Here is a 72,089-nt window from a genome sequence, read left to right as displayed (position 1 = left end):
AACGCCAAAGCTAAATACATCTGACTTCGTTGAGAAAATACCATTAATTACATACTCCGGCGACATGTAACCACTGCACGCATCAATATGTCAATAAAAGCAACATCGATTAATTAGTTGAACTGAAGTAGAAGGTAAGTTATTTAGAATGACATACTATGTGCCAACAACTCTCTGTGTATTTCCTTGGGTCTCGTTTCCTCCAAAACTTCGAGCTAGCCCAAAGTCTGATATCTTAGGGTTCATATCATGATCTAGTAGAATGTTTCCAGCTTTAAGATCTCTATGAATGATTCTTAATCGTGAATCATGATGCAGGTAGAGAAGTCCCCGAGCAATTCCTTTGATGATGTTGTAGCGCTTCGGCCAATCAAGGAGCACACTTCGGTTTTCATCTGCCCAAAACGGTTGGTTTGTTATCTTTAAAGGTAGTTCCTAGCAGAGTTCTTAGACTCTTACTAGTCAAGAGTAAATTCTGATTACCTAAAAACGAGGCGACTTAGACCCAACTTTTAAATGACCTTACTTTGACGAATCATTCACCGACTCTTCTGGGTCATGTTAACTTATGATATTACGAGTTACAAGTCTTAAAATCTGACAGTATCTCAAGGTAATATAAAAAGTTAAAGAAGAAAATACAAAAAGAAATAACTCGAATTCGTATTAAATTGACTAGTTGCTTTTATTGCCTTTTGGTGCCTTGGTGACTTCTCTCCTTACTGTACTTTACATGGGAACAATAATCTTAGAAGATGATCATTACTATAAGTATTATCTTAAAGACACCATAGACAGTATGAAAAGTTGTGATTAAAAAATTGGTTGCAGGGTTAATGGCTGATTAAAGAATCAAGTTTTTAATAACGTTTCTCCAACTCGCTTAATTACCCCTGCCTAATCAAGATTAACTTTCTAAATGCATAACAAATTCAGTAATTCATCATAGTTTACTATATGTTGTCTACTTAAATTTTATTTTACTATTGCTCTAATTTCATGTTATGTCCCTTATGTGTCAAGACACGAGTTGAAATTTATGATTTCGAGTCACAGTTCGAGTTGTGAGTCCACAACAATGGTTCAGCCATGTCTATAACTCTTGAACTAATGCATATATGATACTTACCAAATATGAATGAGTCTAAGCTTTTATTGGGCATGTACTCATAGATTAATAACTTTTCATCTCCTTTTATGCAACAGCCGAGGAGCTTCACCAGATTACGATGCTGAACTCTCGAAATGCATGTGACTTCATTTTTGAACTCATCAACTCCTTGGTTGGAAGTTGTGCAGAGACGCTTAACTGCAATCTCTAGCCCCTCTTCTAGCACACCCTGAAGTGTACCATCTTTTAATGTTAGTAATTTCAAAATCTTATCTGTACCTTTTGTTTAGATCACTTATTTATTTATAATGTGTTGATTGGGTACTGTGGTTGTTGTGTAGATTCGTAAACTTTGCCTTTCTCAAAAAGTAATAAATAAAAAAGTGCTATTGGGTACCTTATAAACGACTCCAAATCCACCCTCTCCAAGTTTATTATCGGTTGAAAAATTGGCAGTAGCAGTAGATATTGTAGTAAAGCTAAACATTTGTAATTCTTCATTTCCTCCCTTTATTGATTGCTCATTGTTCTTCTTTTTTCTTACATACCACAACCATGTCGAGATGAAGCATATTAGAAGAACCCCGGTAACGATTACACTTAATATTACTTTAATGTTTGGTCCATCTTTCTTTTTGGAAGTTGATAAAGCAACTGTATGATATTAGCATATAGAAATGATGTTAGCTTTTCAATCATATACCACTAATTTAACAAGTGAGTAAAATTTTACCTAATTCAGATGAAGCCATTCTTACAAAAATATCTCCATTATTAGCAGACTCACGCATGTCTATAAGATCTTTAAACCAATGCACGCAGCCCTTTCCTCCCAAACTGTCATCGGGTAATGCATAAGCCATACAAGTACAATTCTTTAAGCATTTCGCTTCACATTCTTCCAAATTCATGCTCATGTTGAACCATGTACCTTCTGTGTCTGGCAAACTAAAATTAGAGTACTTGATAAAACCATCTGTTCCGTTTACGCAATCTAACGGTGTTCGTCTAACACAACCCTCTGACCAGTCCGCTGCTTCCCAACTCTTTTGGTTTCTAGGCACAAATCTTTCGTTATCCAAGCAATTGCACGTTTGCCTCCTCGTATCGAGGCTGCAAGTTCCATAAGCCTTACAAATGTTATACGGATCACAAATGTCTATTGGAAATGCGGTGTTGAGAGTCCACTTTTTATAAGCTTCTTCCCATACCCAATCTTGTACCTCCCCTGAAGAGTTTAAGGTGAACCTGGATATGATAGAACTGTTTTCAATGTAATAATTCCAAGACGCCTCGTTTTCATTCATAACTACAGTGTATATCAGAGTCAAGTTTAAGCTATATTTAAACCCAGTAACTCGAAAGTTTTTCCAAGGTCCACCCCGAAAGTTGATCACCGAACCTTGTTTTAGTTTGTTTTCTGGATAACCGTTGGTGTCTGCCTCCCATGTGAATTCACCAGGAGATGGATCTTGATTATTTCTCCATGAAGATAGACGCCATTCGATTCCCCTCGAGTAGTCTTTCCCCAGCTTCATGTGATAAAGAATAGTATCAGTTGGATAATCAAAACTCTGCCACATCATCTTCCCCTGTTGATCCATCAACACTAGATTTCCTGTGTCATGAAGCTTTGCTGTCGCATTTGGTGATGTCATCGTCGTGTTGGATGACCAAATAATGGTGTTATTGTTAAAAATCCCGAGAATTCCCGTATCCACAATTTTTAATACAACCGGCGATACTACGGGGAGCGGGTGGTTTCTGTTAGCAACCCAAACCGGTGTTCTAACTGAAATTTGCTTGTACCAAATACCAACATATCTGTTTTCAGAGTTATCTGGCCTGAAAAATCCAAGTTCAAAAACTCGAGTTTCTGAGACCAATGTGTCCCCTTCTGTCAAGAATTGTGAAGTCGAAATGATTTCGAGTTCAGTAGTGTTGATTTTGTGTACATATATAATCAAAACCGAAAAGAGAAAAATGAGTGCTCTTTCCATTTTTAGCTAATTATTTAGTTGTTCTACTGATATGGATGTTATGATGACTCAAATTTTTCCAAGTTTCTTTTGTTTTCAAGAGCCATCACCAAGTTGGTCTATTTATAATACACGAAGCCCAAAGCCGTCATAGTCAAATAACTCAGATTTATATTAAATGGTTACCTGTTTTTTCTTCCACTATCAACCACATCTAGACCTGGCAATTGTGACCCACACACTTAAATTCGGGTCAAATGGGTCAAACTTTCAGGTCAATTGGGTCTTGAGAAAAACTAAGCCTAAAAATGTAAATTAAAACTTAAAAAAAGATCTAAATGTGTTTCTCTCCAACCTATTGAGTCCTATAAAAAAACTGAAGGAACAGGTCTAATGAGTATCAATACTCAAAAATCAATAAATAGAAATGGGTCAAATGGGTTTTGTGAACGGGTCAAATGGGTCGAGCACAAAAAGTTTCATCCGTCAAAAATTTATGAAAGCATTTATGGTTATATCATTTATTATGTTTATTAATAGTTCTTATGTATATATATTATATATAATAAATAATAATAACTAAAATAATGTAATAAATGTAAAAAAAGCGATCTAACCCATTTGACCCAACTGACCTGTGACCCATTTCGACCCATTACCCAAACCGACCCAACCTGACCCATTTTGACCCGTTTAAAAAATTGACCCGTTTGACCTATGATCCATTTCAACCCAAAACCATATTGGCCCGTTACCCAAACCGACCCGTTTGCCAGGCATAACCACATCCAGTCACATTCTTCGAGTAACTGTAACCTTGAATATTTTCTTTGATCACTTCTCTATCTCTATCTCTATCTTTATTTTCTATTATATATTAAAAAAAAAATTAATAGAACAATAATTTAATTTATGATAATTTTCAATCATTGAATTAAAAAATTACACTCAATACCTCTGTAATCTAGCTATTCATTTATATTATTTGTACATATAGTGCTATATACTCAAAAATTTATAATTAATCTACCAATAATGCCCTTAAAAATAATTAATTTAAATACGATTCCTATAATCTATTCCATATAACTTATCAACTTTATTTGATATTATAATTTAATTTAATTTATTTAAGTTAATAGAAATTAACATTATCTATATACAGAACTCCGTATATACATACAATTATTTGTACATACTAGTTAAAGACCCGCGGTTTCGCGGGATTATTGAAGGGTCTAATCATTTAAGCTATAAAATTAAATATATAAATTTAAAAACTATTATTATGTCTAGATGAACATTAAACCAAATGTTTTTTAGGGGTTTGAAATTTTTAAAATTTCAAAATGTTCTAACTAACTATTATTAAGTCTATGATGAACATTAAACCAAATGTTTTATAGGGGATTCAAATTTTAAAGTTTCAAAATGTACTAACGAATAAATAAAAAAACAAAATTTTGATTCAAATTAAATAAATCATCTTCGATATCGTAATGTAGTTTTAGGCGATTGAATTAAGAATTGTGGATGGTTATCTCAGATCTTCGTTGTATTTTCCCACATATTCGACAATGTAGTTATTCTTGTTAGATGATCATGAATTGTGAATAATGACATAACCCCTTGTCTTGTTGTTAGTACTTTGTGCATCCCTGAGAAAGTCTTCTGTCGTGATTCGTCAGCCTATAATGAGTTGAAACGTTATATTTGTAATAATATGCATAATATTGTAATATTTTTTTAATTATTTAGAAGATGTATGAAGTTTAGGATTTAGTATACCTCAACCATAAAGTTGTGCCTAATAGTAAGCTTTCCAACTAAAAATGATATATAATTGTGATAATTTGACATTGCCGCTTCGTCTATTTTATTCACAAAATCTTTCCCTGTTAAAGTATTTGATATTGTGGCTTCTAAATTTCTAAATTTTGTAGTAAGTGCAATCTCTTATTTCGTAATTTCAGATGTTAAAGATTTCATTTTTTCAAGTTGAGGTCCAAAAACATCAATATGAGTGTTGATTAATTGTCACAATCAAAATTAAGTTAATGTATGTTAATCTGTCATAACCCGTCCTTAACCATAAGAACGCGTTAGATAACGTATGATTTCATTGCGAGGTATTGACCTCTATATGAGACATTTTTGAAAGAAAACTGCATATATTATACATTACAAACCATAACCATTATTTTTGTTACAAGCTTAAGACAATAAAAAGAAGATTAACGTTTAGCGATAATCTTCGACTTACAAACTTTACAAATGATGACAACAACACGGTTTCTAGCATATTTTACAATACAACATCTCGGATATGCAGTTTTATTTTTGACACAAACATGCGTACGCAAGATTCTGGTTAGATCCAACATGATGCAGCGGAAGCTTTAGTAATCTCCTGAGAATAGACATGTTTTAAAAGGTCAACATAAAGTTGGTGAGATATAGGTTTAATGCCGGCAGCAATATATATATATAGACCACAAGATTTCGTATATAAACAGTTTAATAAAAGTATTCTAAGTGGTTGAGCACTTGATAACCATACTTAACATTTTCACGTCGCATATTCCCTTTAATATGAAATCTTACTACACCGTACCAAGTGTAGTCACAAAACGAAGTACTGTGCAACCGTTGAATACTGGTCGTCCAGTCCGGTTGGGGTTGTCAGGCCCGATAGATCTATCAACAGGATTCGCGTTTACAATACCGCTGTAAATATTAGTTACCAAGCTACAGGGAAGTATGCCAGTGGTACAACTCAACGTAGAATATATTTTTCAGTTACTTGTGTCCATAATGTAAAACATAAAATACATGTATTCTCATCCCGAAATATTTAGAGTTTAAAAGTGGGACTATATACTCACTCTTGTCTTGATGATATAAATAATTTGACTCGGTCTTCCGGTTGATATCACGAACCTATCCATATATAATATATCAATATGTTTTCATTTTTAAACAAACGTTATAAATATATACTTGTTATACTTTTAATACTTTGAATAATTCCTTAGTCCGTAGTTAGCAGTCCGATGTTAGTAATTCAATTTTTAATGGTTCATTTTTAGATGTTTAATATACCCGCAATGAATAAATACAACCCCCAACGAAATAAATAAAACTCCCGTAAAACCCCATCATAAATGTATTGGTCGAGATTAATCTTGACCCATGGTACCGGTGTTGTCAAATGACGTGTTGCGTACATAAAGTACCGGTGTTGTCAAATGACGTGTTGCGTACAATCATGGGATCTTATGATTAATCTTCTCGTGTTGCTTACGGGTGATCCTGAACCATATGAAATTGAATTATGAGTACATATATATAAAATATCATGTTATCTTAGAAGTATGTGATTTTATGTAAATTTTTCCAATGAATCCCGAAGTTGAAATTGTCTAGGATAACCAATTTTGTTTCGGTCATAGTTTCTTCGTTACAAGTCCGTTTTCGTTGATTCAAATTGCCATCTTCTTGGATCGAGTTCTTCTTTAAGACTATGAACTGTAAATACCTTGGTTTGTATTCAAAATCATACGGCATAAGTGATAGTTTAGTGAAACATATGAAGTTAAACATTTTGTTACAACAAAATCATTTAATGACCATTTTTCCAAAAATACTTATACTTTGAAAAACCAAGTTTTACCTTGTTAAATTAACATATAAATAAGTTATGTTACATGTCTTGAAGTATTTTAAAAGTTAAGTTAGAAGGATCTATTTAGTTTGCAAACAAGTTTGAAAACATTCAAACTATGTTCTTGTTGTTAAACTTGTATACCACAAAATATGATAGCTATATATATATGAATCGAATAAGGTTATGAACATAGATTCTACCTCAAGTTCCTTGGATGAAGTTGCTGTAAAAGGGAAGTAAGAAGCTAGAATCAAAAGGGTGATAGAAGTGGATGAAAGATTGGAAGTAAGTTGGTGTTCTTGGAGGGTTTTCTTGAAGTGTTTTTGTATGGTTTTCTTATGGTGTTTTAGTATGGTTTTTGAAGCTAGATCTTCTTGGAACTTTGCTGAATTGTTGAAGGTGTTTAAGGGTTATAAGTGTGTGTGTTTTAGCTAGGAGATTGAAGTAGTAAATGAATCAAAAATGATGATACATATATACTAAAAAAAACGTGAATGATGATGATGATGGACAAGTTCACATGTTGTATTTTTGTGTAATAATTCATGCATGCATCCAAATTCCAATTACCTTGCTCTAAGGGCAGTAACAAGGGTGGGTTAGGTGGTGATTTGATGTGTATTTACTATTAGTAAATACGTATAGAAGCTTGGTATGATACGAGTACAAATACTCTAGGTATACGTATAGAAATTTTGTGAAAAATGGAATGAGGATTCAAATATAGCTATCTTTTGTGAATACACTTATATGATTTTATGTATTTAAGTTCTTAAAAGTGATTAAATACATTACTTATACGATATATGTATAAACATTATAAGTCTTAAGTATTTATGTCAAATAACGTTACGTATAGTTATCGTTTTGAAAACTTAAGTTAGTAGTTTCAAAATACACATATAACTTGTTGTTGTTAATACAAAATGAGATATTAAAACATTTATTAATCATGTTAAATATGTATATATACATTTATATACACAAACGTATAATTATCATATATTGTATAGTTCGTGATATCATCGGTCAAACTAGACGGTCGAACGTTGTGTAAAACTCTTTTCGGAAATATAAATCTCAACAATTTGGATTGCTTATCATGTTGGCAAGGTTTAATTTATGTAAATATTAATCTTATAAGTATAGAATGATCGAAAAAGTGCGGGTCGTTACATTACCTCCCCGTTAAATAAATTTCGTCCCGAAATTTTAAAATTGTACCTATTTTGCGTCATCGAGAAACAAGTGTGGATACTTTTGCTTCATCTGATCCTCTCGTTCCCAAGTAAACTCGGGACCTCTTCTAGCATTCCAACGAACCTTAACAATCGGTATATTGCTCTGTTTGAGCTGTTTAACTTCACGGTCCATGATTTCGATTGGTTCTTCGACGAATTGTAGTTTCTCGTCGACATGGATTTCTTCAAGAGGAATGGTGAGGTCTTCCTTTGCAAGACACTTCTTAAGGTTTGAGACGTGAAAGGTATTATGTACTCCGGCGAGTTGTTGTGGTAACTCGAGTCGATAAGCTACCGGTCCAATGCGTTCGATGATCTTAAACGGGCCTACGTATCTTGGGTTCAGTTTACCCCTTTTGCCGAAACGTATTACACCTTTCCAAGGTGACACCTTTAGCATAACCATGTCCCCGACCTGAAACTTTAATGGTTTCCTTCGGACATCGGCGTAGCTCTTTTGGCGACTGCGGGCTGTTTTTAATCTCTCCTTGATTTGCACTATCTTCTCAGTCGTTTCATGTATGATCTCGGGACCAGTTAATTGTCGATCTCCTACTTCATTCCAACAGATAGGAGATCTACACTTCCTTCCATACAATGCTTCGAATGGCGCAGCTCCAATGCTCGCATGATAACTATTATTATACGAGAATTCTGCTAACGGTAGATATTTATCCCATCCGTTTCCAAAATCGATCACACATGCCCTGAGCATGTCTTCAAGAGTCTGAATTGTTCTCTCACTCTGCCCGTCGGTCTGCGGATGATATGCGGTACTCATATCCAAACGAGTTCCTAATGCCTCCTGTAGTGATTGCCAAAACTTTGAGGTAAATCTACTATCACGATCGGATATAATGGAAATAGGTATCCCATGCCTTGAAACAACTTCCTTTATATACAATCGTAATAGTTTCTCCATTCTATCCATTTCCTTTATAGGTAAGAAATGTGCAGACTTGGTAAGACGATCAACAATTACCCAAATGGTGTCGTATCCCCAGGCAGTCTTTGGTAACTTCGTGATGAAATCCATGGTAATACCGTCCCATTTCCATTCTGGAATTTCTGGTTGTTGAAGTAACCCTGACGGCTTCTGGTGTTCTGCTTTGACTTTGGAACAAGTTAAACATTCCCCAACATATGTTGCAACGTCTGTCTTCAAATTAGGCCACCAATAATGCGTCTTAAGATCTTGGTACATCTTTCCAACTCCAGGATGTATCGAATATCTTGTCTTATGTGCCTCGTTCAATATCAACTTCCTTAATCCACCCAACTTCGGTACCCAAATACGATTTGCAAAATATCGAATTCCATCTTCCCGCATAACGAGTTGCTTCTCATACTTCTTCATTATTTCATTTCCTATATTTTCTTTAGTAAGTGCTTCTCGTTGAACTTCTTTGATTTGTGAGTTGAGATTCATGCGAATTTTTATGTTCATCGCTCGTACTCGAATTGGTTCTCGTTCCTTTCTGCTTAGAGCATCGGCCACCACGTTCGCCTTCCCGGGATGATAACGAATTTCACAATCATAGTCGTTTATCAGCTCGACCCACCTACGTTGCCTCATGTTCAGCTGTTTCTGATCAAAAATATGTTGAAGGCTTTTATGATCAGTAAACACAGTGAATTTAACCCCATACAAGTAGTGTCTCCACATCTTCAATGCAAACACGACTGCTCCCAATTCTAGATCATGCGTCGTATAATTCCGCTCGTGAATCTTCAATTGTCGGGATGCAAATGCAATTACTTTCTTTCGTTGCATAAGAACACAACCAAAACCTTGTCGCGAAGCGTCACAATATATTTCAAAATCATCGTTCCTTTCAGGTAACGATAAAATAGGCGCCGTAGTTAACTTCTTCTTCAGTAATTGAAATGCGTTCTCCTGCTCCGAGGTCCATTCGTATTTCTTCCCTTTTTGCGTTAATGTTGTCAGCGGCTTAGCTATTCGGGAAAAATCTTGAATAAACCTTCTATAATAACCGGCTAAACCCAAAAATTGACGTATCTGCGTTGGTGTCTTAGGAGTCTCCCATTTTTCAATAGCTTCAGTTTTTGCTGGATCAACCTGAATTCCTTCGCTATTAACAACGTGACCAAGAAATTGCACTTCTTTCAACCAGAAAGCACACTTAGAAAATTTAGCATAAAGTTGTTCTTTTCTCAACAACTCCAGTATCAACCTTAAATGCTCTTCATGCTCTTGCTCACTCTTGGAATAGATAAGAATATCATCAATGAAAACGATAACAAACTTATCTAAATACGGACTACAAACTCGATTCATGAGGTCCATGAATACAGCTGGCGCATTCGTCAATCCAAACGGCATAACCAAAAATTCGTAATGACCATAACGTGTCCGAAAAGCAGTTTTCGGAATATCCTCTTCTTTGACGCGTAGTTGATGATAGCCCGATCTTAAGTCGATTTTTGAATAAACACATGATCCTTGCAATTGATCAAATAAGTCATCAATTCTCGGTAGTGGATACCGATTCTTGATAGTTAACTTATTTAATTCACGATAGTCTATACACATCCTAAAAGATCCATCTTTCTTCTTAACAAACAAAATTGGAGCTCCCCACGGTGAAGTACTCGGTCGTATGAATCCACGGTCCAGTAATTCTTTTAACTGACTTTGAAGTTCTTTTAACTCGGACGGTGCAAGTCTATATGGAGCACGAGCCACTGGTGCAGCTCCTGGTACTAAATCTATTTGAAATTCTACCGATCTAAATGGAGGTAATCCCGGCAACTCTTCCGGAAAAACTTCAGGAAAATCTCTTGCCACAGGCACGTCGTTGATGCCCTTTTCTTTCTTTTCGACTTTATTAACATGTGCTAAAATAGCGTAACATCCCTTTTCTAAACACTTCTTGGCTTTCAAACAACTAATGAGTTTTAGCTTTGAATTACCCTTCTCTCCATAAATCATCACTGGCATTTTATCCTTACCAGGAATACGAATTGCCTTCTTAGCACAAACAACTTCCGCTCCTATTTTGGACATCCAGTCCATGCCGACTATTACATCAAAACCTCCTAATTCTACGGGTATTAAGTCGATTTTAAACGTTTCTCCGGCTAGATTTATTTCACAATCACGACAAATTTTATCGGCTTTAATTAGCTTACCATTAGCTAACTCAATCAAGTACTTAGCATCTAGAGGTAATGATGAACAATTCAATTTAGTGTAAAAATTTATACACACGTAACTTCTATCGGCGCCAGTATCAAATAAAATAGATGCTGATAAGTTATTAATGGTAAACGTACCCGTAACAAGTTCCGGGTCTTCTCGTGCCTCTCTAGCATTAATAACAAACGCTCTTCCACGTGCAGGTCCGCCATTTTGATTCGGGCACTGGCTCTTATAATGACCTTGTTTTCCACACTCAAAACAAGTAATGTTAGCCAAAGCAGTTCTATTTGCGTTGGTGGCAGGAGTCTTGTTACCATTTGCATTCGTAACGAGAGCCTTACAATCTTCAGCAAGATGTCCCTGTCTATTGCATTTAGTGCACAACACACTACAGTAACCAAAATGATGTTTGTGACAACGGTTGCACAAAGGACTTTGTCCTTTGTAACCAAAGCCTGAACCGCTACCCGCACCTTTCGTGGTTTCTTGTTTCTTATAAGGTTGTTGTTGGTTACCTCGATCATAACCTCCATTCCACTTTTTCTTGTTCCCCGATACCTTCACCTCAGTATTGAATGCTTTCTTGTCCAAAATGACCTGATCCATTAGCTCGTTTGCCATAGTTATAGCTTCATGAATTGTCTTAGGTTTCGATGCTGTAACGTTTGCCTTGACCTTTTTGGGCAAACCACCTTTGTACATTTCAATCTTCCGTGCTTCGGTTGGAACCAATTCAGGACATAGTAAAACCAATTCCATGAATCGCTGATTGTAGTTGGTGATTTCAGTACCAACCACCTTCAAACTTCGTAACTCATCTTCTAACTTAATAACCTCATTCCTTGGACAATACTCGGTGATTATCATTGCTTTGAATTCTTCCCATGGAGTATCATAAGCTACATCTCCTCCTACCGCCTTCACATAATTCTTCCACCATGTGAGTGCACTATCTTGTAAAGTGCACGATGCAAACTTGGTCATGTCTTTTTCATCACAACCACTAATTTTAAACACCGTCTCCATCTTTTCTATCCATCGGGTTAAACCGATCGGTCCTTCCGTTCCACTGAATGATGATGGCTTGCAAGCTTGGAAAGTCTTGTAAGTACATCCTACACGAGGATTTGGATTAACTGCAGCAGCTCTTGCAGCCTCAACCCATAACATTCTGTCGTTCACTCGCTGGTTGATGAGTTCCTCGAGTTCTTGTTCCGTCATTCGATTCAATCGCGCCATTTCCTAATGAAAGAAAATAATTATTCACATGGATTATTATAGATGTAGTGTGTATTTATAGTACATTATAGCTTGTTAATAATATGAACCAGGTATTATTATAAAAGCCTTTTCTTCTTATTAGCGTTTTATAATTATATCTAGGGTAGTACCTACCCGTTAATGTTCATACTTAATAGCTTAGTACAGAACCAATTACTACAATCTAAATAATACTTAACCATGGAAAATTATTGCATTTCATACTTCGCTATTTTACATATGCTTATCTTACATCAAACTTTAAGCAAACCACACTAATAATATTATACAAAACATTATATGATTCCATGGCTTAATACGGCAGTGCATCGTTTGGTCTATTTTCTAGGGCGTTTAGTTCCAATGAATGGCCTAACGCTTATCCTAGCTGTCTGCCTACGTTTTGGCTGAGGAACCGAAGAACTAGATGCGGGGATAGCACTAATAGGAATAGCGGGAATAGGAGTGGTAGTGTTGAGTGGAATTGGTGCCACGTCATTCTCACTAAGTTCGGGATTTGAATTTTCTAATTCATTCGCTTTTCGTTTCTTTCCTTGATCGAATTTTTCTTTCGTAATTTCTAGTATTTCTTCCTCGGGTTCACTTTCTTCTTCGGGTTCACTTTCCTCTTCGGGTTCACTTTCCTCCTCGGGTTCACTTTCCTCCTCGGGTTCACTTTCCGATATTTCTATAGTTGGTTCATCCGGAAATTGTGAGTCTTCCCCAAAAATACCACTTTCGTCATCGGATATGTTAATGACTGAAACACAATCTGAAGGTTCTGATTCGGAGTCGCTGAATGTGATAATAAGTTTCGAGCCCGACATCTATCACATAACAACTAACCCATTAGTACTTACATAATATTTACATATGAATTTTTAACCAACAGTGATAAGCAATGGTTTTTAAAATCAGACCCGGTCAAAGTCCAGACTTTACTAATGTATCCTAACGACTTCTTGGTTAGACACACTAATGCAAACCTGGTTCGCTAAGACCAACGCTCTGATACCACATGTCATAACCCGTCCTTAACCATAAGAACGCGTTAGATAACGTATGATTTCATTGCGAGGTATTGACCTCTATATGAGACATTTTTGAAAGAAAACTGCATATATTATACATTACAAACCATAACCATTATTTTTGTTACAAGCTTAAGACAATAAAAAGAAGATTAACGTTTAGCGATAATCTTCGACTTACAAACTTTACAAATGATGACAACAACACGGTTTCTAGCATATTTTACAATACAACATCTCGGATATGCAGTTTTATTTTTGACACAAACATGCGTACGCAAGATTCTGGTTAGATCCAACATGATGCAGCGGAAGCTTTAGTAATCTCCTGAGAATAGACATGTTTTAAAAGGTCAACATAAAGTTGGTGAGATATAGGTTTAATGCCGGCAGCAATATATATATATATAGACCACAAGATTTCGTATATAAACAGTTTAATAAAAGTATTCTAAGTGGTTGAGCACTTGATAACCATACTTAACATTTTCACGTCGCATATTCCCTTTAATATGAAATCTTACTACACCGTACCAAGTGTAGTCACAAAACGAAGTACTGTGCAACCGTTGAATACTGGTCGTCCAGTCCGGTTGGGGTTGTCAGGCCCGATAGATCTATCAACAGGATTCGCGTTTACAATACCGCTGTAAATATTAGTTACCAAGCTACAGGGAAGTATGCCAGTGGTACAACTCAACGTAGAATATATTTTTCAGTTACTTGTGTCCATAATGTAAAACATAAAATACATGTATTCTCATCCCGAAATATTTAGAGTTTAAAAGTGGGACTATATACTCACTCTTGTCTTGATGATATAAATAATTTGACTCGGTCTTCCGGTTGATATCACGAACCTATCCATATATAATATATCAATATGTTTTCATTTTTAAACAAACGTTATAAATATATACTTGTTATACTTTTAATACTTTGAATAATTCCTTAGTCCGTAGTTAGCAGTCCGATGTTAGTAATTCAATTTTTAATGGTTCATTTTTAGATGTTTAATATACCCGCAATGAATAAATACAACCCCCAACGAAATAAATAAAACTCCCGTAAAACCCCATCATAAATGTATTGGTCGAGATTAATCTTGACCCATGGTACCGGTGTTGTCAAATGACGTGTTGCGTACATAAAGTACCGGTGTTGTCAAATGACGTGTTGCGTACAATCATGGGATCTTATGATTAATCTTCTCGTGTTGCTTACGGGTGATCCTGAACCATATGAAATTGAATTATGAGTACATATATATAAAATATCATGTTATCTTAGAAGTATGTGATTTTATGTAAATTTTTCCAATGAATCCCGAAGTTGAAATTGTCTAGGATAACCAATTTTGTTTCGGTCATAGTTTCTTCGTTACAAGTTCGTTTTCGTTGATTCAAATTGCCATCTTCTTGGATCGAGTTCTTCTTTAAGACTATGAACTGTAAATACCTTGGTTTGTATTCAAAATCATACGGCATAAGTGATAGTTTAGTGAAACATATGAAGTTAAACATTTTGTTACAACAAAATCATTTAATGACCATTTTTCCAAAAATACTTATACTTTGAAAAACCAAGTTTTACCTTGTTAAATTAACATATAAATAAGTTATGTTACATGTCTTGAAGTATTTTAAAAGTTAAGTTAGAAGGATCTATTTAGTTTGCAAACAAGTTTGAAAACATTCAAACTATGTTCTTGTTGTTAAACTTGTATACCACAAAATATGATAGCTATATATATATGAATCGAATAAGGTTATGAACATAGATTCTACCTCAAGTTCCTTGGATGAAGTTGCTGTAAAAGGGAAGTAAGAAGCTAGAATCAAAAGGGTGATAGAAGTGGATGAAAGATTGGAAGTAAGTTGGTGTTCTTGGAGGGTTTTCTTGAAGTGTTTTTGTATGGTTTTCTTATGGTGTTTTAGTATGGTTTTTGAAGCTAGATCTTCTTGGAACTTTGCTGAATTGTTGAAGGTGTTTAAGGGTTATAAGTGTGTGTGTTTTAGCTAGGAGATTGAAGTAGTAAATGAATCAAAAATGATGATACATATATACTAAAAAAAACGTGAATGATGATGATGATGGACAAGTTCACATGTTGTATTTTTGTGTAATAATTCATGCATGCATCCAAATTCCAATTACCTTGCTCTAAGGGCAGTAACAAGGGTGGGTTAGGTGGTGATTTGATGTGTATTTACTATTAGTAAATACGTATAGAAGCTTGGTATGATACGAGTACAAATACTCTAGGTATACGTATAGAAATTTTGTGAAAAATGGAATGAGGATTCAAATATAGCTATCTTTTGTGAATACACTTATATGATTTTATGTATTTAAGTTCTTAAAAGTGATTAAATACATTACTTATACGATATATGTATAAACATTATAAGTCTTAAGTATTTATGTCAAATAACGTTACGTATAGTTATCGTTTTGAAAACTTAAGTTAGTAGTTTCAAAATACACATATAACTTGTTGTTGTTAATACAAAATGAGATATTAAAACATTTATTAATCATGTTAAATATGTATATATACATTTATATACACAAACGTATAATTATCATATATTGTATAGTTCGTGATATCATCGGTCAAACTAGACGGTCGAACGTTGTGTAAAACTCTTTTCGGAAATATAAATCTCAACAATTTGGATTGCTTATCATGTTGGCAAGGTTTAATTTATGTAAATATTAATCTTATAAGTATAGAATGATCGAAAAAGTGCGGGTCGTTACATAATCTCGAAAGTAAAATATGAAAAAGTAGTTAATATAAAACCAATAATAATAAATAAGGTAAAGAAATAGTTTCGTGTATTTGTTTGTAGCATATCAGTTGGACGTAATCCGCCAATCCACATTATACACCGCTGAGTATGACACATCCAAGTACCATAAGTAATATTAAAGACATCAAATTTAGTAGCAAATTTTTTCATATCAAATAAGCTATAGGAATGTGATAATATGTTTTCGATAATCGATAGAATGTTGTCTTCAATGAATTCTCCAGTCAATCTTCTACGTAGTTGTAATATACGTTGGCGATTTTCAGCAAACCATTCACTATACTTTTTGCTAAAGTTAATCGGATCTCCAGGAAATATTTAAACAAAAACTTATAAGGAATACATAGTATTGTTTTATAAAAGATCGAAGTATATAAGTTATATTAAGTTAAGATATACCAAGATTGAGGTCTTTGTTCCTGGCAATCTGTAAATGTGATATAATACTTTAGCAATGTAATTGTAAATGGATTGAGAATTGAAAGTCATAAATTCATATATTTTCTATTTTTTGGTAAACATGTATTAAAAAGTACCTTTTGTAGTAGTTCGTTTTTTAGTTGTATTTCATTGTTCAGTTGTATAACATTTTCTTCCATCTTAGTGAAGTACGTCTACAATAAAAAATATAATTGCACGTTAATTATAACAGTTTAAAATTAACAATTACTATTGTCATTCTAACACTTGGAACCTGTTTTTTTTTTTGTTTTTGTTTTTGTTTTTTTTTGCGGTGTTTCATAAATGCTTCTCTATTCTTTGCTTTTTCTTTTCTTTCTGCAAATTTAAAAAATAAATAAATAACATATTACTTATATTTGACTCATTTAAATGTAGTTAGAATAAATTATTTCAATTTTGTAATCTCATAGTTTATAAGTTAATAAAACATAATATTAATGCTTTTGTCCTTTCATAACTTCTACCAGAGTAAATATTGTGCATATATATGTGGCCCCCTACATATTATGTACTAATACTCCTACCGATTTTAATTTTCTACCGTTAATTCAATAATATATTTTTCCTACAATAATTCATATATACACAAGATATGTAGTATTTTCAATCTAATTGGTCGGCACTATGAAGGTTACTATGTCTTCGATTACTATCAAGTAGACACTAATGGTATGTTAATCTGAATTCAAACCTAATTACTATTATATTTTCACAATTGAATATATCACACTTATATTATTAATAACAGAGCTGAAATTGTTCAATATTTGATTTTGGTTACTATTATTTTGAAATATATTGTTTCTACAGGTAGATACAGAAAAGATTTAATGTCTTCATTTGAATCCAAGATGCCTCCACCTTCGTTCATCCATGTCATTTCCAGTCCAGTTTATCAAGAATTGGTATTGTGATTCCTCAATATATTATTTTTTACTTTCTTTTTATACCAAACTTATTTTTAATAACAACTATAAGATTATTAATGTTTTTATTACAGCCTCTGCCAGCCAAATGGTTCAAAGTGTATTATGATGAATCAATGCCTACACATAATGTTTGGATCCACACCCTAGAAGGATATAATTCTGAAGTAGGTTTTTGAGTAGACGATCAAACCTTATTTCTGAGTGTAGGCTGGACAAAGATAATTAATGAACTTAACATTGGAGAATTTGATATTGTTTGTTTGGTATGATTGACAAAGGAAACTATGAGTAGGTGATTTATTCAAGATACATGATTCCGAAGAATTTATTTAACATTAGCAAAAATTGAACTATTATTATTGAAATTCAGCGTAAATTGTTCGAAATGGCTCCTTACAGGAGATTCCATTCATTCATGTCGTTTGTAGATGATCCAAATCATCTTGAATTGGTATGCAGTTTCTTCAATAGTACACTACTTTAAACCTTAAACCCTAAACCCTAAATCATAAATTCTAAAATCTAAACCCTAACCTGTAAACCTTAAACCCTAAACACTAAACCCTAAACTCTATACACTAAACTCTAAACCCTAAACCCTATATTTAAACCCTAAATCTTAAACCACCAACCCTTTACCCTACACACTAAACCTTAAACCCACTACCCCAAACTCTAAACACTAAACCCTAAACCTTAAACCTTAAATTCTAAAATCTATACGCTAAACCCTAAACCCTAAACCTATACCCTAAACCATAAACCGTAAACCCTAAATCCTATACATTAAACCCTAAACCCTATATCTATACTCTAGTTCATAAATTGTAAAAACTAAACCCTATACCCTAAACCCTAAACCATAAATTCTAAAATCTAAACCTTAAACCTTAAAGTCTAAACCATAAACCCTAAACAGTAAACCCTATACACTAAACTCTAAAACCTAAACCTTATATCTAAACCCTAAACCCCAAACCCTAAATCAACCCTAAACCCCAAACCACCAACCCTTAACCATACAAACTAAACCCTAAATCCCAAACCTCAAATCCTAAACCCTATACCCTAAACCCTATACCCTAAACCTTATACCCTAAATCATAAATTCTAAAATCTAAACCCTAAACTCTAAAACCTAAACCCTATACACTAAACTCTATACAGTAAACCCTAAACCCTATATCTAAACCCTAAACACTAAACCATAAACCATAAAACCCTAAACACTAAACTCTATACCATAAATTCTAAAAACTAAACCCTAAACTCTAAAGCCTAAACTCTAAACCCTAAACCCTTAACCTTAAACCTTAAACCCTAAACACTAAAGCGTAAACCCTAAACCCTAAAGTATAAATTCTAAAATCTTAACCCTAAATCCTAAATCATAAACTGTAAACCATAAACTGTAAACTCTAAATAACAATTCCTAAACTTTAAACCATTAACTCTCAACGTTAATCTTTATTATCCATTAAGCTTATAGTAGTTGTAAAAATGAATTTAGTTTGTACTATAAGTATATATAATTAGAGATGTACAAAAAATATTCAATGGATATTTAACCATAGAACATCTACATCTAAGTCAAATACGTCTCAAGACTTTCTTATAAACAACATTCTTGTGGTATCTGAATCATTTCCATTGTCGTCCAATATGATTGGTTTTAATCCGTTTTTATAGTCAAATACGCATGTCTACAATGATTGTTTATTCATTTTATTGAAAGAAGTAAATACATATTAATAATTTTTGTAATATGATGTACATGCTACATGACAAATGTAATGTGTCATTATTATTATTATTTTTATTTGTTGTTGTCATCACAATGTAGGATGGAAAGTATGCTGTAGGAAAATGTTCTGGCTTGAACAATTCAGATTGAGGAAAATGTATTCGGTCACATGAAACACAACACCAGGTTCAATGTGTTAACGTAGGTAAAAAGTCAAATTAAAAGATGTTGAATTGGAAAAACTCATTGATTAGGTCATTACATGTAAACTAATGAAAAGTATGGTCGACTACTCCAGGTATATATATATATATATATATATATATATATATATATATATATATATATATATATATATATTTTTTTTTTTTTTTTTTTTTTTTGTACTGTTGGACTTTGGTTTGTATTCGATCGTTTTTGTGTAATTTTCAGAAAAATTGCATATTTGTTAGGAAATATGTAATCGATAACTTTTGGGTTGTAATGATAACTTTTATATAAACATGTTTTTAGATTTTTATATAACTACATTTTTTTATACTGTTAATACAGAAATATAAAATTGTATCTGTTATAATTGACACACATTGAACAGGTTGTAATATACGATTACATTGACAAAGGTTTGATGAATTCTTAAACATTTTACGTTAAAGAGGTAGTTGGGTAAGTAACATTGTTCCAAGTACAAAATAAGTGACATACATACATGTTATTAGTTAAAGACCCGCAATATCGCAATTTTTATGGAATGATGATATTTTAAGACAATTTACAACCATGATAACACAAATAAATAATAAAACATTCTAAATGCTCAAATGTGTAAAAATACAAATAAAAAAAATCTTATTCAAATTAAAATAATGGACTTAATTTCTAAAGTCAATCAACGGGTCATATCAAGTTGCATCAAGTTGCATGCGACGATAATGTTTTTCTCAATTCTTCGGTATAGTTTCTCACATATTCGTTAAAATCGTAATCTCTTAAAAATATACCTCTGATAATATTAACACTACCTCCAAGGTCTAAACCCCTTCTATTTGCGTCAAAATAAAACCAAGAAAGCAAATTATGCATTGTCATAACTCGATAAAGTCTACTAATAACATTTTAATAGAAGCATAAGACTCATAACAGTCAAATAACAAACATGAAAAGAAACATGAAAAGTAAATGAAGCCACTTCTGCAGCATAAGACATATGGCAAGCATTGTGAACCCTCATCTCCATCAATGCACCTCCCAGTGAACCCATCCATGAACATTATATGAAATCATACAATTCCACTGTTTGTAACAATACATATTACACATATAATGTCTTAAAATAAACTAAAATGCTAATTTAATGTAGTACTTGTCATAGAAATAAAAGTGTGTTTTCCTTTTCCTTAATATATATATATATATATATATATATATATATATATATATATATATATATATATATATATATCCCAGTCTACCTTTTTTCCTAAAATATCAACATTAACTTACCTGCAAACTATTATAAGTTACTTTAAACTATACAATTATATACACAATGATAACTACACATGAACTTAATAATTACCCAAACACTGAATCTAGGAGGAAAACAAAACATGAATCAAATAATTACCTTCTGATGCATTCATTTGCTTACACTGATATTATGTTATACCTAATCTTTTAATTAGATAGTACTATAACTAATAAACTTGCAAACAAAGATCGTCCAAACACCCCCTCTATAATAGTACATCATTCATGCTTTTCAGAAGGAAAAAAAAGTAAATAAACAAAGCATAATTCATGAGTAATCATCAGCAGCAGTTTCACTTATTGACTTGATTAATATTCTTCAATAGAACTGAAAAATTCAGGTACTAATATTAAAATATTACTAATATTCCCTTATGTGCATAATGAGTACCTATTATCACCCAAATTATTGTACATATAAGATACATGGAGCTTAACTCACTGTTTGTAATACATGGAGTAGAGCACTACTCCAATATTCAAGATTATGTGCAATAATGACAGTGACATTACTGTAATAAGTTTGTTATTTCATGAAGTAGAGCTACTCATTTCTATAAGAGAACTTGCTACCCATTTATCAGACGAAATCCTTATTTGTATATTCTCTTAAACTTGATTCCAAGGGACAAGACTATGTGTAACAATATAAGAATCTATTTTGCAAATAACATCAGAATCTATCAATTAATGAATTCTGTGAAGATTCAAATAATACCAATTTAATAATAACTAAACCCTGGACCTATCTGTACCTCTAATAAATATGTACAAAGATATAATAACGACACAATAGACACTCTAGAGTTGCTTAAAATGAAATCAACAACAGTTACTCGTACCTCGGACACGAACATACAAAGCAGTAAAGCACGATGAGGAAGCTCATCGGATGGGCATTTAAAACATAGAGACATATCAGAACCCATAATGTTTTTGTATGTACCAAGAGGACATTCCTATACACATCACAATAATAACCAAAGCGAATTATTACTTGGTTTAACAAAGGGTGATAGATGTAATGAAATGACGATGACGGTATGAAATGTGTGAGGCGATTGTACATATTAAGTGGTTGTATATAATCAGGGGTGAAATGTGTGAGCATTTTCCATTCTAAAAATATGATAAATGTAACAAGAGGCAGGACAAAAAAGCTGGAAAAGAACCAGTATACCTCACAAATGTCCCATAAAGCCCTTTAGGACAAGACTTTCAAATGACAGTTCAATTTTCTCCAACCCCACCATCGTTTCCAGCAAGCCCTCACCTATAACAATGCAAAACATTTATGTTAAAGCTTCATACAAGTGTAATCACCATCGATGACTTAAATCATAAACTACGGGATCTGAAATATGTTTATACATTAAGACTAATAAGAAAGAAATGAGACACAAACCCAATTGTAATGTTACCTTTGACACTGGAAACTTGTTGATACACATCCCCTGTTGCAATATGTGACCAATGAAAATGAATTCTTCCACCACCACTCCTATTTGGATTACCGTAACCTCCGCAACTCGAAAGAACTCCGGATTCATCAAGAAATAGAGAACTTACAAACAAAAGTATCTTCCCCATAACTTCCTACATTTGGAGTAAGTGACCCATCAACACTAAGTGTCAATATTGGATGCACCATTGAACCAATTACTGCATACATCATTGTGAAATACACAAAAAATGTAAGTGGAATAAAAAGTAGAACAGTCAACCCTTGAAGACCCTGAAGTTTTCAAAATCAGTTGAAGACCATTAGTAGGTGACAGACAGTACGTTCTCGATATAACATACACAATATCCCTAATTTCTAAATTGTTAGTGCAACCGACGAATACATGGTATATAGGCATGTCATACATAACTATAAAACAGTCTAATTCACAAGAAAATCGCTCAACTAAGATAAAAATACATTTATTAGTAACAATGGCATACTGATAGAGAACAAGATGAAGCCAAGCCCAATAGAATAAGTAGCCCAAAAATTAGTAGCCCAATAATTAGTTAGGGTTTCATTATCAATCTCTTTATATATGAGTGTTGTTAGTCAAGTTAGGGATTCAGATTTTATGTACGATTGTTGATTGCGGCTGAAAAGCTTAGCTTGGGCAGCTAGATTCTCTAGTGAGATCTGCTGATTTTAGGCAGGAGATCTTGTGATCTTTCTGATTATTTTATCTTGTATTTCTTTTTCACTTAATAAACACTTCATCCATTTATTATACTCTGATCTTCATATTATTATTTCATTATTAACTTGTTCTTCACAATTCGCTTAATCTGCTGCTGCTATTTTGTGATATCTATCACATACCAAATGCATTAAACTTTAAAGATATCTTAGGATGCTCGTACCATTCATATATACGTCGAGGCACCACTGACATTCAACTTGAGCAATTCAAACGAAGTAGTACATTCAAGTTGAGCCTGAATATATATTACCAGCATAAATATAATATGTGTTATTTGTTCAATGTGATCAAATACTTAGCCACATCATTTGCTTTGAAACACAAAATATATAATCATAATTGATCCTGCATAGGTATCCATTTCTAATATATCCAAATTGATACGAATGCATACCAAATCGTTTGACCAAAATCGATAATCTCTAATCATTTCTTAAGCGATGGATACCAAATCGATACGAACGCATACAAAAATCGATAATTTCTAATCATTTTTATAGCCGAGTGATACCAAATCGGTATTAAACTTTGGGACTGGATTAAAACTGAGATTACCAAGATAGTTTTTCTTCAACATGTTTGATTTCTCACATCTTCATCCTGAATTTAGGGACAACATATGCTTCATCCCCAACTGATGCCCTAAACAATTATTAACGATTTCATTATTATAAATGATAGATTAAATAATTAATACATCAAATAATTAACATTAAAACAATTCCGTGTAACAGTTGGCGATCACTCTTGAAAAGTTTAAAGATTCAAGATATGAAATGTCTTTTACACGCATATGGATAATTGTTTTGAACATAATAATTGGTATATAAACTATACAATATATAAAAACAAACCTTTAGTGGTTTGTATTGTTCAATCTTGTTGTACTGAATCCAAACTCATTATGTGTCGGTATGTTTTCTTTCTCAGCAACAGTAATCTAAAAGAAGCTCACATTTGACGAATTCAACTGAACCTCGAGTTTCTTGGTTTTGCTCCGCAATTTTGCAAACTCCGAAAACCTGATAAAAATGGTACAAATTATGTTTGTGTGCTCATCACCAAGTAGATTAGAAACATGCAAAAACAATGATTACCTGTTCCTTTGACTTGAGACAGTTTATTTCCAGATTTTCCAATCGAAAATTCTTTAACAAATTCTGTTACATAATAAACAAACATTGATAAACGATTGATCCAATGTGTGCAAAAATTTGTTACTTCAGCTCAATATCTTACACAACTACAACACACTGTACACAGTGGAGTCTCAGACATCTGCAATTAAATACACACAAAAAAAAAATCTTTTTAAAAAACTTCAACATCCTATTGAAACTTCGACGTCCTTTTTATGCAACCTATTGAAACTTCAACGTCCTTTTTACTGTTAATATACAAGTATGCCATAAGTCCATAAGAGAAGAGATGTAAGCTATTACCTGACATATACACCAAACCCCGGCCAGTCTCTACTGTTTGCATCAAGGCAACTATGAAGATGCTAAAGTCAATATCAAACAAATAGACATAAAAATACTCAAAAATTAAGTTATAGCTGTGAAGCCAAACAGGTTTCATACTTCTGTAAATGTTTTTCCTAAATCTGCTACCAGTCGGTGGTTAACTCATCCAGTTGAATATCTTTTCATCTAGACTTATATAGTGTTCTCCAGACTTATATAGTGTTCTCCACGCAATCGAAAAGTTCCCCAATCTGAATAGTTATATATGGTATTTAAAGTTCAAACAACATTCTACAACTTTCAAAAAACACGTTCTAAAACTAAACAACATAAAAACCTACCAAAAAGCGCAATTCGGTTGGAAAAATCAACCTACCCATTTAAAGCAACATAAAGCAAAAAAGGAATACATCTAAATAGATTCGTAAACAAACAATAAATACATTGTTAATACTTACCGAGGTTTGGGGGCAGTAAATGGATAATGAAGGTCCTGCAAAGGCACATATTTATTTTTCATAAGTTTTTAATAAAATGATTTTGTCATAGTTATATGAAAATTTTTAACTAAGCATGATAGTACAAACCTCAAGCCTCTGCTCGATCTCATTCCAAGAAATCCGTTACCCACAAGATAGATTGCTTGGACTACGCATCACACAACGGTAGAATACGTCCTTAAAACCAACGAAGCATTGCTTCAATGGTACCGCGGTTACACTTGTGTACTCGCAGGGCTAGAGGTCTCGGGTTCGAGCCTCGTCACCCGCTCTAGGAATTGAAATATATTCCTTGAAGGTAGCCCAAAGGGAAGGTTTTACCGACCCGCTCCGGGACTAAGATCCGGCCCGCCTGCCCCTCGGGATGGTTAAAGGGTCGGATCCTCGGAGTGTGGTTCGGGTTTCCTGCCCGAAAGCGCGTGTGTGTGTGCAAATGATGACTAGGCTTCGGTCCGGACTGATGCAAGCTTGCCTTTCAAAAAAAAAAGAATACGTCCTTAAAAATTCTCACTGACATTAAATCGAACACCTTGAGTGCATTCAATAAGCTTAAAAAAACACAAAATAATTGATTACCTGATTAAACCGAATTAAAGTAAACATAAAGGATCGAATGAATGATGTGTCGATGAATGACCTAGATAGCAATAAATTCAAACTACAACCTAATTCTAACAAAAAAATCCGAATGCTCCAGTCAAATCTGAATATAACAATCAACGGACATCATTGAAAAACATGAATTTATTAGATATTAACAAAAATACCCGTATTTCAATCGAAATGATTAATAATTAAAATAAAAATAAAAATTACTAATGTAAGAAACGAATAAATGATAAATAAGGATAAATAAAGACTGTTCTTACTTTTGAGATGTGAATTTGTTACTAATTTTACATTATAACAAAAACGAAAGATCAAACCGCAGCTAGGGTTTTAAGCGATATTGTTCTTGTGAGGGTGATGAATATGATTTTCACGGCGATATTTTGAATATGCCTCCTGCATTGATGATGATCTTGATAACTGTGGATGATTGTCAGAGGAAGTTAGGGTTTTGTTTTTCTGAGTGTCGTGAATGAACGTAATATTCATAAACCCCAACTTTGTTAATTTTCTTCCGTGTACTTTAAAATCAAAGGGCATTTTAGGCCTTTCAATAATTAAAGTTGATTTATTACTTAATAGAAATGTGGGATTATTTTAGTCCGTTAGATCAAGGGGTATGTGGGGGTCTTTTTTAATCTAAGGGTTAGAAAGTAATTTTTAGAAATAATTATTAGCTAATAAAAACTTTCTTTTAAGTTATAGTAGGATAGGATAGGATAGGATAATGCTATATGCTCAAAATTTATAATTGATCTACCAATAATGCCCTTTAATTAATTAATTTAAATATGATCCCTATAATTTATGTCGTATAACTTATCAACTTAATTTGATATTATAATTTAATATAATTTATTTAAGTTAATAGAATTAACTTAACATTATCTATATATAAAACTCAGTATATAGAGAAATAATTAATTGTTAATTTATAGTAAATTTAAAACTCCATATATAAAACTCCGTTTTAATAATAGATAATAATAATAATTTACTTAAGTTAATATACATTAACGTCATCTATCAATATAGTCTAATAAACCTCTAAAATGATGGTGTCATCATTAAGCTTAATTTTCATAATGATGATATCATAATTATATATTAATTTAATTTAAAAAATAATATGAAATCTTTTATTAATGGAAATATTAATCTCTCATAAATTGTAATTTTATTTTTCTAAAAAAATTTAAAACGCATTTATTATTATTATTATTATTATTATTATTATTATTAAAAATATAAATATAAATACTCAACTTTGAGCGAACTTTATGTTTGTAAAATCAACGACAAGTTTCTTAGTCGTAATCCGTAGTTCCACGAGGCAATAAACTAAATGACTTTAACATTTACATTCACTTAATACGTAAAACATATCATTAAACTGTTTCGTTTAAACAAACCCGTGTTTCCACATGTCATTTCACTAGTCTATATATAAAACTTCCTATATATGTTATTTACGAAAAATATGTTTTACCATGATTTAGTTAAATTAATTAATAATTTTATTATCAAAAAAACGTTTATACCTGAGTAGGGTCGGGTAGAGATTTTATTAGTTAATGATTGTAGGGTAACGGATATATAATACCCGATACGATTAAAATCATGTTCGTGAATCTTCAGTACCCATTTGAACAATCAACGGGTATACATGTTAGGTCGGTACTTAATAGTTAATTACACATCTTTATCATAATAGTAAAATTGAATCATCTGCATATATATATATATATATATATATATATATATATATATATATATATATATATATATATATATATGAATCACGGGTTGTTAGTATCTGCGGATTTTAGGTGTAGGCGAAAAAAATAACCTGTTAACAGGTACATGGGCCTTGATGGATAAAGAAATATTTTTATGCGTTTTTAGACGGCCCTAAAGAAAGAAGTATAGGAGCTGAAGTCGATTCGCCAACAGAGAAGGGGGGGGTCGGACTTGAATACGATTTGTGGACATGAAAAATAATAAAGGCAGATGCCAAGAAGTGGTCACGGAACTTCCATAGGGATTTGTAGTCTTTACTTCCTTTAGAGGCACTGCGGGGATAGTAAGGGCCTCCGTTGTTGAAGAAAATGTCACGATGAACCTTTATTCGCACTTTATGTCGCTAACCCGTGGCGGATAGAGCTAGCAGGTGACTGTAAAGGTACCTCCACATTTCGAACCTCGGGAGAGAAGGACGTTGACTAGAAGAATTGTGTGAAATAAGTGAGTTTATCCAATTGAGACATTTTGATTGAGAATAAATGATTGCCCTCATACAGAAAGATAGGCCTTCCTGTACGAGTAGTGAAGAACTAAACGAGAACGGTTTGTTGATATAAGAGATTCGTACCCTGCCAGTTCCATATCTATACACACTAATTAACAACTTTAAAATGCTATAAATCACAATTATCAAAACTGTAATAAAAGACTACTTTAACAGACTTATGACATTATTCATGTACATTTCTCTAAAAATTATATCCAAATTAATATTAACTCGTGTTTAATTTCTGTGAAAATGCGGGTTATACACTATTATTATAAAGGTCTAAATTAGTTTATTAGTATTATAAATTATAAATTATAATTATTATTATTATTAATTAATTAATTTTAATAATTGATTGAGTGATTGTTTAAATTTCAAATATTGTTTTTGATTGGTATATAAATAAAAACTACTTTCCATCAGTTATTTTATTTATTTATTTATTATTATTATTATTATTATTATTATTATTATTATTATTATTATTATTATTATTTAGGTGAAATCGCGGTTATAAATTGATGAATAATTCAAAATATGTGTCCACCTTATTATTTATATATATTTGTCTTAAAAATAGTTTTGCAGTTAAAAAAACTCACTAATCATCATCAAACTCTCAAATTTATCTTCATTTATTATCCTTATGTTGGAAAATTACGGTCTCACTAATTCCCACCACCCAGCCCCACAACAATAGTAAAGAAATATAAACAACACACAACACAAGATTTAACGTGGAAACTCCAAAACAGGAGAAAAACCACCGGCCCCCAAAGAGAGAAATACACTATATCACAAATTGTTACAATGATATAGACGACTCTCTTAAGCCAACTACACTCTCCAAAATATTTAACTAATACAACTCTCAAACAAGGGTAAGAAAGAAAGAAATAATCAAATACTTAAAGTGTATTGATTGGTGCAAATTGGAATGAAGACTTAGCCCTCCTTTTATAACCAAGTCACCTACCTCCAACTTTCTCCTCCCACCTATGTGGGATAACATCCTTCACAAAGTAACCATATCAATTTTTCTATCAAAAATAAAACCAACAAATCTCCACCTTTTTGATAGAAAAAGATAACCATACTTCAACATTATAAGGATAACCGATATAGATGCTTCCTCGACGACAACTTCAAGATCCTCATCTTCATGCCGATGACATTATCTCCCAAGAGACAAAACTTGCATTTTTACCGAACATTGTCTAAACCGACAAACATTGTCATCAGAGACAATCATAACTCTTAACAAGAATTATCATACTCCACCATTAAGAGTATAACACTTAGAATATCACATTCCAAGCATTTCACCTTGGCACATGTTGTTAAACAACCAGCTGAAACTTTATGGTGCAACTTCCTGTTTGGCTTTCCCTGAAAGTTTCATCAGCTACAACATCAGTTTCCACCACACAACCTGCATCAATGCCAAACCAATGCCCATGTGCAATTGTGGAACCGCTAACGAACATCCCTTTCCATGGTAGCGCGGACACACCGTGAGGATGGTGTGACTTCAGAGGAATTTGTCACTCTCCGTAACAACGGAGACAATGTTAGCGTCTTTGGAGCCATTTGCCGGATTAGCTCCACCTGGACAATTAACCCTTACATGCCCAGTCTTCCCGCACCTCCAGCATACCAGATTCTTCCCAGAGTTTCTCTTTTGCCTATCCGAACACAACACTATCGTATCTCCAGATGACGAGACCCCGTTACCTTCCAGTCTTTTCTCCTCGGATAGGAGCTTGCTAGTAACGTCTTCAAACTTCAGAGTTTTCTTCCCATACATCAAAATAGGTTTCACGTGTTCATAAGATGATGATAAAGATAATATCAACCTCAAAGCTTTATCTTCATCATCCGTTTTAACTCCAATAGCCTCCAGTTCTGAAATAATACCGTTAAGAATACTTAGATGATCTGAAATCTTTGAACCCCCATCCATACGCAGAGTATGAAATTGTTCTTTAAGACACAACCGATTTGAGATGCCCTTGCCCTGGTACAACTGCTCTAGCTTAACCCAAAGCTCCTTTGCCGTTGATAACCCGTGCACATTTGCAAGCACGTTCTTTGCAAGACACAAACGAATCGCACTTGCTGCCCTCATATCCATATCATCCCATTCTTCTTCATCGAACTTACTGCTAGAATCACTGCCGGGAACAAAGGTGGGTTTACCTTTCAACGCCTTGTGTAACCCGGACTGAATCAACACATCCTTGACTTGAACCTGCCATAAGCCAAAATTGATCATCCCATCAAATTTCTCTACATCAAACCTCATTAGACTGAACTTCGACATCGTATCCGTATCCTATAAACAACACTTTCTCTGATTTTGCTCACGTTTCGAATAGCCAAAAGATGTAGCAGGTAGCCAGGACCCTTTAAATCGGAAATCCACAACTCGCCATTAACAAATCCAACTATTACTACGAATCATAAAAAATATTGTCTAACCAGATACCCTATACGATCAATAGAACTCGTTTCTGATGTGGACGATCCACTCCCGTGGCAACCACAGAGCATACTCCGACTCCTATAACCGAGACCACCGTCAAACCTGACGCTCTGATACCAGTTGTTAGGAAATTACGGTCTCACTAATTCCCACCACCCAGCCCCACAACAATAGTAAAGAAATATGAACAATACACAACACAAGATTTAACGTGGAAACTCCAAAACAGGAGAAAAACCACCGGCTCCCAAAGAGAGAAATACACTATATCACAAATTGTTACAATGATATAGACGACTCTCTTAAGCCAACTACACTCTCCAAAATATTTAACTAATACAACTCTCAAACAAGGGTAAGAAAGAAAGAAACAATCAAATACTTAAAGTGTATTGATTGGTGCAAATTGGAATGAAGACTTAGCCCTCCTTTTATAACCAAGTTACCTACCTCCAACTTTCTCTTCCCACCTATGTGGGATAACATCCTTCACAAAGTAACCATATCAATTTTCTATCAAAAATAAAACCAACACCTTAATCATCTATTTATTAAATAAGTAAATTTAGTCATAGTTAATTGAATATACAGGAGTAAAACTCTTTATTATCAAATATATTTTTAATTTTAATATTTAATCCAACAATAATTCGACATTTTTGAGACAGAAGAATATTAAATGGGTGATGATATATACACAACCAATTTTTACAAATACACAACCAAATATGCTTTACAGAATTGTACAGTACAACACTGTAAAACATGTTTGGTTGTGTATTTGTAAAAATTGGTTGTGTATATATCAGCCTGTATATTAAAAGGGTAAGTGGGCCGACCCTGATTTAAGTCTTTACGGTCTTTTCGAAATTGGCCCATCTGTGAACCCTTGAAGTTCGAATAGAAAAGTACGAATAAAGAATTCAAGATATACTGAGAGCTAATTTAGTGATTTGTGAATCTATTGCCAATATGAAGCTACTATTGGGAGTGTATTGCCAAACCATTGACAATCTAAACTTGTTATTTATTTAGTGAATTTCAAGCTTTTTCTATCACATGTGTTTTGCAATATTTTATTGTACAATTTGCATCAGAAGTTATACTATGTATTTATTAATTAATATAGTGAAGTGTCATGATTGAGAGTGAAATTTGATGAGTTAGTGATAGAAAAGAAATAGTGATGTGGCGCTGATGTGGGAGTGTGTTAATTTAATGAAGGCGGGTTTGGAATGATCTAACTAAATTGTAAAGGGACGATGATCAGGTACAAACCCTAGTTTATATTATTTGTAAACTAATTTTACTGTGTTCTTATTATTGTTATAGTCATAGTCATTTTCGAAAGAATAATTTTTTTATATTGGAATACATTCAAGATTCAATTGCATTAGGTATAAGGTATATATGCATTATTCATTGAGCCATTATCTTAATGGTATGCTAATTGGGGCTGATTGACAGAAAGTGCATAACAATACGATTATGAGTATTTACAAACGGGGGTTTAGGCCGACTTTATGCTAAAGTAGAACTTATATGCGAAATTTTGAGTTTTATAAGAACTTTTGAGTTTGAATTTTGACTTTCTTTAGTATATGTCAAAAGTCAAAACCTTTATAGCACTACTATACCCAAGTCTAATACTCGAACTAGCAAAAATGTCCCAGCTTGGTGGTGCTATGGAGTATATATTAATTTTAGTGTGCATTGTAATAATAGTAACTGTTTTTATACTTGATAACTTAATATCTATTTGTACAAAGATATGTTTTCAGTATATACACAAATACATTATGTGTGAAAGTGATGAATCCATATATAACTATGGTATTTGGCTCTTTAATTATGTGTTAAATTCTGCAAACCAAAGGCCGCCTATCGAGCATCTAAGTGTGTGATTGATAGACCATTGATTGAACCTTCTGGATTGCTATCTGTAGAAGAGAAGTCAGCGTCTAATAAATCTGTTCCAATAAAAAATGCTGGTTGTTTAGGTGTTGGTAATGCACCTTCGCCGTCCAACATCCGAACCACAGATGACATGTTTGGTCTGTTTTCTGCATTTTTTTGAACGCATAACAACCCAATCGCGACTGATCTCTTAACTTCGTCTGGATGGCATGATTCTGATAAACTTGGATTCATCAATTCTATTGACCTTCCTTAGTTGTATACACTCCATGCCTGAATATATTGTAGATATTAATGTGTATTAGTTAAAGTCAAATTGTGAAGAATGCTAACATGAAATCCACTTTTTGTCAATGTGTCATATAATAGTTTATCGCTACTGGAAAGGTAACAGAACATCCAAATTTTGTCAAGGAATGAGTCTAAATCAGTTTGTCAATGTATGGTATGTTGAAAAACAAATTGAAATTACACTCATTTTTCTATGGGAAAAGTTTGAATGTTACATGTTTACCTTGCTAAAAATTGAATCTTATAAACCTGTTTTGCCACCAATTGAATATTACACACTTTTTCTAGGAGAGAGGCATTAGTATATAACCTAGTGGTTGCGGCCTTGACATCTTTGCAAGAAGTCTCAGGTTCAAATCTTGGGGTGGCCAGGGAAGGGTTGGAAACAGTCAGTGAGTAATCCTGACTGCGTACAGTAGAATATGGGTTTGGATTACTCGCCCTCGCGGGTAACCCGGACAGGGAAAACCTTAGAACTTTGAACAAATTTTCACAAGATAGCCCAGTGGTTGGGGCCAGAGTTCCTTGCAAGATGTCTCAGGTTCGAATTCGAATCCCGTCTAGGACGAATATTTTGTGGTGACCAGGGTTGGAAGCCTTCCAGCCCTGCTGGGCTGCGTACACAAGAGTATGAGTCGGATTATTCGCCCTCCTAGGTAGCACGAACAGGAAAATAGCTTCTACCTTTCTAGAGGCATTAGTATATAACCTACATAACAAATCTTGGATTTAATGCTATCTTTCTTGTCAATCTGCCGTAGTATGACATTGTGCCATTTATATAATTAGTTTGTCATTACTAAACTTACATGTCCGGTAAGATTATTTCCATGCTTGGGATGGTTGAATCCTCTATTTTTCTTTCCACTCACTATCTCCAACACCAAAACGCCAAAGCTAAACACATCTGACTTTATTGAGAAGATACCATTAATTACATACTCTGGCGGCATGTAACCACTGCACGCATCAAAATCAAAATGTCAATAAAAGCAATACCAATGAGTTGAACTACAGTAGAAGGAAAATTTGTTTAGAATGACTTAGTATGTGCCAACAACTCTTTGTGTATTTCCTTGGGTCTCGTTACCTCCAAAACTTCGAGCTAGGCCAAAGTCTGATATTTTAGGGTTCATATCATGATCAAGTAGAATGTTGCCAGCTTTAAGATCTCTATGAATGATTCTTAACCGTGAATCATGATGCAGGTAAAGAAGTCCTCGTGCAATCCCTTTGATGATGTTGAAGCGCTTCGGCCAATCAAGGAGCACATCTTGGTTATCACTAAATATGAATGAGTCTAAGCTTTTATTGGGCATGTACTCATAGACTAATAGTCTCTCATCTCCTTTTATGCAACATCCAAGTAGCTTCACAAGATTACGATGTTGAAGTCTCGAAATACAAATGACTTCATTCTTGAATTCCTCAACTCCTTGGTTGGAAGTCGTGCAGAGACGTTTTACTGCAATCTCTATCCCAACCTCTAGCACACCCTGAAGAATTCCATTTTTTAATGCAAGTAATTTCACAATCTTATATGTACCTTTTGTTTAGATCACTTACTTATAATTTGTGGATTGGGTACTGTTGTTTTTGAAGTGTAGGTTCATAGTCTTTCCTTTCTAAAAAAGTAAATAAATACGAGTAAAAAAGTGTGTATATTCATTTTCTTGGTATTAGTTACCTTATAAACCACTCCAAATCCACCCTCTCCAAGTTTATTATTGGTTGAAAAATTGGCAGTAGCAGTAGCTATTGTAGTAAAGCTAAACAATGGTACTTCTTCATTTCCATCCTCCATTAATTGCTCATTATTCTTTTTTCTCTGTACGGAGATCAACCAGATCGAGATGAAGCCTATGAGAAGAACCCCTGGTACTGTTACACTTAAGATTACCTTAATGTTCGCTCCATCTTTCTTTTTGGAAGTCGATAAAGCAACTGTAATTGTATGATATTAGTATAGAAATGATGTTAGCTTGCAATGTCATAACAGTATTGTAACAAGTGATTTGTAATTTTACCTAATTCAGATGAAGCCATTCTTACAAATATATCTCGACCATTAGTAGGAGACTCACGCATGTCTATAAGATCTTCAAACCAATGCACGCAGCCTTTTCCTCCTAAAGTGTCGTCGGGGATTGCATAAGCCATACAAGTACAATTCTTTAAACATTTTGCTTCACATTCCTCTGAAGTCATGCTCATGTTGAACCATGTACCTTCTGTGTCTGGCAAACTAAATTTAGAGTATTTGATAAACCCATCTGATCCGTTTTTGCAATCTAAGGGTGTTCGCCTAACACAACCACCTGACCAATCTGCTGTTTCCCAACCCTTTTCGTTTCTGGGCACAAATCTTTCCTTATCCAAGCAAGAACACGACTGCTGTGTCTAACCAACATTGCAGGTTCCATAAGCACTACATATGTTATACGTATCACAAATATCTGCCGGAAATTTGAAACCAAGTTTCCACTTATTACCATCTTCTGCCCATGCCCAATATTGTAATTCTCCAGAAGAATTCAAGGTCAGCCTCGTTACAAGAGAACTGTTCTCAGCGTAATATTTAACTGACACCTCCTCCTCAGTTATAATTACACTGTATATCAGACTCAAGCTTTTGTCAAAAATAGAATCCCCTGTAACCCGTAAGTTTCTCCATGGTCCGTTCCGGAAGTTGACCACTGCACCTTGTTTTAGTTTGCATTCTGGATAGCCGTCGGTGACCGGCTCCCAGGTAAATTCGCCTGGAGTTGGATCTTGACTACTTTTCCATGAGGTTAGATGCCAATTAATGCCTCTCAAGTAATCTATACCTATCTTCATGTTATGTAGAATTGTATCAGTTGGATAATCAAAACTCTGCCACATCATCTTCCCATGTTCGTCTATCAAGACTAGATTTCCGGTGTCATGAAGCTTTGCTGTAGCATTCGGTGATGTCGTCGTTGTGTTGGATGTCCAAATCATGCTCATATTGTTGAAGATTACCAGGCTTCCCGGATCAACAACTTTTAACACGAGTGGCGATTCACTACTGGGTGGTGGTGGGTGGTTTCTGTTGGCAACCCAGACTGGTGATCTAACAGTGTCTTGCTTGTACCAAATACCAAGATACCTGTTCTTAGAGTTATCTGGCTTGAAAAACCCAAGTTCGAAAATTCTGGTTTGTGACACCAACGTGTCTCCTTCTGTCAAGAACTGTGAATTCGAAATGATATTGAGTTCTGCAGTGTTGATTTTGTTTATAATAACAAAAATTGAAATATGGATGCTCCCTCCATTTTTCAGCAAACAGCAATTAAGGATTTACATGTTCTCTTTTGGATGTTATGATGAGTGTTCAAGTTTCATTTGTCTTCCAGGGATTAATCACCAAGTTGGTGTATTGTGAAACGTGTCAAATATTCGCATACATCTTAGTCAAATAAGAGTATAAGACTCACCCTCTCCGGGTTTCCTGAATTTTAAAAATCCTACAATTCTTGAAACTTTTTCTTCTTTCTGGCCCACCATCACATTCATCGTGTGAGGATATTTGGTGAGTAAACTTAGAAAGTGATATTGCTGTGGTATTCACGATTAATTATATGGACCAAATGAGTTTGGTAGGGTTTACTGAAAGGGCAAGGGAGATTTTTCGTTTGTTTTGATGTTTATGTTGCGTGTTAATGGATAATTTAGTCTCCTATTATATCATCAGTACCAGTATTAAAATTAGGGTATGTTTGGCAAAACTAGCTGGAAGCTGCAAGCGTTTAGCCGCAGGCGTTTAGCTCCAAGCGTTTAGCTGAAAGTGTTTAGCTGAACCTTCTTAAATGTATTTAATTGTTTGACAAAGTAGCTGGAGCTGTTATAAAATAATTAAAATGACAAAATTGGACACTAGAAAAAAAATACTTAAATATTATTATTTTAGTTTAATAAAACATAGTCATTACCAAATAACCGAAAACATATATAATACTACTAATAACCGAAAACATATATAATACTACTAAATTATTAAAAACACTTGATATTAAATAATATCATCTTATTTTAGTGAAACAAGTTATTAACAAACAACAACAAAAAAAAAAAAAAAAAAAAAAAAAAACATAGTATAATGAACCCCGCGACTCGCGGAGTTTGCAGCCTCGAATACCGCGACTCGCGGAGCCATATATATATATATATATATATATATATATATATATATATATATATATATATATATATATATATATATATATATATATATATATATATACAATATATATACAACAATAAAAAACAACAAAAAACCTCAATTTCATATGTGTGGGGTATGAGATGGAAATGAATTAGATATAACAATTTAAAAAAAAAAAAAACTTCAAATTAAAGTTAAAAATTAAACAATATGTTAATCTACATACTTAATGTTCAATTTTAAAGATAATACGAGTGGTATATTTTATAATTTTTCTATGACAATGGTCTTAAATACACTCTAAAGTATTGTAAATTTAATAATCATTATTCAAAAATAATACGTAAATCGTATCTACAATGATTTAATACATAGAAAAATCCATAATTAAATTACTATAATTTTATTCAACTGTACTTGTATTCATTAAAAAAATATACTCCGTAACTAATAAAAATACAATGAATGAGGCAATATTCATGAATCCTTGGAATTGGAGTTTGACTCTAGTTAGAATTAGAATGATTATTATTAAAAATTAAATTAAATTTGCTAAGTAATAAGAAAAAAATAAAAAACACCTTTTGAATAGTCATTTCACGTAGCAATCCGTATAAGATAGTGGATATAGGGGCTGAGATAAAGTATTAAAGTTGGGGACTAAAGCCATACATACATACTATAATATTAAAGGATATGATAATTAGATATTTCAATAAACCGTCATCTTCTTTGTATAAACACCAACGCATGCAACTTTATTCTCTCTCAAACATAAACCCTAAATTCTTTAATCGTCCTCCATAGCTTAAGGAAAATTACATCAATATTACGTTATTAATCCAAAAATATCATATAACCCGATTAAATAATTTATAATCAGTTTCTTCAATTATAATTTTTTTTTTTCGAAATAAAAATATGATGCCCCCTGTTTTTTATTGCCCAGTGCGATTGCACGCTCGGCCTGGCCCCAGTTCCGACCCTATTTTGATGTTTTAAGTTTATTAAGTCAGCTGTCCTCGTTAGTAACCTACAACTAGTTGTCCACAGTTAGATGTACAGAAATAAATCGATAAATATTATCTTGAATCAATCCACGACCCAGTGTATACGTATCTCAGTATTGATCACAACTCAAACTATATATATTTTGGAATCAACCTCAACCCTGTATAGCTAACTCCAACATTCACATATAGAGTGTCTATGGTTGTTCCGAAATATATATAGATGTGTCGACATGATAGGTCGAAACATTGTATACGTGTCTATGGTATCTCAAGATTACATAATATACAATACAAGTTGATTAAGTTATGGTTGGAATAGATTTGTTACCAATTTTCACGTAGCTAAAATGAGAAAAATTATCCAATCTTGTTTTACCCATAACTTCTTCATTTTAAATCCGTTTTGAGTGAATCAAATTGCTATGATTTCATATTGAACTCTATTTAGCGTTTAATTTGAGAGCTTTTAAGAGCTTCTTCAATCTCACTAAAAGCTTTAACCTCTTCTAGCCAAACAAAGCTTTTTATTAAATAAGAGTTTTTTCATAAAAGTTAAAAAGCTAAAAGCAGTGGCGAGTGTACACTATAGGGTATGGGGTCCTATGACTCCACTAGTGGGAATTTTTTTTACAATTTATACTTCAAATTGTACATGATACCACTAAATTTAAATATATGACCCCATATATTTTTAAAATTTGTACTTTTTCTAGGTAAATAACCACTAAAGTACCCTTCAAATATAATTAGCCTTAAAATTTTTTTTAGGACCTCACTGACATTTCATCCTAGAATCGCCACTGGCTAAAAGCTCCAAAAAGCTTCAAAAAGCTCCGTGCCAAACATAATACGGAGTAGGTAAACGACAATTTTAGAGTAAAAACATAAAACGGCAATCCCACCTTTGTCAATATTAGTATTAGTAATAGTAATATACGGTAATTATAATTATAATTATAGATAAATAAATAAATAAATCTATGTTGGCACTTGGCACCATTCGATGGATCTTGACTATTCACTTGGCACTTGGCGCTTGGCACCTGGCACCATAAATAAACAAACAATTCTCGAAATGGAAATTCTGAATCGACCCCATCATTATGACTACTTCCACTTTCTTTCTTTTCTTAATAATAAAATAAATAAATAATAATAATTTTTTGTTTTCTTTATTATTCTGTTTTTTTTTCCAATTAAAATTTTGGTGCTTATCTATACCGATTTTTTTTCTCGGAAAAAGTCTTGTATTAATTGAAACGATCTTTATCAAAACGATGAAGATATTGAGATACAATGACGGAGTAAAAACTCGGCCCATACAAGAAATTACAAATTGAGATAAGGAACTAAAAACATAATAATGACGGGTTATGATCCCATACATAATATTGAGACCCGTTGCAAATCTTAAGATTTGTTGCCAAAAGAAAAGTCTTAAGCTTGATGTTACGAACCAAAACCGATCTACACGTGACTTTCCGGTTGAATATGAAATCATTTCTTGCCAACCAAATTGCCCAAACCGTTGCGGGACCGATCAACATTCAAAACTTGGACGCTTTAATACCCATACCATAAAACCAATCAAAAGAAAAGTCTTCAATTGAGGCCGGAATAACCCACACAAGGTTCCACCAAGAAAAAAGAGCCGACCAAATCTTGAACACCCACTTACAATGTAACAAAAGATGGTTGACCGTTTCGACTTCTTCCAAACACCAAATACACAAATTGAATTGTGAAGATGGTAAGATATGTCTTTTAGTAAGGACATCATACACGGGATGACTATTACGGATTGCAAGCCGATGAAATACCATAACTTTAGACGGGACGTTATTGCCCCAAATGACTTTAGGCCACGTCGGAGGATCAACAAAGATAGTTTGTACAAGAATTCGAACCGCATCCGCAACCGAGTAGTCACCTTCCGAGGAGGCTGACCAAATTAACCTATCCTCAACAGCTTCGTCCAATTGGACATTTGATAACAGGAGGCCCATTTCATCCATTTTAATCGAGTTAAACAAAGACATGGGCCGAACTAGGCCAACATCCCAACCAACAGTCTGGAATAATCACGAGAAAAGCGTTGACTAACCGTGGCCATGGGGAGGCGACTTGATTCGAAAAGAGAAGGAAAAATATCTTTTAAAATGCAACCATTAATCCAAGCATCGTGCCAAAATAGAATGTTAGCACCATTCCCTACCTTCCATTTCCACACATTCGGCCAACTATACCATGAATGGACGAATCGTGTTGCAAATGAACCAAGTCCCTCCAAATAGGAGAAAGTTGAGATACATTTATAGAAGACACGTTGTACATTAACTTTCTTCCAAAAGAGAAACCAAAAGAGGACGTCACAATAGACTTTCAAAGACAACGCTTATTGGAATTGAAACTTTCCCACCATTTAACTAGCATTGCTAAATTTTTAATACGGAGTGGAGTGACACCTAACCCACCCAAATCTTTGGGAAGACACACCGTATCCCATTTAACTAAACACGTTTTCTTTTTGAGACAATCACCACCCCAAAGGAAATTTCTCCGGTACCGTTCAAGTTGTTTGATAATCGCCACCGGTGTTTTATAAATGGCCATATAATGAAGTGGTAGGTTAGATATAACCGCATTTACCATAACCAAACGACCACCAAGATAAATACATCTCCCTTTCCACTCGGCAAGTTTCTTTTTGAACTTTTTAACAATTGGGTCCCACATAGCAATTCGATTAGTATTGAGACCAATCGGGATACCAAGATACTCCATAGGAAACGAACACACTTTACACTTGAAAATAGCCAAAAAAACTAATCATGTCTTATTTAGAAACGTGAATGCCATATAAAGTGGTTTTAATAGCATTCATTTGAAGCCCGGATAATTGAAAAAACAAACCCATAATGAACTTGATACGGTTTAGCTCTCGAGTGTTAGGTTGTGCAAAAATAATCGTATCATCCGCAAATTGCGAATGATTGATGGACAAATTATTACCACACTTGCACCCCTCCAAAAAGCCATTGGCTAAGTCCCGTGATAGTAGTTTACTCAAGACCTCGGCAATAATAATGAACAAAAAAGGCGACAACGGGTCACCTTGCCGAAGTCCACGATGCATTACACCTTCACGAGACGGAGACCCGTTTAAAAGAACCGAGAAAGAAATGTTTGAGATACAAGTAGCAATTCATGAAATAAACTTTGACCCAAACCCCATTTTGTGTAAGACCATGAGCAAGAAGTCATGAGAGACACAATCGTACGCTTTTGAGAAGTCGATTTTGATCAATATGAGAGGCTTCTTTGTAGACTTAGCCAGATGAACGACTTCGTTTACAACCATAACACCATCCGTTAGTAGCCTTGAAGGAAAAAACCCATTTTGATTCTCACTTATAATTGACGGGATTGCGAGTTTTAACCTATTAGCAATTGTCTTGGCCAATATCTTATACGAAGCGTTGATTAAACTAATGGGGCGCATTTGATCCATGTTTCTTGCGGAATTAGACTTTGGATTCAACACTATATATGAAGAATTAAAACCTTTTGGAAAAGAAAGTGAATCATGAAATTGAGAAAACATCTCCATAATATTATCTTCTAAAAAATATCACCCTTTCTTAAAAAATTGCAACAAAAAATCATCCGGACCGGGCGTTTTGTTTCCATCGAACCCCTTAATAATAGACAATACCTCAGTAGCCAAAAACTGATTCTCAATCAGTGAACTAGCATCCACAGGAACTTGGCCAGGCCAAGTGAGGCCCATTCTATATCGATACAGTCAGTTCTCGAAGGCAATTTAGCAAACAGGTTTTTAAAAAAAGAGACACCATGTTCTTTTACTAACAGAGGGTCATCAACCCATAAAGCATTGATTTGCATACCTGCAATATAAGAAGATTGTTGCCGAATGCGTGAGACAAGATGAAAAATCTCGAGTTTTTATCTCCTAACTTCAACCAATGAATGTAGCCTTCTTTTCGATTCAATTTTAATGGAGAACTGTTTTTTCCACGACTTCAAGACTGCCAATTAACAGATTTCACTTTGAGATAGATCACGACTCTTATAGCAGTCCTTTATTCTTTTGATATCAGCCTCTATAACCTTTAGGTTACTTTCATTCTTATCTTGATGCGACAGACTCCATGTTTTAATATCAGTTTTTAACAATCTCAATTTCTTGTTAATCAAAAAAGCAGCCCACCCCTGAATAAAATACTCATTCCATCTGTTTTCACAGAACTGAATAAAACCTTTTTCAGAAATCCAACTGTTATTAAAACGAAAGGGCCTTAAACCCCAATATAAAATTTTTTTGGCCCAAATTAAGGGTTTATGATTAGAACGATCCGGTTGATCCGTTTGAAGAATTGCATCGGGCCACAAAAGAGCCCACTTATTGTTGATAAAGACTATCAATACGAGAAAATTTGCAGCCTTCCCACGTAAACTCATCATTAGCTAAACATTGATCAAAGATGTTGGCTCGATTAATAAAACAATTAAAAGATGCAATGCTATTGAGATCATTAACTTCTCGTAACCTTTCTTCCGGACGACATACCGAATTGAAATCTCCCATGAAACATAAGGGCCCCGGCCATTTATTAGCAATAGAGACTAATTGTGCCCAAACAAACCTCTTCTTTCATTCATTATGAGGTGCATAAACATTAACAGTAAGCATAATTTGATTGTTAGGGATATAACTCATTATGGTTGCAATCCAATGCTTACGAGCCCATGCTTGAACTAAAGAGAAAAAATCTAATCTCCACATAGATAAGAGTCCTCCCGATCGACCACAAGCTTCCACTTGAATTGAATCAAAAGCATAATGCTTCCAAATTTCATTTAAGGTAGTTTGTGCCACTACTTTCACCATAGTTTCTTGTGTAGCTAGGAATTGAATTTGAAAACAGTTGACTGATTTACCCGCCATACGACCTCTCGACTTGTTCCCGAGGCCTCGGTTATTCCGCGAGGCGATCCTCATGGTTTCAAATTATTGGTAGGAGTATCATCATCGGCCATGTTTTGCATCATTACTCCAAAATTGGTCATCTCCTCTTTGAAAGAGATTTTTTTCCCCAAACTTGTTTTGATTAATTTTCCCCGTTTTCACTGATGTACCATTGCCAACAACATGATCAATTTCACTTTCGGTATCAAAAACATTAGAAAGATTATTGATTTGATCGACCCATTCATTCACAATATTTTTACCTTTATCATTTGGTTTGCACCCCTTTGAATTCACATCAGTAGGCTTTGAAGGGGAAACCGACTTACCAGCTAATTTAGAGTCGATAGGAGAAGCAGGCTTACACCTAATTTTGAGCTTTTCACACGAGTCTTCACACCATGGTCTTGATTGTGGAGATTTGAAGGAATGATCTTAGACACAAAAGATTGTTCAAAAACAGGAGGAATAAAATTCTTCACTTGAGAATTTGAAAGGATCGACCTTTTTAGTGAAAAAAAAGAGGGTAGGATAGTCATTTAAATTTAGGTTAAAAGGGTCATTTTTCAAGGGATGAATGGGTGCAGAGAGTGACTCATCATCGTTAACCATATTTACACTATCTTGTCCCATACTTTTAGCTTTGAAAAGAGACATTTTTTTTTCTCTTTTTTTGACTTCCTGAACTGAACTTGCCATGCCTATCCTTTTGTTCCTTAACCGCTTTAGACACCTTTTCTATAGAGTTATGGATCACATTTGAGTTGTTTACCCAACTAGGAGCATTTGACTTTTGAGGGGTTCGAAAATTCAAATCCATTTCAGTAACGTCTACTTCTCCATCTTCCAAATGAGTTTCTTTCACGTTCCGTTGAGATTCAGGTACCGGAATTTCAGGTTGCTCACCGGACCTATTTTCTTTTGGGATGTCGACCCCTTCTTGTAACATCAAGTTGTATTCCTCAATGATAACCTCACTAACCGTTTCCATAAAATCCTCTTCGATAACCTCTTCGACCCACACCTTACCAATGGGACAATTATTCAAATAAGCCTGAACATATTGATGAATTGGACCCGGTTCATATGTTTCAACAAGAGCTTGCAAAACATCCGGTCGTTGAAGATTATGAGACAAAACATCAACGTGTAAAACCCTTCCAAAGGCACAAGCAGCTTCAATTGTGCAGTTGGCAGAACAAACATTATAAGGAATCCCTTTGACTGCAAGTTTTGTGATTCTAGAAAACTTATTCTTGTAGTTTATCATTGGAATAACTTGAGTGAATTCCAACTCGTTGTTCGTCTGCCCCTTCGTCATTCTCTTAAAGCTTTCTTCATCCTTACAAGATACAATATAACCATACGAACCCCAAGTAGACACTGACAGAATACTAATTGATCTATCTTTTAACCAATTAAACAATTTTAAAGCTTTGATAGGAACGTTATCTACAATAAGTGCCATCAAATGTAAACGGTCCGTTACCTCCTGATTAATATCCAAATCTATAACCTTGATGTTCATGCCTGAAGGATTCTGTTTTGATGACCGTTGAACTGCTGGATCTGATGGCTGTTGAACTACTTTTGGGCGTTTATTAACATCAAACGATGTAGCAAACTTGGTATTGAGTTCTTTTTTAGCGTAACCAACAAACATAGGACGGCCGTTAATTATTCTGCCATTCATCTCTTGCATGACCCTTTTTGCTTGATATAAGTGTTGAAAATTTACAAAAGCAAAGTTTCTAAATTGTTTCCAGGAAATTCCTTCAATCGAGCCAAAATTGCATAAATTGTTATAAATTGTTTCCCGGTTTGTGAATTTCGATAGACCCCCAAAAACAGAGTAGATTTTTGAGGATAATCATGGATTGTAGATTGTTTGTGATTAGGAATTTGTTGAGTAAATTTGTGTTGTTTTTTGATTAGAATTGAATTTGGGAAAGTAGGTTTGAATTTTGGGTTTCATAATTGTATGGAGAGAGAATTTTTTGGGAGAGCCATATTTTTTTTATGGATACCGATTACGCCTGGCAAACGGGTCAGGTTGGGTCGGTTTGGGTAACGGGTCAATATGGTTTTGGGTTGAAATGGGTCATAGGTCAAACGGGACAATTTTTTAAACGGGTCAAAATGGTTCAGGTTGGGTCGGTTTGGGTAATGGGTCGAAACGGGTCACAGGTCAGTTGGGTCAAATGGGTCAAATAGGTTACATCGCTTTTTTTACATTTATTACATTATTTTAGTTATTATTATTTATTATATATACATAAGAACTATTAATAAACATAATAAATGATATAACCATAAATGCTTTCATAAACTTTTGACGGATGAAACTTTTTGTGCTCGACCCATTTGACCCGTTCACAAAACCCATTTGACCCATTTCTATTTATTGATTTTTGAGTATTGATACCCATTAGACCCGTTCCTACAGTTTTTTTTATAGGACTCAATAGGTTGGAGAGAAACACATTTAGATCTTTTTTTAAGTTTTAATTTACATTTTTAGACTTGATTTTTCTCAAGACCCAATTGACCTGAAAGTTTGACCCATTTGACCCAAATTTGAGTGTATGGGTCACAATTGCCAGGTCTAATACCGATTATATAGATGTTACAGTAACTTTTGTCATTTTTTAATTTTAATTCTTTTTTAGTTTATTAGTAGTATTCTATATATTTTTATAACTACATAATTATAACTAAATAATATAAAACAAACAATTGACAATAATAAATAATTTGATTTTAATTATCTAATCAAGATCTACAAATGAAGACGTATAATTGGTACGTTTAAGTTGAATGTACATATTTTATTGATTTTTATATGGACGTTTTCATTCACCATCATATTTATATGGATTTAATTGAGAATGTGTTTTAAAATAATTGTCTACTTTGTCACTTAAATTTGTCTTAGAATAAGTGTCAACTTTCAAAATGTACTAACTATTACTTCATCCGTTCAAAAATAATTGTCCATATTATTATTTTTGTTTGTCTCAAAAATATTTTTCCTTACTTAAATAACAACAAAAAAATCATCGAAGTTCCAATAATGCCCTTTTTGTTATTGAAATTGTGATATTCGATATGACAACTAATATATCAATTAACCAATTAATCTTTATAACAACTTAGGGCCTGCTGATTGAAAATGTGATATTTGACCTGGCAAGTAATATATCAATTAACCATTAATCTTTAATGGTTCTGGAATTTTTGGTTGTGTGATATATGTGGGGTGGCCGAAGTTTGGAAATGCTTCAACTCAAAGATCCACAGTATTCAAAGACGCGTCCATTTTAACCTTGTTCCTAATTTTTTGGTTATCAGGGGTCTTCATTTGTGTGTGGTTATGGCTGACAAACGACCTGTGGAGGACTCGAAATTAAGGAACTTTATGGTTAAACACAAGATCTTCGTTTCTTCAGTTTGTAAAGTGGGTTTGTACGGTTGCATTGTTCAATGTCAAGATGATGCGTGTTTGGAAAGGCTGTTAGGTACGGCGAGTGGTTTGGATTTCGTTTCAACTGTCTCTCTAGCCGCAAAAGCTAGTTGTTTCTTCAGGTTCGTCTGGCTTGAAATTTGTGCTGTCCTGATCACTTTTATGTCGGAGAAAAATCCGACAACTATAGCTAATCATTTCGGTGAAGTTTTGTTAGTTTCAAATTGTTCTGTTTCAATTGGGAATGCTGGATCTTTGTTTGTGTTTGTTGAATCACGATCGGTTAAACATATACACGAGCTCATTGAGGTCGCTTTGGTGGAGCCGTACGTTTGCCTTAAAACGAAAGTGTGAGTTAATGTGGTAAATGATCCCATTTTGGTTGATAGAATGCTTAATGATGGTTCTTCTTCGGATTGGATTGCTTCTTTGAATCAGAATCATTTGGTGCATACGGATGAACGGGTAGTCGGGTCTTTGATTGATGTTGCTGTTGTTGCTCGCCGAACCGGTTCATGTTGTTATTGTGCTTGAGGTTTTCGATTCGGTCATTAACAGTAGGTAGATTTTAAGTCCTGAAAAGGAGGTGATTCTTCAAGATAATGGTGTGCCTGTTGTTGATGTTGATCACCTTGTTGATGTTGATCACCTTCCATATCGAGCTCAATATATGGAGATAAATGTTGTGTTTGAGGGTCTAGGATATGGAAACAAAAAGAGAGAGTTAAACGAGATCGGAGTTGTGGATACGGGCCATGTTACAAATTAACGTAGCGGTAGGGAGACTCTTCTGCCTTTTGAGAAGGAGTCGTCGGGTTCGTTTGTTGTTGGTAAGAATGTGTCTCGTGATTTGTGTGCTTTTTAGAATGTTTCTTGTAGTGGTGTTTGCAGGGATCGTTTTAAGCATATCAAAACAGCTCGGACTCCTAGGAAGAAGTTTTTATTGCTAAAAGATGGTGCTAAGAAGGTAATCAAGGGCAAGGGTGCCTCTTTTCGACTACGTGATAACGATAACGAAAAGGATAAAGCTAAAAATAAGGTTGCGATGGGTAGTTCATTTAGTTTACGGGATTGCAGTGACGATGATGAAGAGGGGTGTGCGATCCCAATTTCATTTAAAGATGCTCAAGTGGACGGGTCTTGCAAGTGGTCGTACGCGGGCTTGGGTTCGGGAAGCTCGTTAGTAAAAGGGGGGTTTTTTTGGATGAGTTTAAAGAGCGTGCTTTTAGTCCTCCTCCGCCGGGTACTAACATTGGTGACGGGACAGGAAGCGGTTCGACTTTTTCGTTCAAGACTAGTTCGGGCAATGACATCGACAACATCACCGGCGATGAGGTCATCGGTTAGTAGGGTTTGGAGTTGTTTTGTTAGTTAGTAGTTGACTTCGATGTTAGTGTGTTTTCTATTTTCGTGTTTTTTCATTGTTGTAGTTTGTTTGTCGTGTTGTGTGTTGGTTCTCGGCGGGGTTCGAGTCTATGTAGCTTTAGCTTTGTTAGTTATTTGTTTTCGAGCCTTGTCCGCCTTCGTTTCTTGTACTTTCTCTCTTTTTCTCTTTTCTAGAAAAAGTTTGGTATAAAGTTTTCGTATTTTCGCAAAAAAGAAAAAAAAAAAAAAACTTAGGGCCTGTTTACAAGTGTATTAATGGACTTAATGTTGTGGGAGTCTTATTTAGTCACTACCCTTACAGGGGCAGAACTATGTGGGTATTTTTTGTGCTCCTAGCGGATATTTTTTTTGTTCAAAAGTCTTCATAATTTTCCGTCAAAACTTCCGTATTTTGCCCGAAAGCCTTCGTATTTTGCCAAAAAACATCTGTATTTTGTCCAAAAAACTCCATATTTTATCCAAAAATCTCCATATTATGCCAAAAAAAATTGATGCGCTTTTAAAAAAATGTCACCCACGGTGAAAAAAATTTCTGCTTCCGCCACTATACCCTTACCTTACCTGTATACTTTTGACCCCTTACCTGTATACTTTTGACTTATTTCTATATGGAATGCTGAGTAGAGAGATTAACAGTCAGCCAGAAAAGTAGTGTCCTCGCCCATTCAACCAAAACATTTCCTATTATACCCTCTAACTTCCACCCAAATTAAAACGTCATCTCTTTACATTCTCAAACTTTCAACAACAAATCAAAACTATATCAAATTTCCACCTCTTTTTTCTTTCTAGTGTTGAATGTCGATATTGAACATCGTCAGACACCACCAAATCTTTTGCCGCCACTGAACTCTGACTTTAATAATAATAATAAAGATAACCAACTAATAATAGCAAAATGGAAACTCGCCAATTTAAAAAGCTGGCCAGTTAAATAATGAACATATTTTCGGTTTGAAGCAATGATTTCTTCTCCGATACTGGTGCTAAATAAGTAGGAAAATTAATACATTGAATGTAAAGTGTTGATGAAGTTTAAATCAAAATTACTTACATTTTCGGAAAATCTAGTGAGTGGTGCTGTGGAGGAATTGTGTTTATCTTTGATGTTACTTTTTAATGTATTTGTTTTGTGGTTTTGATTGAAAACTGTGCGCGAAACTAGGTGATACGGGCGGATATGGGTTAATTGAGATCACAAGCCCAACAACAGATGCAGAAGCAAATGAGCAGGCCCACGCTAGCAGGCCCAAGAGAACAAGAGGCCCACCAACTCGGTTCAAGGACTATCAGTTGAGAAGACGATGAACGTAACGACTTTGTACATGTGTCAGTTTGTAATAGGTCGATAGTTTAGTTTGTTGTAATAGTCAGTTGAGCTAGTTAAAACCAAATTGGATGTAACAGAATAGTTAATCAATGAATTTCAATCAACAATTTCCTTCTTTTTCCTCTCAATTTCTAGGAGATTAGCTCGTCTCGAATTAGAGCGTATTAATTGGTGCTTTCATTGTTCTTCGACCTGCAACAATGGCGGATTCATCAAATTCTCAAAATGAATTGCTCGAACGAATGACTGATCGATTCATTCAAGCATTACAACCTTTCTTGGTTGCATTAACACCTCCAAATCCAACACCACCAAATAATAACTTTCAACAACAAAGAAATGCAATACCTGGTAATGATGTTCAAGTTCAATTTCCAGCTAAGAAGTTTTCCATGGAGTTTCCAAGGTTTAGTGGTGGAGATCCATCAGAGTGGTTGTATAAAGCTGAAAAGTTCTTTTTACTGCAAAACATTACAGAACAGCAGAAATTAGCATATGCATCTATGCACTTAGATGGTATGGCTAGCAGTTGGTTTCAGTGGGTAGAGATGACTAACCAAGTGCAATCTTGGGCTAATTTTACAATAGCATTGAAGGTTCAATTTGGCCCTTCTGCATATGAAGATCCTGTAGAAAAATTAACAAGTTTGTCACAAAAAGGTTCTGTGCAAGACTATCAATTAGAATTTCAGTCTCTATGCTGTAAAACAAGAGAACTTTCTGATAAAGTCTTGAAAAGCTGTTTCATTGCTTGTTTGAAACCTGAAATAAAAAGGGAGGTTAAGTCAAAAACTCCATTTTCTTTAACTCAAGCTATTGGGTTAGCTAAAATGTATGAAGCCAAGATTCTTGATAAACCCTACAACAGTTATTGGAGTTCCAAGACACAAGGTTTATTACCAACACCTGCTACTCAGAAACAATTAACAATTAGAGGGTCCATCAAGCAGACCTGCAATTGCAAAATTTTCAAGATCAGGCAAACAATTATCTGATATTGAAAGAGCAAAGAAAGATGCAAAGGGTGAATGTTATAACTATGAAGAAAAATGGCACAGAAATCATAAGTGTGCTAACAGACCTATTGTGCATTATCTGGATTTAGATGATGACATTAGTGAAGACGAAGTGGATGTTGAACCACTTGATGGTATTGAGGATAATGGGCCAGAAGTTCACTCTAATTCACCTACAATAAGTTTACATGCCTTATGGGGCCAAGCTAATCCTAGGGCATTAAGAATGGAAGGTTCCATTAACAATAAAAGAATTCAGTTAATGTTGGATAGTGGAAGTAGTCATAATTTTCTTCAAGAAAGAATGGTGAAATACTTGAACTTAGTATTACAACCGACTGATCAATATCAAGTCATGGTAGGTAATGGGCAAAGTTTAAACTGCTTAGTGCTTAGGCAAATGTGAGAAAATGTTGGTTACCATACAAGATTACAAGTTTGAAACAGAGTTCTATGTGATTGATTTACATGGAGCTGATGCTATTTTGGGTAGTAGTTGGATGTAAGAGTTAGGAGATATCACCACTAACCATAAAACCAAGATTATGAGTTTCATGAATGGTGGTAAAAAAGTAACACTTCAAGGCATTCAAATAGTAAAGCAGAATTTCTATCTGTATCTGGGAAACAATTCAAAAAAAATAGTGCACAAAGAGAAGTATTTCAATTGTTACATGTTGTGGATCCAAGATACTAAACCACATCTATCATGTCACAGTCATCAATTAGCAGCAACTAATACTACTAGTTCATTATCATTACCTGCTGATTTAGACCCAAGAGTTTGTAGTGTGTTGCAGTATTTTGAAGACTTGTTTGTGGAACCCACTGCATTACCTCCAAAAAGATTTCTAGATCATAAGATCAACCTCTTGCCACACAGCCAACCTATAAATGTAAAACCATATAGATATCCTCATTTTCAGAAGGATGAAATAGAAAAACATGTGGATCAAATGTTAAACTCTGGGGTTATCCAAGCAAGTACAAGCAGTTTTAGTTCACCTATTTTGCTAGTCAAAAAGAAAGATGGAACTTGGAGGTTTTGTGTTGACTACAGGGCATTAAATGCAATTACTTGTAGAGATAGGTTTTCAATACCTACCATTGATGAGCTGATTGATGTATTACATGGGGCATCTTATTTCACTAAATTGGATCTAAGGGCAGGGTATCATCAGATAAGAATGCAAGAGGAAGATATTCACAAAACTGCCTTCAGAACCCATTCTGGCCATTATGAATTTAAGGTAATGCCATTTGGGCTTACCAATGCTCCTTCTACCTTTCAGGCTACCATGAATACTATTTTCACAAGGTTATTGGGAAAATGTGTTACAGTATTTTTTGATGATATTCTAGTGTATAGTAAAACACTTAATGATCATGTGGAGCATTTGCAAATAGTGTTGGAAATATTGAGAAAACATCAGTTTTTTGTTAAAGCTAGCAAATGCAGTTTTGCAGTCTCAAAAATAGACTATCTGGGTCATATCATCGATGTGAATGGAGTGGCACCTGACCCTGTAAAAATTCAAGCAATGGTAGATTGGCCTGAACCAAAAATATTAAACAATTGAGGGGATTTTTGGGTTTAACAGGATATTATAGAAAGTTTATTCAAGGATATGCTGCTATAGCATCACCTATGACTAATCTTCTCAAGAAGGATGCCTTTCTTTGGAGTACTGAAACAGAAAATTCATTTTCTGAGTTAAAGGGCAAAATGGTCACTGCCCCAGTTTTGGCTCTACCTGATTTTGCTTCACCATTTCAAGTTGAAACAGATGCTAGTGGTATAGCTATGGGTGCAGTTTTGATGCAGAATAGGCACCCCATTGCCTATTTTAGTAAGAAGTTCAGTTTGAAGTTGCAAAGATCTTCTACTTACATTAGAGAGCTAGCTGCAATGACTGCTGCACTTTCTAAATGGAGACAATACCTTTTGGGTGGGAGATTCACCATTTTTACAGACCATAAAAGTTTAAAGAACTTAATGGAGCAAACTATTCAAACTCCAGAACAACAAAACTATCTCACAAAATTATTGGGGTATCAATATAAGATAGTGTATAAACCTGGAATTCAAAATGTCACAGCTGATGCATTATCAAGAATGACACCTGAATTGGGGTCTTTCTTAGCTATTTCCATGGTGCAATTTGATCTAGTGGAGGATCTTAGGAAATGGTAAGGATGCTAGATCACAAAAGCTTATCACTGATATTCAAACAACACCTGCCAGATTTGACTTGTGGAAAGTCAAAGATGGATTATTGTACTACAAATTGAAATTGTTCATTCCAGAATGTGAACCACTGAGGAAAGCTTTTTTAGAGGAATACCATTCCACACCTATAGGTGGACATGCTGGAATTCACAGAAGTTACATGAGGTTAGCTGCTAATTTCTATTGGGTTGGTATGACAAAGGATATAGCAGATTTAGTCAAGTCTTGTCTCATTTATCAACAAGTCAAGACTTTGAATGTGGCCCCATATGGGTTGTTACAACCTTTAGATATTCCTTCTCATGTATGGACTGATCTGAGCATGGATTTCATCACAGGATTACCAAATTCTCATGGTTTTACAGTGATTTGTGTAGTGGTGGATAGGCTGACCAAAGAGTTCATTTTGGTGGGTTAACTTCTAAATTCACAGCTGTTACTGTAGCCAGATTATTTTTTGAAATGGTTTTCAAACTCCATGGTATGCCTAAGTTAATAGTTTCAGATAGGGACAAAGTTTTCTTGAGCAAATTTTGGTCTGAACTATGCAAGGTGTGTCAAACTAAGATGAGAATGTCATCTTCCTATCATCCTCAAACGGATGGGTAGACTGAGGTTATAAACAGATGTATGTTTAGAGCAATACTTAAGGTGCTTTGTAGCTGAATGCCCTAAGAATTGGCACAAGTTTCTCTTATTAGCTGAGTTTTATTATAACTCTGCAGTACATTCTGCTACTGGATAAGCCCATTTGAAGCTATGTATGGTAAACCACCTCCTGTGATATCTGATTATCTTCAGGATATTGTCACAGTGGATGCCTTACACACAGTGCTATTAGACAGACATGAAAATTTAAAAGTGTTGCGAGCAAGTTTAGAACAAGCAAATTCAAAAATGAAATTGATTGTAGATAAGTGATGTGGTGAATCAGGTATATAATTTATATTAGGAAAATACTGGTTATTAAAACTATTACATAACTAAGGGTAGTGTACCCGATCGTGTAGTAGTATAGATAATGGTTTAGTTCCGTGTATCGTTCCAAGAACAATTTGTACGAGTCAAACTATAATTAGAAACTATATTATGATTAACTAAGTAAATGAAACTAAAGGTACAAGATATATTGGTTTTGCCCTTTAACGATGGTTAATCAAGACAAGTTCTAGTTTACAAGTAAAAGAAATGTTTTTGGTATTTTTGGTTTTAAACAATTGTAAATAAAGCAAGTAAGATAGTTTGATTTAGATCAAAGAGACGAAATATTCATCTAGATCTTTTACCCTCGGTATTGGATGTAAGTTTTGATATTAAGGCCCGATTGAATGATTATGTGTGTAAGTTACCTATTAGATTCACCAAGAGTTCTCTTTAGTAAATATGCAAACACAATTATTTCATGACCCGTCCTAATCCATCTGGATGAATACATTACATTTGGTTACATCGCGAGGTACTTGACCTCTATATGATACATTTTACAAACATTGCATTCGTTTTTAAAAGACAATCTTTCTTTACATTGAAAGTTGACAGTATGCATACCATTTCATAATATATCCAACTATAATTGACTTAATAATAATCTTGATGAACTCAATGACTCGAATGCAACGTCTTTGAAATATGTCATGAATGACTCCAAGTAATATCTCTAATATGAGCAAATGCACAGTGGAAGATTTCTTTCAAACCTGAGAATAAACATGCTTTCAAGTGTTAACCAAAAAGTTGGTGAGTTCATTAGTTTATCATAAACATTCATTTCCATCATTTTAATAGACCACAAGATTTCATATTTTCATAAACATCATTCTCATATCAGGCATTTCGCAAACTGCATAGAGATAAAAATCATTCATATGGATTGAACACCTGGTAACCGACCTTAACAAGATGCATATAGAATATCCCTCAGTATACAGCGCGCAGCTAATATACTAAATAATACCTCGAAGTACTAAAGCATCCATACCCTGGATGGGGCTCGTTGGGCCCGATAGATCTACCTTTAGGATTCGCGTCAATTAGGGGCCATTTCTGTAATTCTTAGGTTACCAGACTTGAAGGGGCGATATTCGGTTTAATAATCCAACCATATAATGTAGTTTTCGATTACTTGTGTCTATTTCGTAAAAAATTTATAAAAGCAGCGCATGTATTCTCAGTACCAAAAATATATATTGCGAAAGCATTTAAAAAGGGAGCAAATGAAACTCACAATACTGTATTTTGTAGTAAAAATACATATGACGATATTGAACAAGTGAACAATGCAGGGTTGGCCTCGGATTCACGAACCTATATCATTTGTATATATTAATACACATATTTACAATCGAACAATTGTATATATATGAATTTATTAGTTATGTCATATTTATATTAATAATATGTATATGTCTTCATATTTTCATTTTGTATATAAAAATATAAATTTTGTTGTGTGATGTATTAATATATATATATATATATATATATATATATATATATATATATATATATATATATATCATTTGTTTTGATGATGTGCGGAGCCCATCGGGCCGAGTAATTGGACTTGGTCCATGGGCCGCGGTCAAGTCTTCCTCCTAAACCCTAATTCCCTCTTATAAATATAGGGTAATCTAAGCAATTAGGGCACCCGATCGGGACACATTCTCACTAGTGTTTTTACCTACGACTCTTCGTAGGGTTTTTCCCCTTCGCCGCCAATCGGCGCCGCCATTGGCCGGCGGTCAGCCCTTAGCCACCTTCCTGAGATCATCATCTCGGTTAGGGTTATCACGGTAACCGGACCAGAGGTTAACGTCGTTGAATCTAATAAAACTCCCTCTAATGCTCTCATGCATGTTCTTAGCCCTAGACGGAAATATGCATGATCAAGTGGTGCTTTCATTGAGAGTGTGGATCAAAAGGTCTCCTACTGCTGCAACAGGAAAGCTTTGTGCATTTGTAAGTTTCTACTTCTTTGCTTTTGAATCTAAGGTTAGTTATTTTTTGACGTGGATATCAAAGTCCTGTCAAAATAAATCACGTGGCCACATTTGTACTTACCTGCCATCCTAAATACCAAAGGCAATTAGAACTGTGATCTTAATGCAATTATATGATTTATTATTTTATTATGACAATTAAAATCATGCTTTGGTTGGCTACTATCAGTTTCTAGAAAATCGATGTATAGTAATCTCGATCCGGAGTATCTTTTATTATTAGTACGGAGTATCTTTTATTATTAGTAAAAGATTGTTCAAGATATTAATTTTCACAAGCAGATACGGAGTATGTATTTTACTTTTGGCATATTTATATGTGATAAATATGGTACAAGTGCTCATTGCTTGGATATAATAACCTACATTAATTTTCAAACGTGGTCAACTTCTTTTTGCAAACGTATAAGAAACGAAAATATTGGCCTCCATTCAATGAACAAAATTAAATTAAATTCTTTGATGAATTTATTCGTGGCTGGAGGGCAACGGTCTTGGCTACAGCGGTTTACGCAATTCTTCGCGTGGTTCCATACACGGCTCTTTGTAAACTCGTTGTCCAGCTCGTTTTCGTGGCTGTTTGCGTACCCATGTGTGCGGCTCTTCGCACAGGTTCTTGGCACGGTTCCGTACGCGATCCTTGGTGCGATATTTGGGCACTATGGTTATAGTCTTTGCGCGGTGTTGCCGCAGCTTGATTGCATCCCCTCACAAAACCCTTTGCGCGGTCATATGCGACCCATTAGCACGGTCCTTTCCGCACCATTTGTTCAGCGCATGCGCGGTCCTTTGCGCAACTTATTGAAAACCACACGAACACGTGGCTGTTATGTTTACCTGACACCATTTGTTTTTCGATTACTTGGTGTCAGTTATTTCAGGATCTCTTCGACTGAAACTACAATTGTACTAGAATTTTACGCAAACAGGAAGGGGTGTCGACATGCATCAATCTTATTGTTCACATGGGGGAAAAGCGGTTCGTGGATAACAACCCGCGTAATCTCACAGTCGATCGTTCCATTGATCAAAAACTCAGTTAAATTTCTATGCAAATTCGATCGCCTCTGTTGCGTTTTGGTTTGGCCATGACAGCATTTTTTCTGCAAGTGTTATGACGTCGAAGACGTTGGGTCAGGTCCGTAACATTGAACTCCGTAACCGGATTTGGTGAGGAGTATTCGGGAGAACGACTCGTATATGCATGGCTGCGGTTTACGCGGAATAAGCTGAGTATCAATTTAAATAATCCGTGTGATCTCTTAATTAAACAACATGCGTGTCCACAATTTCTATGTCGTCGTACAGAGTCAAGCATTTGTTTACATGGTTGCATTCGGGTTATTATGACCGATGACTGATTTTTGACGAAGCAGTAATCTCAACCATTCTTGAAGAAAGACTTGCTTTATTTCTAAAAATTTCAGCCGCAAACCATCTGCTCATATATAGTAATATATCAAACACAATTCAAAAGTTTGTTCAAATATTAATGGTTGAACAGATTATGTACCGCATGTCACAATTATTAATTGGGTCAAAAATATCAAACATAAATTTCACGAGGATTACTTTGGCACAAGCTCTTCAAGAGTGTCTATGACATAAATTTCTAATGCATGCACGTATGCACCTGCTGTACAATTACACTATTTTTTCACGGTGCCAATGTGGCGTTAATCGTGAAGCACCTCCAGTTACCTTATCCGCAGATAATTTGTGATATGCGCATTGCACCATGGAGGCTCTGCGTAAGGCCATGGTTGCAACAATTTTTGTGCGGTTCGCAACACTTTGCATGTGTTGCGCGCACTTTTCCTTTGCACCATGGCGGCTTCGCGTAAGGCCATGGTTGCAACAATTTTTGTGCGGTCTGCAACACTTTGCGTGTGTTGCGCGCACTTTTCCTTTGCACCATGGAGGCTTCGCGTAAGGCCATGGTTGCGAGATTCTTTGTGCAGTCTGCAACACTTTATGTGCGTTGCGCGCACTTTTCCTTTGCGCCATGGTGGCTCCGCGTAAGGCCATGGTTGCAAGATTCTTTGTGCGGTCCGCAACACTTTGCATGTGTTGCGCGCACTTTTCCTTTGCACCATGCGGCTCCGCGTAAGGCCATGGTTGCAAGATTCTTTGTGCGGTCCGCAACACTTTGCGTGTGTTGCGCGCACTTTTCCTTTGCACCATGGCGGCTCCGAGTAAGGCCATGGTTGCAAGATTCTTTGTGCGGTCCGCAATACTTTGCATGTGTTGCGCGCACTTTTCCTTTGCACCATGGCGGCTCCGCGTAAGGCCATGGTTGCAATATTTTTTGTGCGGTCCGCAACACTTTGCGTGTGTTGCGCGCACTTTTCCTTTGCACCATGGCGGCTCCGCGTAAGGCCATGGTTACAAGATTCTTTGTGTGGTCCGCAACACTTTGCGTGTGTTGCGCGCACTTTTCCTTTGCACCATGGCGGCTTCGCGTAAGGCCATGGTTGCAAGATTCTTTGTGCGGTCCACAACACTTTGCATGTGTTGCGCGCACTTTTCCTTTGCACCATGGCGGCTCCGCGTAAGGTCACGGTTGCAAAATTTTTTGTGCGGTTCGCAACACTTTGCGTGTGTTGCGCGCACTTTTCCTTTGCACCATGGCGGCTTCGCGTAAGGCCATGGTTGCAAGAATTTTTGTGCGGTTCGCAACACTTCGCATGTGTTGCGTGCAATTTAAAGGTGGTGTCAACTTAATGTTGGATTTCAACACCACAAAATACTTTCTTAGTATTGAAATGGGGGCTAGCATGGTGCTATGTTATCAATTGGAAAGACGTGTTCAATTTTCATATGCGGCCATATAACCTATATTTGGTGGGCCCGTTTGCACAATATGCGTTCTCGGAATATCTCCCTTTTAGGAGGAGCGTCATTATGAATCTGGACAGCCCCGGGTCGCTCCTGGTTCATGCTCCGTGGTGTCGTCATTGACTGTATACTAGTTTGTCAGAAGATCAGAAGCACTTCATTACCCTGTTTTACGGTGAAGGCATAGATATGTGATGCAAAATATTCCGTAGCACACTTCAGCAATACACGATATCTTTCCATAGTTCCTTTGCGCTTCGGACGCCATTGTGGGCGTTAATCCCGAGTAGTACCATCCCCACTTCTCGCGATTCATTTGTGCATTTTAGTTTATTCGTGCTTCGCGCACTTTGCCTAAGTCCATGGCGGCTCTGCATAAGCCCATGGCTGCATTTTACGTGCGATAAACAACATATCGCCTATGTATTGCGCGCACTTTGTCTAAGTCCATGGCGGCTCTGCGTAAGCCCATGGCTACAGTTTATGTGCGGTGTGCAACACAAGGCATATGTGTTGCGCGCACTTTGTGTTGCGCCATGGAAGTTCCACGTAAGCCCATGGCCGCAGTTATGTTCGTACTTCTTACATGTTGCACCATGATAGCTCCGCATAAGCCCATGGCTGCGGTTTACATGTTGCACAACTTGCACGGTTCTTTGAACGATTATTTGTGCAGTGATATGTGCAGTCTTTTGCGCAATGCTTTTCAGCTACCCTTTAGCGTGCTCATTTGAAAAAAGTTCTATACGTGATGCCGTGCACGTTTCTTTCTTGTTGGAATTCCATCTGCACAAGTTTCCATACGTGTTTATGTAAAGGTGGTGTCAACTTAGTGTTGGATTTCAACACTACTAAATACTTAGTAGTATTGAAATGGGGGCTACCAGGATATATGGCTTTAACTGATAGGGATGATTTGTTTCCTTTGGCGACGACCCTAAGCCGAAAACATTTTTATGCATTTTGCATTGCGCCATAGGAGCTCTGCGTAAGCCCATGGCCGCAGGATTTTCATGTGACGTACAACACGCAACACTTTGCATATGTGTTGCACACTTTGCTTTTCGCCATGTCGGCTCCGTATAATCCTACGGCGGCACTTCTTTTGTGCATTGCGCACATTGCGTAAGACCATGGTGGCTCTGCATAAACCCATGGCCGCACCTCATTTGGCATGCGACGATTTTAAAGAGGTAATATTTAGCTAGTTGGACTTGATCACCCAAAATTATTAGCTTAGGAATAATACACTTCTTCTTCGTGCAGCTTCCTGCCTACTTGCCTACAACCGTTTTTAGGGTTGGTTTTTGGGTTTTAACCGTATGATTAAATATACGGGTTTTTCTCGGTTCGTCACATGATTACGATCATTCGACGGGAGGACACAACATTACGTAGATTATACTCTATCGAATCGATAGTCGAGTTACGTGCACCATCATGATCATTCATTCATGCGTGGTTAAGGTTAACAGGTTAGTCTCTTGCGACGGTAACTTACAACCTTCACGGGGCCATCGATCAACGAACGTTATCGATGGTGGACTTAACATTTAACCACCCCATCGATATCATCATATCGATCTGGGTTATTCACGGTATCCGGACCGAAGCGTTAAATTCTAAGATCCTTAAACCCCACATTACTCGCAATCCCGCTAGGATTGTCTACGGTTTACGAACCGAAGAGTGGAATTCTGTTGTCCTCAAAAATCTATTGTTCATGGCAAGACTAAACGCGTCGCGGATATAATAACTTTCAAATGCTAATAAATCTCTCGCACATATTTTATCAATAGTTTATTGTGCGGTTCCTGCCTACTTAAGGGGTGCACCCCTAGTACGTGACAGAGCAAGTGATGCTGTAACTTATGAGTATAAACTTTTTTCGTGCAGACTCGCACACGGGCTTTTTGTTAAAATATTGGTTTATTTTACGCAGCGCCCACATTGTGTGAATTGTCTTAATTCGCGATGATAGGCAATTACAATCAAAAGCATAAATGTCCATGATTACGCTGCGTAAGCGCATGGTTACTTGATACCCCTCACAAATATGTGGTAGGGATGCCTCAATATGACTCTGAGATCGGACTCCGCGAGTCTTATATGCCTTGTATACGACTACAAGTTCCGATAAGCTAGTTATTTCAGGATGTCATTTTGACGTGGTCTTATTTATAGTTCGCCATGACATGTTTTCACATTTCATACCGAACTGGGGGGAGTGATGGTATACTATCAGTATTCCTTCAGTTTTGTTTTTACTACATCACTGATTTGTGCATTGCGGATGGTAGTGGAAGTTAGCATGCTCACATCGCTACATTGCGTTAAGCGCAAGGATGCATCGCGAGTAGTTGTGGTTAACATGCATGCGTCACATTTGGTCGTATCACGCATGATTGCAATGCGTGGGGCTGTGCCGCGCATAATTATGACGTGAAGGCCGTACTGTGCAGGGTTTCACCCTACGGATCCCCGCTCACCTCATGACTGCATGGCATGCGGAATTATTACATCGCGTCATCACATTACTATGTGGATTCGTTATGCATTTGACTTCGTAGTCGGCAGATTATGTAATGAGTTATTTGCGGTGGTATATTTGTAACTTCGATATGACATTAATATGTCACACCGAACTTGGGGGACTTGATGATGTGTGGAGCCCATCGGGCCGAGTAATTGGACTTGGTCCATGGGCCGCGGTCAAGTCTTCCTCCTAAACCCTAATTCCCTCTTATAAATAGAGGGGTAATCTAAGAAATTAGGGCACCCGATCGGGACACATTCTCACTAGGGTTTTTACCTACGACTCTTCCTAGGGTTTTTCCCCTTCGCCGCCAATCGGCGCCGCCATTGGCCGACGGTCAACCCTTAGCCACCCTCCCGAGATCATAATCTCGGCTAGGGTTATCACGGTAACCGGACCAGAGGTTAACGTCATTGAATCTAATAAAACCCCCTCTAATGCTCTCATGCATGTTCTTAGCCCTAGACGGAAATATGCATGATCATGTTTGAAAGATAGTAATTATAATAATACTAAGATAATATTAAATATGGTAAAATTATAATAATTATAATACTTAAGTTTTCTAATAGAGGTAATAATGTTAATATTTCTATTAATGATAATACTAATAATGATATTAATGATAATAACTATAAAAATATTAATTTTACTGTTAATGATAGTTATGATAATGATTTGAGTAGTTACATAATAGTAATATTCATGATAATACTTATAATAATATTAGTGGTAATAATAATAATAATCTTAATATTAATGATGATAATACTAATAATGATAATCATATTTATAATAATAATGATAATATTAGTAATAATACTTATGTTCATTAAAATTGATAATAACATTAATAATAACTTGTTTTATAATAACACTAATTATAATAATCATAATCCTAATAATAATAATACTTATATCAATATTAATAATAATAATAGTAATAATTAATATTAATAATACTAATGTTACTCAATGATATTATTTAGTAATATATAAAAAAATGATAATAACATTAATCATATTATTTATTTTAACATAACTACAACAAATATTAATAATATTAATAATAATAATAATAATAATAATAATAATAATAATAATAATAATAATAATAATAATAATAATAATAATAATAATTTTGATATGAAACTACCTCAAAAGAAGCCTTTAAAAAGAAAACTGCCACGAACGGGACTCGAACCCAAGACCACTCGCTAACCCGTATACACCCCTGACCATCGAACCATTGCTGTTTTCCTACTTTAAATCTCAACCCAATTTAATATAAACTGTTATCTGTTTCATATTTTTCTTTCTCCTTCACTTAATCATTCTACCAGAATCGATTCATAACAATAAAAATACTTTGATTTAGTATTATAATTAAAACAGAGACAACCTATAATTGTGATTTTTGATTTAACAGACCGAAAAGAAAAAATAAATAAATAAATAAATAAATAAATAAATAAACAGAAAAGGCAGAAGCCTGCTGTGTTCGCAAAAACAATACAACCTTAAACTTGATTCAATTATTACGACGTTTTTAGACTAAGATCATAATATGAATTATGTTGGAAATCACCATTAAAAACTACCTGAATCATTAATTGAACCTATAACATCAACACATTTACGAATTTCTTTATGAACACAAGTTTGACTTTTTGTAACAATAACTTTACCTCCAAAATTCAGATTAAATAGGATGAATTGGGAGATGACCTTTTGTAGAAAGTTTACATAGACTAATCCTAACAAAATCGTATTTTTACTTTTTGAAATAAAATTGGAATTCGAGTTTTTGATTTAAATGAGCAAGAACAGAGGTATTGTGCAGTTTAATAAAAAAATTCAATTTAATTTATCAGTTTTAACACAATTTGCTTTAACAGAAGATTATATAGAGGCTAAGTGGTATTATTACTGCTTAATTGACTCTATTACGTTTGTTGTATAGCTTAAATGGATCGACCAGAATTATTCCATCAGGTACGATAAATAATTAAAAAAAATTAAAAGGTGAAAACAACCCTCAACTAAATTTGGATTGTAATGCCTAATGGAGTTAATCTGTTAAATCTAGCAGACAACTACAAAAAAATTAGATTGCAATTTACCACAGAATCGTACGATTTCCAGAGTTTATATAATTAGATTAATATTAATATATTAATAATAATAATAATAATAATAATAATAATAATAATAATAATAATAATAATAATTATAATAAATAATAATGATACTAAAATTATAAAAACAATAATGATAATATTATTAAGGATAATATTAATGAATTGTATCGTTTATCTAATAATAATAATAATAATAATAATAATAATAATAATAATAATAATAATAATAATAATTGATAATAATAATAATAATTTATAATGATAAAAACAATTCTTAATGAAAATGGTAATGATAATATTTAAAAATATTGCTAATCATAATAGTTAAAATCATAATTCTTCTACCATCTTAATAATAATGTTATTAATATTATTGATAGTGGAAATAATATTAGTATAACAATTTATGTGTATTAAATTTCACATTAGAAATAATAATATTAATAATACAAATATTAATATTAATATTAACATTAATAATAATAATAATAATGAAAGTAATAATATTACAATTATATTTTAACTTGTGATTACATTTTATATATTAATCTTTTATATTATTAACTATGTAATACTTATATCATATTTGAATTGTTAATATTATATATTTTATATTTATTATAATATACATATAATATCAATTATGTATAAAAGTCATATATATGTGTATATATATATATATATATATATATATATATATATATATATATATATATATATATATATATATATATATATAGATTCAGTTTAATTATTTTATATCTTATTTTACATATTTACTTTAACGTTTATATTATATTTTATTATTTCCAATTATTATTTATATATATTTGCATTTATATTTACATATTTATTTACACAATTGTTCGTGAATCGTCGGGAATAGTCAAAGGTATAAATGAATGTATGAACACAGTTTAAAATTTTTGAGATTCAACTTAACAAACTTTTCTTATCGTGTCGGAATAATATAAAGATTAAGTTTAAATTTGGTCGGAAATTTCTGGGTCGTCACAGTACCTACCCGTTAAAGAAATTTCATCCCGAAATTTGATTGGGATGGTCATGGTTGACATTAAGTATGTCTTCATGACTCATATGAGCTGGAAATTAGAGTTTTATCATCAGTGAGTGATATGGATAAAATAAATCGTTTATGTGGAGAGTACGAGTGAAACTATCACAAAATAGTGAAATGAGAAAAATAAGTTTCGTCATAACTTTTGACGTAGTCATGGTTGAATTTCTGGAATTCAAGGGATTAAGGAAATCTTCGAAATCTAAATAAGATCCGAGTCTTCAAAATTTAAGGAAATTAGGATCTTTTTAGTTAAATGTGGTCATCTGTCTTGATTGCTACGTCTGATATTTTCATTATAAATTAAACCCTTCCGTTCCATTATGTTCATCACTCCTATACTTTCTTTCTTAATTCTTACTTCTAAAGATTGTGAAAATGCTTCATCCAGTTCTAATCTTTGATATTTTCCTAATTATCATTTCTGTCATCCTTCTTTTTAATCTTCCACTAGAAGAATCTGTTTACTTCTACTATTACCTTGGGGTGATACTATTCTTAATTCTACCGTGTCTTTATATTATTATTCGTATTAATATCCACGGTTTGTAATTTCTGTGTTGTTGTCGAGTTTTATATTTTCCCTTATGTTTCGGAGCTCTTTGACTTTTTATTCTCTTCTCGACCTCTAGTAAGCGAGTAATGGTCCAGAATTCGTAAGTATGGAGTTTCGAATGAACATGATTAATGTTTTAAGAGAGAAATTGTAATAGCACGATCTTGATTGGTTAAATTACCAGAATTCAAGGGTAATGATAGAACTATCAGGAAGATATATTCTTGATATATTTGGAGATTAGTTAGAATGTAGGGGTCGTGTAACATGGCACATGATGACGTTATGATCTGTGAATCATCACATTCCATTAGAAACTCAGCATGACTTACTGTAATATAATCACGTTGATCAAGTGTCATTATAGTATACTAACTCATGCTTCAGTTCCCAACACTACTTCAAAAGCTTTCTTATTTTAAACTCGAAAGTTTACAGAATATAGAAACTAAAACAGTTTCCTTTTATGATATTACACAGATAGCGTGGAGAGATAATTAATATTGGACGAGAATATTTATGAAGGTATCTTCAGAAATATTGAGGATATTAATAATGAAAGATACGATAATATCTTAGAATTTTTGAATCAAATTGTGATGAAGAAATTCATTCACAATGATTTAGAGCGATTAAGGAGTAAGGTATTCGTTAAAGATTTCATCAGTAACAAAATCATCAGGATTCTTTTATGTACAAGTTTAGTCCTTGTTCATAGTCTCTTTCATGATGTGCTCAATTCATTTTTCAGTATCAAAATCTTTGAGCTTTTTCAACACTCCATTCTTTATCATCAAACTTTTGACTGTTAAGGCAGTCTTCAGTTTTCACTGCTTCATCAGCTTTTCGAGAACTAGTTCACAATTTTAGGTGTTTTTCAGAAACTTCACATTCGAAGTATGTAAGTCTTAGAGGTAGACGTTATATGTATATATAACTGTTGATGTAGACATGCTGCGAGATTTCAAAATACTGATTTCTGATTCCCAGTAATTGGTAGGGCAATTATGGTTACAAGATGTAAATGGGCACATGATAGGGTTCTAATGAATTTAATGATTTTTCGGAAAATCAAAGATCAATAAAGTTGCTGGTAAGTTTACTGCTAATGCGGTGGGATATAAAAGATTTCCCAGTAACGATGGCGAAATGACAAAGTATATATCGAGGTTATAATAAGGCTAATTCAAATGAAAGTTGAAGTTGATTTGCAGGAGCTGTGACAAAATTGGCTACTTTGAAAGGGATTGCAAGGTTATTTTCGGTAATAATAACGCCAAAGAAGCTAGCACAGATACGTGTTAAACGTTTACTCAGGTTTCGAGTATTTTCAGGTGCATGACTATATGCATCAATCTTTTCTTTCGTAGATGAAGTGCGATTAGTTCATCCTCTCAATTGAGGTGTTTTCAATAATTATGAAAGGTTTGAATGCAGATTAGAATTGTTAAGATACAAATGGCGTTTAAGATGAAATCAAGTGGCAAACTTGAAGAAATATTTAGTTTCATATGTTATAATCAATATTTTAATTCATTTTAATTGTCCAATGTTGATAGTCCTCAATTGATAGTCCACAGTTGACAGTCCAATATTTCATATATAGCTTAATATATAATATTCGAATTAATTAATACGTATCGTGACCCGTGTACATGTCTCAGACTCGATCACAACTCAAAGTATATATATTATTGTAGAATCAACCTCAACCTTGTATAGCTAACTCAAACGTTACTGCATATAGAGTGTCTATGATTATTCCAAATAATATATATAGATGCGTCGATATGATATGTCAAAACCTTGTATACGTGTCCCGATATTTAAGGTGCGTAAAATAAATAACAGAAATTAAATGGCGATAAATAAAATTGCGAGAATTAAAATTGCGATAAATAAATTGCGATAAATAAAATGTAATAAGGAATTAATAGTTAGCTAGGAACAGTTAGCTAGGATTTTGTTAGCGTGGATTCTTAACAAAATTATTCATAGTTAATTTGTCTGTTTCTATCAAATTTTAATTTGTCAAATGTTTTCTTCATTATGCCACTTGTTGGATCCGATAAGTCAAAATCCAAATATGAAATTGAATGAAAATGGTTATTCTGCGGTGAACGGATACGTATATCTGTGGATGTAAGTAGGATAGTGAATGACTGCTGAATCAGATTTGAAGAATGTACAGTGTAACTTATTAATGTGAAATCTAAATATTTCTCGGGTATTACCTACCCGTTAAAATATTTTCACCATTAACAATTTGTACTAAAGAATTTTTAATTACAATCTTTATGAAAACATATATACATATATATTTTCTTCAGATGTAATCATGGATTTAATGAGTTAATATGATATTAATCTCATTTGCTTTTCGGTTTGAGCTAAAATAAGTAATCTCTAAAACTTTTAGAAACCACATATTCTTCGCAGAATATTTCTTCAATGAAGTTATAGATCAATACTTCATCGTTCATTGTTGTTGGTACTCCTTGGTATCTATGGTGCGTATGATGTTGATGCTCGTGGAACAGATTGTGATGTTGAGGTGTGGGATGCGGATGTTGCTGTTGGTGGTACTGTTGGTGCCAGTGATGTTGTTGAAGCTGGTACGTTTTTCACCATATTTGTCAAGGTTATAACCCGGGTGTGAAACTCGTTGACTTATTACTCCGGGATGATTGTCGGTAGGAACGAGCGAGTGAATAAGGTTTTGAATTTGAGATAGTATATAATCATGACAAGATATTCGAGAAGTAAGAGAGAAAATGGTATTACGGACAGGTTCGCCGGTGAGTGCTTCAGGTTCTTCACCAAGAGGTGAATTCAGTTGATGGAATGGATCGCCTTCTTCGCGGCTCCATTGATTAAGTAGGCTACGAACCCATCAGATGAATTAGGGATGGCTGATTGGTTGATCCATTCTGGTTACACTTCTTTCGGAGCTCGAGTGAAACTCCATATCGGATTCCGAGGGACTTGAACTAGTGGCGATTTCCATTTCGTACGATTGAATAAAGGATTTTTCGATATGAAATGATTTTCTGATATCGGATGATATTCTTTTTACATAGAATACCTATATATATAGAATAAAAGATTTCGTAGATTACGGAGTCATGTCAGGCAAAGTTTACAGTAACAGATACGCTAAGATATGAATTAGCAGATACGCTAAGATACGAGTTTTGTCTATACACTATTCATGCAATCTATGATGACCCGAGAATTTTCGACCAAATTTAAACTTAAACTTTATATGATTTCGACACGATAAGCAAAGTCTGTAATGTTGAGTCTCAAAAACATTGAACTGTGTTCATGTATACATTTGACCTTTGACCATTCCCGACGATTCACGAACAACTATTTGTAAATTGATAATATATATATATATATATATATATTTACTTTAATTTGAAATAATATACGATTTAATTATTAGAACTAAATATGAAAAAAAAATAAAAAAATAAAAAAAATAATATAAGATGTAATGAGAAATATTATTATATGTGTGTGTATATATATATATATATATATATATATATATATATATATATATATATATATATATATATATATATATTCAATATATTTATTTATGTAATAAAACATGTTACTAAAATGTATTTATATATATACATATACATATAGTATATTGAAAATACGATTTCGAGCTTAAATAGTAAATGTCAGTAAAACTCGGTTGGCATTTCGCCAGCGTTCATATAGTTCTAATACGTGTTTAAAAAGATTGAAAATAAAAATTGAACTGTAAATTGATTACGAAGATTTTAGGTTTGATAAAAATATTTTTACCTTTTTAAGTTTAAATATTTGTACTCCGTATATATTAATTGGAACAGAAAATAAATATTTATCGAACATTTTTGATCAGGATTCAAACAGATAATGAGTGAAATAATTAAATATATTTAATCTAAAAATTTGAGATTTTTAGGAACACTTTTTATTCCGTAACTGTTTAGCAATGGACACGATATAGTCATTCGGGAAAAACTGTCGGCAGTATAACCCGTGATAATTGAATGTATTATTTGAGATTACTGTTTGTTAAAAGTTTCAATCATACGTTTAAATTAAAGATGGATTGTTTAATCATCTTGTACTGTGTTTGTGGGCTCTTTTCAAATTCCATCATTTATTAACTATCTAATCTAATATATATACAAGGATATATTATACATATACAGAACATATATTGAGACATCTTCTCCATCATCTTCTTCAACCATCATCCGCCATCACCACCACCTTATTGCAACCACGAACCTCGACCACCCTAAACCACTACAACCACCTTGTTTTCGTTTCTATTCACCGAACACATTTTTTCCCTCAACTGATCGAACTAGCTGCCATCCATTTCTTTTTGTTTGCTAATGATGTCGAAGTCAAAAACACCTACAAGTTGTTCCAATATCTGTTGTGTACTCAGGCCGAACAACACCACAATCAACAACCCACTTCCACCACCTTTATGTTCAAAACACTTTTGAACTGCAAATCATTCCAACTGCTGATGAACTATTTCGGTTTAACACCACCACACCACCATTAAAACACCAAAATGCTGCTGCTACTTGCTACTGCTACGTTGAATGTTTCTATTTTGTTCGAACAACCACAAACCCAAAACCCACTCTATTCGAAACCCTCTATCCATTGCTACCTCCTTCTGTTTCAAACCATAACAAAACCGACCACCATCACCCTTGAAGCAACCACACTCACACCACTTGCGTTTTTTTTCTTTCGTTTCTGTTTTTGTCGAGCACCACCCCAATAGCCGCCACCTTACACCTTTTCAACCATCACTTCAAACCCGCGAAACCGTCACCCATTTGATCACCACCATTATCACCATAACCTCCACGACTAACACCATAGATTACCTCCACCTTTCACCATACAACACCCAATTTAATTCTGCTGTAAACAACCTGCTGTTACACCTATTCTCTCTATAGCCTATTTATTTCGAACCACTTAAAACCACCATTGTTTACTACTCGAAATGCTCCTGTCTTTGTTTTCTGTTTTATCCGACAAGTTGATAATGATGATGAACACAGATGCAGATGATAACGATGATACTATTGGGATGATGATGTTACTGTAATAACGAAGAGGAAGAAGACGTGATATAAGGTGATTATGATAAATAATGACATTTCTATGTGATCACGATTATGTTAATAAAACAGAAATGAAAAATGGAATAAGGTTACATCAAAAATTTGATAAAGATGTATTGGGCTGTATATGATAAATAAAAAGACGATAAGATATTGATACATGATCATGTTTCAGCAAGAGATAAATGATGATGATAGATGGGTCATTTATATGGACTAATAAACTTGGGCTTCTTTAATGGGTTTTTTATTCGGGCTTATTATATATGCTAAAGCATTAAACGTGGGCTTAAATTCACAAAACGAAAGGTCAGTCCAGTGGTTGGGCGCGTGTGTGTTGAATGAGAGGTCGCGGGTTCGAGCCCGGGCAAAGGCGTCTATTTTTTTAAGGCTTATTACATTAAGGTAGCCCTTTTATCATTTATTATTATTATTATTATTATTATTATTATTATTATTATTATTATTATTATTATTATTATTATTATTATTATTATTATTATTATTATTATTATTATTATTATCATTATCATTTTTAATATCAATATTAACATTATCATTAGTATTATCATTATTATTATTATTATTATAAGTATCATTATTATTAATATTATTCCTATTATTAATAGTATAACAAATAAATATTAATTATATAAAATATATTTAATACATATAACATAACAAAAGTAATATTTTTTATTATCTAAAATATATAAAATGAATATATGAAACATATAGGTTATTAATATAAAAATGAGATAACTAATAAATTTATATATATATATATATATATATATATATATATATATATATATATATATATATATATATATATATATATATATATAAACTTGTTCGATTACAATTATATGTGTTAATATATATAAATGATATAGGTTCGTGAATCCGAGGCCAACCCTGCATTGTTCAGTATCGTCGTATGCATATTCTTACTACAAAATATCGTATTGTAAGTTCATTTGCTCCCTTTTACTCTTTACATTTTTGGGACTGAGAATACATGCGCTGTTTTTTACAAATGCTTTATTAAATGCTTTTGAAATATATTTTGAACTGCGAATACATGAAATGCTTTTATAAATGTTTGACGAGATAGACATAAGTAAAACATTCCTTGAATGAATTATTATGCAGACAGAAGTTCTGCGGATTATTATTGAATTATGTGGACATGATAATTGCCACCATTGAATTATGTGGACATGATAATTGCCACTATTGAATTATGTGGATATGATAATTGCCACCATTGAATTATGTGGACATGATAATTGCCACTATTGAATTATGTGGACATGATAATTGCCACCAATTGATATGAATGTTATGTATCGAGAGAATGATTTTATACACAGGTTATGTGTATGTTATTTTTGTGCACGAGATATGTGTACGGTTACTAAGATTTATGAAAGATGATTTCGTACAAGAGAAAAGTGTAATGTATTTAAAAGATATCGCATGTACATTACAGGTGGGTATAGGATTCGGGCCCATTTGTACCATGCAAGATTTAAATCTTGTGGTCTATCAAAATGATGAATTTTATTGTTTTATGATAAACCTATGAACTCACCAACCTTTTGGTTGACACTTTAAAGCATGTTTATTCTCAGGTATGAAAGAAATCTTCCGCTGTGCATTTGCTCATATTACATGGAATTGTTTATGGCATATAGAGGTCAGAACCTCGCAATGGGACCAACTGTTGAAGACTTCGTCCAGATGGATTAGGACAGGGCATTTCAGTTGGTATCAGAGCGGTGGTCTTAGCAAACCAAGTTTGCATTAGTGTGTCTAACTGATAAGTCGTTAGGATGCATTAGTGAGTCTGTACTTCGACCATGTATGCATGTCAAAAGTTTTGCTTATCATTTCGTGTCGAAAATTACCTGCTTATCATTCTTAGGAAATCACTAGCTTATCATTCTTAATCTAGACATATCTTACTGTCTAGATTGCATGAATAAGTGTATAGACAAAATTCATATCTTAGCGTATCTGCTACTTCATATCTTAGCGTATCTGCTACTTCATATCTTAGCGTACCTGTTACTGTAACTTTGCCTGACATATTCCGTAGATTCCTCCATAACTTATGGGATTTTAGTATTATATATGTATATGTAAATTATGTATTACAGGATATTAATCTACATCCTATAATCTATTTCTTATCAAAAATCCTTCATCTAATTGTACGATATTGATCCCTCAACCAGTTCGAGTCCCTCAGATTTCGATAGCTATTCCGATAGTTATTCTGACATCTATTCCGACATGGATATTCACCTAAACTCCGAAAGCAGTGTCACCAGAATGAATCAATCAATCAGCCATCCCCAATTCATCTGATGCATCCGTAGTCGACTTAATCAATGGAGACGCGAAAAAGGCGATCCCTTCCACCAACCGAATTCACCTCTCGACAATGAAC

General features: G+C 34.1%; 3 protein-coding genes, 2 long non-coding RNA genes and 1 pseudogene across 23 annotated transcripts in view; 1 reads left to right on the top strand and 5 right to left on the bottom strand.

Annotated features, from left to right (window-relative positions):
- LOC139886008 (uncharacterized) overlaps positions 1–1,757 on the top strand; it is a 3,221-nt gene extending 1,464 nt beyond the window's left edge. The window contains exons 2-4 of one of the 3 annotated variants that reach the window (XR_011772227.1): positions 319–407; positions 1,207–1,362; positions 1,453–1,757. This is a non-coding gene — a long non-coding RNA (uncharacterized lncRNA). Of the gene's footprint in view, positions 1–318; positions 429–1,206 lie in introns of all 3 variants that reach the window. The other 2 variants (XR_011772225.1, XR_011772226.1) reach the window with 2 other exon arrangements.
- Positions 1–3,111, bottom strand: part of LOC139886007 (G-type lectin S-receptor-like serine/threonine-protein kinase At4g27290) — a 4,020-nt gene extending 909 nt beyond the window's left edge. Inside the window, exons 1-5 of the mRNA XM_071869756.1 lie at positions 1,845–3,111; positions 1,509–1,765; positions 1,130–1,340; positions 158–395; positions 1–73 (exon numbers count right to left, since the gene is read on the bottom strand). The exon at positions 1–73 is cut by the window's left edge and continues 78 nt beyond it. Of these exons, the coding sequence (XP_071725857.1) occupies positions 1–73; positions 158–395; positions 1,130–1,340; positions 1,509–1,765; positions 1,845–3,111 (2,046 nt within the window). The remainder of the gene's footprint in view (positions 74–157; positions 396–1,129; positions 1,341–1,508; positions 1,766–1,844) is intronic.
- Positions 3,112–21,123: 18,012 nt separating this feature from the next.
- LOC139893279 (uncharacterized) lies at positions 21,124–26,198 on the bottom strand. 17 transcript variants are annotated; one of them, XR_011774657.1, is made up of 12 exons: positions 25,194–26,198; positions 25,065–25,099; positions 24,724–24,857; positions 24,583–24,633; positions 24,380–24,418; positions 24,238–24,300; positions 23,995–24,162; positions 23,696–23,782; positions 23,301–23,375; positions 22,355–22,595; positions 22,114–22,206; positions 21,340–21,892 (listed from the first exon to the last, which is right to left on the bottom strand). It is a non-coding gene; the product is annotated as an uncharacterized lncRNA (long non-coding RNA). The 17 variants fall into 17 exon arrangements; XR_011774641.1 differs by having other exon boundaries at positions 21,341–21,892; positions 24,583–24,857; XR_011774591.1 differs by having other exon boundaries at positions 21,341–21,892; positions 24,238–24,418.
- Positions 26,199–32,186: 5,988 nt separating this feature from the next.
- LOC139851987 (G-type lectin S-receptor-like serine/threonine-protein kinase At4g27290) lies at positions 32,187–36,238 on the bottom strand (annotated as a pseudogene).
- A 3,209-nt stretch (positions 36,239–39,447) lies between these two features.
- Positions 39,448–39,915, bottom strand: LOC139851986 (uncharacterized). Its single transcript, XM_071841201.1, has one exon. It carries the CDS (start codon positions 39,913–39,915, stop codon positions 39,448–39,450), a length of 468 nt encoding a protein of 155 aa, XP_071697302.1.
- A 367-nt stretch (positions 39,916–40,282) lies between these two features.
- LOC139851979 (uncharacterized) lies at positions 40,283–41,411 on the bottom strand. Its single transcript, XM_071841187.1, has 2 exons — positions 41,148–41,411; positions 40,283–40,705 (listed from the first exon to the last, which is right to left on the bottom strand). The coding sequence occupies exons 1-2, from the start codon at positions 41,409–41,411 to the stop codon at positions 40,283–40,285; spliced, it is 687 nt and encodes a 228-aa protein (XP_071697288.1).
- Between the last annotated feature and the right edge of the window lie 30,678 nt (positions 41,412–72,089).

Source organism: Rutidosis leptorrhynchoides, chromosome 1, assembly GCF_046630445.1.
Source record: "Rutidosis leptorrhynchoides isolate AG116_Rl617_1_P2 chromosome 1, CSIRO_AGI_Rlap_v1, whole genome shotgun sequence".
Classification (NCBI taxonomy): domain Eukaryota; kingdom Viridiplantae; phylum Streptophyta; class Magnoliopsida; order Asterales; family Asteraceae; genus Rutidosis; species Rutidosis leptorrhynchoides.
The sequence above is the reverse complement of the archived record's forward strand: the minus strand, read 5'-3'. Positions and strand labels throughout refer to the sequence as shown.

Bases quoted from the DNA above. Each gene is read 5' to 3' on its own strand.
- LOC139851986 (XM_071841201.1), bottom strand. From the start codon at position 39,915: ATGGATGAAATGGGCCTCCTGTTATCAAATGTCCAATTGGACGAAGCT.
- LOC139851979 (XM_071841187.1), bottom strand. From the start codon at position 41,411: ATGGATCAAATGCGCCCCATTAGTTTAATCAACGCTTCGTATAAGATA. The intron at 40,706-41,147 runs GTCTTACACAAA...GCTATTTTCAAG, and splicing joins CTCATGACTTCTTGCTCATG to TGTAAAGTGTGTTCGTTTCC.